Source organism: Lithobates pipiens, unplaced genomic scaffold (genome assembly GCF_037356315.1).
Source record: "Lithobates pipiens isolate NorthernLeopardFrog02 unplaced genomic scaffold, aLitPip1_a1.2 Scaffold_30, whole genome shotgun sequence".
Classification (NCBI taxonomy): Eukaryota; Metazoa; Chordata; class Amphibia; order Anura; family Ranidae; genus Lithobates; species Lithobates pipiens.
In genome coordinates, this window is record NW_027507791.1 from 163,017,942 (window position 1) to 163,090,030 (window position 72,089).

The following is a 72,089-nucleotide window of genomic DNA, read 5'->3' on the forward strand; positions in this document are numbered from 1 at the left end:
TCCTGTATTAGATCCGCAATCTCTGGTCCTCTCCTGTCGTACATTTCTCAGTGAGCAGTAATGATGTGCAGTATCCTCTAGCAATGAATGAGGAAGCAGAAATTATGTGTTGTAACCTCTAACAACCAGTCAGCGATCAGTAATAATATGCTGCATCCTCTGGCAACCAATTGCAATTGCTGCCTGATCTTCTGCAGCAAACTGATTTTGAGTCTTACTGCTATATGTTAAATTTCTTAGCCCTTCTACACACGGTCGGACATTCCAACAACCAAATCCGTCGGATTTTTTCCGAAACTGTTGCATACACACGGTCGGACAAAGTTTTCGGAAAATCCGATCGTTCAGAACGTGATGACATTATTTTGTTACGACGGGACTACGTTCAGGCTAGTTGCCAATAGCTTTGGTGTAGGAATTTGATCTGAGCATGCGTGGCACTTTGTCCGATCGGAATTCTCTACACATGATCGGACAAAGTCCGATCGGATCATGTTGTCGGAAAATGTTACCGACAAGTTGGAACACTTGGTCCGTCAGATACTCCGACAGAAACAGTCTGCTGGAGATCACACACAGTCGGATTATCTGACCAAACGGTCCGATTGGACACATTGAGTCGGATTCTCCGACCATGTGTACAAGGGCTAAGAGCGGTTGGGGGGCCCCAAGAAAATGTTTGCCCAAAGGCCAATCAACATTAAAGACAGCCCTGCCCCCTCCCACCGCCGCCTTCACCAGGCTCTCCTGTGTGATTGGGGAACCCAGTAAGGATGCAACTGGTGACATCCAGCTCTAGGCACACAGTGAGAGAAACAGATGTTGTTCCTCTCACCGTGTGGCATCAGAAACAAGAAGCAAGCATTTAGTAATTTCCTGTTCTGGCTCTTTGGTTACTTGGCCATTACCGATCAGACTGATTGGCTCCATTGGAGGCCAGAGGACAGATTTGGTGTCCAATAGACCCCAGATCTCTCCATAAACAGGAACTGTCACGGCCCATGCTATTACAAGGGATGTTGTTCATGCCTTCTAATAGCAAAAAAAGTTTAAAAGGTGCAGCGTTGAAAAAATGTAAAATCAAATAATTTAAAAATTCAAAAAAATAAAAATAAATTTAAGTTCCCCCATGCTCATGTTTAAATGCATATGCATGTCCCGCATGCATATGTAAATGCCGATAGCAGAGCACATGTAAGGTATCGTCGCAAACATAGAGCAATCATTCTAGCACCAGACCTCCTGTGTAGCTCTAAACAGGTAACTTGTAAAGACTTTAAAAGCGTTGCCTATCGAGATTTTTAGGTACTGTAATTTGGCCCTGTTGCATGGGTGGACGCTATTTTAAAGTGTGACATGTTTGGTATCGATTTACTCAGCGTAACATCATCATTTATAATTCACCAAACAGTTGGGAATTTTATTGTGTCTTTGTGCATTATATACAATTAAAGTCAATTTTTTCCAAAAAGTTTTGAAAAACTGCTGCACAAATATCGCAACACACACTATTTTATTATCTAGGGTTTCTGAAAAAAATATATAAGATCAGGAGGAAAGCAAAGTTGCATGGGTTCTCCCTTCGACCTCACCACAGAACATGATAACACTGCATAGTGGTAGTTGCCTATAAAAAGCCGGTGGTAGAAGACAGAAAACAGAATCTGTTATGTTGTGCACAGAATCTGTTATGATGTGCATAGCCAGGTTCCGTTTTATACTTCTATAGTGTATCTGGTGTGGGCATCCAGGGAGGGACTATGGCATGAGCAGGAACTTACTCTGCTTGAGTAATGCTCTGCTGCAGTGGGTCACCTCTCATGGCGCTCAATAGAGATGCCAGCATTCCGAGAGGGGCAGTAGGCTGCTAGCACAGGCAACCCTTTGGAGGAGGAAGAAAGATGTATCAGGTAGGATATGTAATGTGCTTGGAATACACTATGGGTGCTGCCAGATACTGTCTTTATTCTTCTTCTCTGGTGCTGTTCTGGTCTGCTGCCCTCCAATAAGCTGGCAGGGGGCTTGGTCGTCCTCTCACAGTAAGTTTGTGAGAATTATCTTTTCTGCCGGCTGCCCAGAGTTAGTGACACTTTTTTTTTTTCATTATGATTTTATATTTTACTTAGATGTCTACAAAAAAACAAAAAGGAGGAGCAGAAAAAATCAGAGAGAAACACAAGAAGTCTTTGGAACTTGATGCTCAGAAATGTGCTAAAATTTCGGATATGTTCAGTCTTCATGCACAGAGTTCCAGTGATCTCATGGCAGGGCCCAGTAGAGAGGTAACAAACATAGAACAAAAAACAATAGAAGGTAAATTAGTGGAATCTGTTGATGAAACATCAGAATTATCCACTGAAGAAAATAGAGAATTGGGGCACACTGAATTACCAAGTAAACAAGTTATTATGGATGTTTCAGAGTGTCAAACTGAAGACATAGATACATCATTTAATTATTTTGCTCGTCCAAATAAAAATGAGCTTGCTGTCTTTTTCAAATATCATCCACGACAGGATATTCCAGATCCAGTGTTAAAAAAGGCTACAAAACGTAAAGATGGAACAAGTCGCAAATGGCTCACCTACTGCAATGAAAAAAAATCTATGTTTTGCTCTGTTTGTCTGGCTTTTTCAAAGTCACAGGAAACGAATTCTTTTATTGAAGGAATGACAGATAAACGTCATGTTCATCAAAGAATCGAAGAGCATGAGAAGAGTGTAATGCACAACTTGTGTGCTGAAGCCTTTTTTGTGAAATCCAGCAGTGCTGGAGTTGATGATCTACTTTTGTATAAGCAAAGTACTACAGTGTAGTAGATGTAATAAAAGTTATAGGAAAGCAAGGTTTGAGTTATAGGGGAGATAAAGATGAGGCTGCCTATAATTTAGAGGACATAACGAAAGACCATGGCAATTTTTTAGAGCTCATTCTTCTCGTCAGCAAGTATGACATTTGTCTGAAAGATCATGTAAACAAATGTATTGAAAACAGCAAGAAACTGCAGTCTTCTGGAGGAAAAGGAAGAGGATCTTTGATAACCTTGCTCTCAAAAACGACTGTGAACAAAGTAATACAAGCTATTCGGATGCTTATCCAGGAAAATATCTCAAAAGAAGTAAGGGAAGCCGGGATGTTTTCAATTCAGATTGATACAACTCAAGATATCACTTCAAACGATCAATGCTTCATAATTGTTCGCTATGTGGCTGATTGTATCAATGAAAAGCTTCTTGCAGTTGTTGAATGTGAATCTTCAACAGGGCAAAACATTTTTAAGTTGCTAATGGAAGTCTTAAAATCATGCAAACTTAATATTACAAATTGCATTGGCAATTCAATGGATGGAGCAGCAAATATGCAAGGCCAGTACAATGGTTTCTCTTCCTGGCTGTCAACTGAATCACCAGGGCAAATTCACATCTGGTGCTATGCACACATTCTGAATTTAGTACTTGCAGATACAACAAAGGTGATAGTTGAAAGTGCATCACTGTTCAGTTTGTTGAATGACATTGCTGTCTTTATCCGTGATTCTTATCAGCGCATGAATACCTGGGAACAAGTTAGCCAGGACCCTCACCATCGAAGAATTTCAGTAATTGGGGAAACGCGTTGGTGGTCAAAAGATGCTGCTTTAAGAAAAGTGTTTGGGGAATTTTCAAATCCTGATTCTGCGTTGTTTGTTAGTCTACTGTACATTTTGAACAGAATCGAAGACAGCGTCTCATCGAAACCTGAGGTGCGTGTTAGAGCAAAATCTTATGCAGAATCCTTACTCAAGTATGAAACCATTCTTACAGCACAAATTTTTCTGAGAATATTTGAATTGACAACACCATTGTCCAAATATCTGCAAACAACTCAGATGGATATCTCAAAAGCTATTCAAATGGTACAGGGAACTTATGAAAAACTTAAAACAATCACACGAGATTTTGATTCCATACAAATGACTGCTGATAAGTTTGTTAAGTGGGCAAATGACAAGATTCAAGAAGAAGAAAGTTACCACCTAGAAGTACAGATCGCCTTTGCCTATAAAAAGAATAAGAAAGAGAAAGCGAATGGCTGATGAGACTGTTGACGATGTAGAAGTTTCTGATGCTGTTTCAGCTTATGAAATACGTGTACACAATGTAATTTTGGATACGGTTACAGAGAGCATGAATCGCCGCTTTCTCTCCTTTGGGACCCTCTATGCCGACTTAGCTTGCTTGGAGCCAAACAGCTTTTCTGATATAAAAAAATCTGCACTTCAGGCACCAGCAATGGAAGAACTCAGCAAACGATTATTTAGATTTGATGAGGGAGCAACATCAGAAAATTTGCGTTCCCAACTGGCAAATTTTGCAATGCAGTGGGACAGGCTGAAATCATCACCTCTTGAAGAATTTAGCATTGTAGAAGATGTATCTATGGAAAACCAGGAAAGCAAATTAACAGAATCAGAACTGATCAACAAATCTTGCATGGCATGTAAGAACTGTGCCATTTGCTGCTATAAGATTCTGCAGCGCTATAATTTGTTAACTGACGCCTATAATGTCATTGGTTTAGCCTACAAATTTTTGCTTACATTATCGTTTACTCAAGTCGCCTGTGAAAGAAGTTTCTCCACATTGAAGTTTATTAAAACCCGTCTAAGAAGTTCTGTATCTCAAGAGCATTTGAGCTCTTTGATGCTGATGGCAATTGAAAAGGATATACTAATGAACCTTGATTCTGATGATGTCATTGACAGAGTAGCAGAAACCAGTGAACTTCTACGAAACTTGCTGAATCCTTAGTGCAGTTATTTTGTTCTGTCATTTTGAATATAAAAAAATATATGCCAAAAAATGTAATATATTTTGCTATTTGTTATTGTATTAAATCGTTCATTAAAGATGTTTCACCTTATATATTGCATTCAGTCTATCATTTATTATCATATATTTACATAATTCCAAATGATTGACAAGATACAGTGACTGAAGCAGGCTTAATCTAACTAAAATACATAGAGAAACCGGTTGCCATTATTTGTAATTATTATTTTTTTTTTTAAATGGGCTATTCAGCTTAGAATGCCCGGGCCTATTTTATGTCCCAGTCCGGGCCTGCTTGCAACAGTTCCTAACGGAAACAGGATTAAGTGATTTATGGCGGATGCGACACCCACAGGAAAGACAGTACTCCTGCTTCTCAAGTACACACCATACCCTCTCGAGAATAGACATGACCTTGGGGAATAGCGAGGCGTCTGGGCTGGTGCAGGACATAGAATATGGGGTAAGAGGGATCTCGGACCATTCCCCCTTGACGATATCTATAAGGGTGGGAGATGGAGTTGTCCGGGGGGAATGGAGGATAAATCCTAGTTGGCTGAAACTGATTGGTTCCCCAAGTGTGCTAATAGATAGGATTAGGGAATTCCTCCAAATTAACGCAGGCTCAGCTACACCAGGAGTGGTTTGGGATTCGTTAAAGGCATATCTCAGAGGGATATTAATCCAGCAAGTGGCAAAAATTAAGAGGGAATCCCGGGAACAGGATAGGTAAATAGTAAAAGGAGTCGCCCAAGCAGAAAAAGCATATATTGAAGACCCGATGCCCGAAAAACAGAGGAAATGGCTAGATAGCCAGTGGGTGCATAAAATGATGCTTATAAAAGGGCAGAGAACAGGAGAATATTTCAACGCCAACATTATTTTGGCGAAGGGGAGAGAGTGGGACATTCCCTCTCTCTTTTGATTCAGTCAAATAATTCTCCTGGTCCAATCCAGGTAATAAAAACCATGAAGGGGGATTTTGTCTCTAGTCCATGAGAGATTATGAATGTACTTGCTGACTACTACGAAAACCTACATAAATCAGCTATAAGGGGCCGAGATAGTATAGTAATTGATTTTCTGCATCAAACAACAATTCCAGCCTTAACAGAACAAGACAGAACGAGCCTTGATGCGCCTCTTACTCTTGAAGAGTTAAAAAACGCAGTAAGTGAAATGCCTAACTATAAAGCCCCAGGACCAGATGGTCTACCAATAGAGATTTATAAGCGTTATGGAGAAGTACTCCTGCCGGAATTTTTGGAAACACTCAAATGGGCATTGGGCGTGGGCAAGCTCCCTACCTCAATGTCGGAGGCTAATATCACCTTGATTCTCAAGGAGGGGAAAGACCACCAGGAAGTCTCCTCATACCGCCCGATTTCTCTATTGTGCTCCGACGTTAAAATTTTAGCAAAAGTGCTGGCAACCCGCTTAAATAAATATATCCATAAATTAATTCATCCAGACCAAACTGGGTTTATCCCAGGTAGAACAACTAGTAACAATATTAGAAGAGTTTTTCTAAATATCCAAACGCCAAAGGATAATGAGGGCCCTAGCACCATATTAGCCCTGGATGCCATTAAAGCCTTCGATAGCTTGGAATGGGACTACCTATGGGGAGTGTTAGAGCGATTTGGTTTTGGCCCACTATTTATTAGATGGGTTAAATTGCTCTATAGCGAACCTAGGGCAAAAGTGAAAATGGGTACGACACTTTCTAGAATATTCCAGCTGGAAAGGGGGACTAGACAGGGATGTCCCCTGTCTCCCCTCTTGTTTGTCTTGGCTATGGAACCCTTGGCTGTCCTGACGAGATCGCGTATGGATATCCAGGGCTTCCGACGTAGGTCTGGGGAAGAAAAAATTGCTTTATTTGCAGACGATATCCTTTTCTTTATTGGAGATATAAATCCTACTTTAAAAAATGTGATACAGATGATGGGCGACTTTGAACAACAGTCAGGCCTGGTAATAAATTGGAATAAATCAGCGCTTTTGCCGCTTGCTAGACCAGGGGACCAACAGCTACTTAGTATTCCATGTTTGGAGGTGGTAACCAAGTTAAAATATTTAGGTGTTTGAGTCTCTGGAGATGTAAACCACTATGTCAGCGAGAATTTGGTACCATTACTAGCAAAGTTAAAACAAAAAGCGAATATTTGGTGTTGCCTCCCCCTTTCGGTAGCGGGACGCTGCAATTTAATTAAAATGATCTGGCTCCCACAAATATTATATATTTTGCACAATTCACCATTTGGATCAACCAGAGGTGGTTCAAGAAAGTGGAATCTTTATTTCGAGAGCTGATCTGGAAGAAGGGTAATGCTCGGATCAGCTTGCAAACATTGCAGCTCCCTGCTGAGAGGGGGGGAGTGGCAATCCCACACCCAAGGCTATATTTTCTGGCAGCCCAACTCCAGCATTTGGTTGGGGCTGGTGTTTATGGTAGAGAGTGTTCAAGTAATAACACGATGATAGAGGGATCACCCTATAAGCTGCTGGTTGAGACTTTGGAGGCTGACTCATTTGCCTGTAGGTGTCCTACTAGCAGTTTGCTGAGGAAAGTGTGGCAGGTATTTAAGTCAATCATGGGATATACGGGGGTGACCGACTATACCCCTTTGTGGTCTAACGGAAATCTACCAGAGCTAAGTATAATAGACAGGCCCCGGGAGTGGGAAAGGCAGGGAATCAATAGATTAATGCAATTATATGAAGGGAACCACATGAAATCTTTTGAAGATCTTAGACGAGATTTTTGCATCTCGAATAAGGAGTTCTATAAATATCTACAAATTAGGCATGGGATTGGGGCTCAGTTTGGGTCGTTGACTATAGAGAGGGTCGAAACTCCCCTGCTCCGGGACCTGGTTGAGCATACGCAAAAGAAAGGGATGATCTCTAAACTATATAATAAACTTAGGGATAAGCTCTTGAAGGGAGAGGGACCAGATAGGAGTAGGGAGGGATGGGCTAGAGATATAGGGCCGATAACCCAGGAGCAATGGGGGAGGATACTAGAACGTGGGCGGCAGGTATCATTATCCCCCTCGCAGAGAGTGTCCCATTTGTTTTTTACCTACAGAGTGTACTATACCCCCTATAAAATGTGGAAGATAGGAAGGTCAGCCAGAGATGAATGCCCTAGATGTAAGGCTCCAGGGGATCTCCTCCACATGGTGTGGAAATGCCCAAAGTTGTTCAGGTACTGGATAGAAATAGTCCGGAGAATAAATAGGACTTTTAAGGTTACCTTGGAGCCAGAAGCTAGGACCTGTCTCTTAGGGATCCTGGAGGAGGGTAGAGTCCCTTCCTTGGTAAGAACGGCTGTACTAAGGTGCCTGTACCAGGCTAGGCGGCTGATAGCACTGAACTGGCAAGCTAGAAACCCTCCGGTACTTGAATCATGGGTCAGTGTTATGGACTCTACAATCTGGTGTGAGAGAGTGGTGTATATAAAACAGGGTAACTTAAGGAAATTTAGGGAGCTATGGAGCCCATGGTTAAATGAGAGGGGCCATCCACCGGGTGGTGCGGGTGGGGGCGCGGGGGAGGTTGCAGGATTTCCTGCTTCCCCTCCCTGCTGATCCCCCTCCCCCCCCGCCCTCTCTCGTGACCCTGTTGTCTCCTCTTCCCTCCCAACCAGTCAAGTGTTTCTTGGTTGGAGCGTCCGGTGCGAGCAGTGTGTATTGGGGGGTGGGATAGGGTGGGAGATGGTTTAATGGGCTGAGGTGCAATAATTTAAATGATGTACATTGCTTCTCTTTGTCTCTCCTCCTTGTTTCCTTTTCTTTAGCCTTGATAGAGATGTTGATTTTAGAGTGCTATGTACATTGCTGTTGTTGTTATGTAAATGGTTAAAAATTTAATAAAAATAAAGAAGTTAAAAAAAAGAGTAGTCACACAGGGCTCCAATGGCCTCCCCGCCCAAGGCAGACCAGCCAGTGGAACCCGCGCCATCTCCTGCTCTAGCTTGACCCATAGCTTCAGTTCCCCATGCCGGCACCAGTCAACCACCCGTGTCATGTGCGTTGCTGTGTAATATAGAGCAGGGTTCTGGGAAGCCAATACCTCCCCGCAATTTCGGTCGCAATAGCATTGCCCTACCAATACGCGTATGTTTGCCGCGCAAAAGGAACTTGATAAAGATTGAGCGAACCGCATGAAAGAAAGTCTGGGGTATTTTGATAGGTAAGGCTTGTAGTAGATACAGAAGTCGTGGCATCGCGTTCATCTTCAACACATTACAGCGTCCGAACCATGACAGAGCTAGTGGGTCCCATATTTTAAGGTCCGCTGTAAGCCCATAGGCTTCTTTTTATGTTGTTGGCTTTGACCTGTTTTTTTCGCTTGTTTCTCAAGGCGACCATCTTGGCGTTTGTCAAGAGGGTTGGGCGTGTCTTAAAGAGAACACTTACGGCCACATCATCCTGAAAGCACCCGATCTCGTCTGATTTCAGAGGCTAAGCAGTGTCAGGCCTGGTTAGTACCTGGATGGGAGACTGCCTGGGAAGACCAGGTGCCATAGAAGGATCTGGTCTGGTTAGTGTCTTGATTGGGAGATCGCCTGGGAATACTGGATGCTGTAGGCTTCTTTTTATGTTGTTAGCTTTGACGTGTTTTTTTTAGCTTGTTTCCCAAGGTGACCATCTTGGCCTTTGTCATAAGGCTTCAAAATGCCCAAAGAGAGTGCCTACGGCCAAATCACCCTGAAAGAGCCCAATCTCATCTGATCTCGGAGGCTAAGCAGCGATGGGCCTGGTTAGTACCTGAAAGGGAGACAGCCTGGGAATACCAGGTGCCGTAGGCTTCTCATTATGTTGTCAGCGTTGACCTGTTTTTTTTCCCTTGTTTCCCAAGGTGACCATCTTGGCATGTGTCAAGAGGGTTGAGAGTGCACAAAGAAATTGCCTACGGGCACAACACCCTGAAAGCGCCCAATCGTGTTTGGTCTCAGAGGCTAAGCAGGTTTGGGCCTGGTTTGTACCTGGATGGGAGACTGCCTGGGTTTTCCAGATGCCGCAGGCTTCTTTTTATGTTGTTGGTGTTGACCTGTTTTTTTCGCTTGTTTCCCAAAGTGATCATCTTGGCATTTGTCAAGAGGGTTGAGAGTGCCTAAAGAGATCGCTTACAGCCGCATCACCCTGAAAGCACCCTATCTCTTCTGATCTCTGAGGCTAAGAAGGGTTGGGCATAGTTAGTACTTGAATGGGAGACGGCCTTGGAATACCAGGTGCCGTATTCTTCTTTTTATGTTGTTGGCGTTGACCTGTTTTTTTTTGCTTGTTTCCCAGGGTGACTATCTTGGCATTTTTCAAGAGGGATGAGAGTGCCCAAAGAGATTGCCTATGGGCACATCCCCCTGAAATCGCCCAATCTCCGCTGATCTCAGAGGCTAGAAAGGGTCGCGCCTTGTTAATACCTCAATGGGAGACCGCCTGGGAATACTAGGTGCTGTAGGCTTCTTTTTATGTTGTTGGCGTTGACTTGTTTTTTTGTTTGTTTCCCAAGGTGACCATCTTGGCATTTGTCAAGAGGGTTGAGCGTGCCTGAAAAAATCTACTATGGCTGCATCACCCTGAAAGAGCCAAATCTCATTTGATCTCAGAGACTAAGCAGGGTTGGGACCTGGTTAGTACCTGGATGGGATTTCTCGATGCCATAGGCTTTTTTTTTAAGTTGTTGGCATTGACTTATTTTTTTTTTAGTTTTTTATTCTTTTATTAAGTATAAGTAGAACAACATGAATATAACAGTCAACCATACAGCATGACCCAGGGTCACAATTACATGGTAACAAAAAATAGGCAGCCAAATAACTCTGGGTTCTCAGAGGGGAGTCCTACAGTTTCATGCAGAAAAGAGAGAAACCCCACCTCCGACACGTAGTACAGTATAACTAGTGCAGCTTCGTTCGGATAAATGTAATCATGGAGAACAACTGGGACCACAGCGAGCCAGCTTATCATGACCTATGTGAACCAGAGTAAAATATGAGCCGGTCGTGTCCAGAACCCTGGGGTTCTTCTGGGTCCCGAAGGCTAGTAAGGAGACAAGGCATAGTCAAAAGGGAGGACGGGGGGAGAAGAGAGTGCAAAGACGGAGAGGGGGGGGGGGGATGGCGGCGGGAAAAAAAAGAAAAATAAAGACAAAAAGGGAGGGGGAATGCCACCCAGGGCAGACATGGCCTACGTAGGTAAACGTTAGATGTTCAGTCGTTTTCTGGGACAGGGGCGCTGCTCACCTCCCGAATGTAGTCTTGAGTACCAGTAAAATACCTCCAGGGCCTCCATGTAACACTAAATGCCTCTTCAGTGTTGTGAAGGGTGGCGGTCAATGAATGAATGAATGAATGAAATACTTATATAGCGCACAATGCGAACTGAATCGCCTCTAGGCGCTGTTCAATTCTTCCATCCGGAGAATATGATTGACTTTGGAATACCACAGCACCTTGGATGGGGGCTGAGGCTGCCTCCACAGTGTGGGAATGCAGGCCCGGGTGGCGTTCAGGAGTTGCATCGTGAGGGTTTTTTTGTATTTTCGAACAGGCTGTTCGATCAAGTGTAGAAGGCACGCTCCTGGGTTGTCGGCGATATCTACATTTGTGAGAGTTTTTATCGTCCCGGTCACCTCCACCCAAAAGTTCCTCAAGGCCGGGCATGCCCAGAAAATGTGTCCCATGGTCCCCGTATCTGAATTGCACCTCCAACAAACATCTGGGATTGATCTATTCATTTTATTCAGAAGGTATGAGACTCTATACCAGCGTGAGACTATCTTGTATCCTGATTCTTGATATTGGTTTGCTATGGAAGCTTTATGTACTAAGGTCAGGATCTTCCCTATCTGTTGTGGGGTAAATGTGATGCCTAAGTCCCTCTCCCATTTGTGGATAAATGGTGGGGTCGACTCCTCCTCCTGACTACTCAATAGGTTGTACAGGAGGGAGAGGGTGTGTCGCACAGGTTCCCTTTTGTGACAGATGGATTCATAGGGTGTCAGGTCTCTAGGAGTGTAGGGGGCCCTTTGTATGGCCAGAAGAAAGTGACGAAATTGATAAGCACTAAACAAGTCAAGCGGAGGGTCAGAAAGCTCGGCGACAGTTTGCGTGGTCGGGAGCCCTCCCGAGGGCCACACCTCTCCCAGACGCTGTTTCCCCACCACTGTCAACTGTCGCAGTTTCTTGTTGGTAAATCCCGGTGGGAAGTCTGGATTACCTATAACCGGAGTAATTGGTGACGGCAGGGGAGCAATGTGTGTGCAGCGGAACAACCTCCGCACAACAGCCAACGTAGCTCCCACTACGGGGTGATCTCTGAGGTATTTTGGTAGGGAGGACAGGAGCCACGGGGAGGTCAATAGGGGAATGGATCCATCCTCAATCTCCATCTCCACCCACTGCTTGTGTGGGCCATTACAATGCCAATCAACAACTCTCGCTAGCAGAGTCGCTCTGTAGTATTGTCTCAGATCTGGGAGACCCAGACCCCCCTTGTCCTTTGGTCTGGCAAGCAATTGCAAACGGGCTCTGGGCGGTTTGCGTGCCCAAATAAAGTCCCGGAGCAGCACCTGCAGTTGTCTGAAAAAAATTGGGGTAACCGGATCGGTAATGTCTGGAACAAGTATAAGATCCGCGGGAGGGCCGTCATTTTGAATGCATTACAGCGCCCGAACCAGGTCAGTGTTAAAGCATGCCAGTTTCCCAAATCAGATTTCAGTCTATTCAAGAGAGGGACAAAATTGAGCAGGTACAATTGCGCCAAATCCGCTGCGATGTCAACGCCCAGGTAACGTATCGATTTTTCAGCTCAGTAGAATAGAAAAGCGGAGCGTAGCCTCTTGGCCTCACCATCCTGGACCGATATATTCAATACAGCCGACTTGGCGCAATTGATTTTATAGTTTGATAGGCTGCCGTATCGCCGGAGAGCCAGTATATTGGGAAGCGAAATGTGTGGATTGGAGACGAAAAAAATTAGATCGTCAGCGTACGCCGCAATTTTGTGGTGTGCCAAGGGTTTGGATATGCCAGTAATATTCGGGTCATTACGAACGTGACACATAAGTGGTTCCAGTGTCAGAATAAAAATTAGGGGAGACAGAGGGCACCCCTGCCTCGTCCCATTAGTGATGGGGAAAGAGTCCGAGCACCACTCGTTCAGCCCTACCGCTGCCGACGGCGTGGAGTAAAGCGACATTACCCAGCTCATCATGTTGGGGCCAAGAGCTATATGTTCCAGGGTGGCCTGCATAAAGTGCCAGGCCACCCTGTCAAAGGCCTTCTCCGCGTCCGTTGACAACATAAGCAAGGGCCTTCCCTGTACATGCGCCGCATGGATTAAATTGAGGACTCGGGCCGTATTGTCTCTAGCTTCCAACTTATTTTTTATTTTTTTGCTTGTTTCCCAAGGTGACCATCTTGGCGTTTATCAAGGGGGTTGAAAGTGCCTGAAGAGATTGCCTACGGGCACATCACCCTGAAAGCACCCAATCTCATTTGATGTTGGAGGCTAAGAAGAGTCGGGCCTTGTTAGTACCTGGATGGGAGACCGCCTGGGAATACCAGGTGTCGTAGACTTCTTTTTATGTTGTTGGCGTTGACCTGTTTTTTTTTCGCTTGTTTCCCAAAGTGACCATCTTGGTGTTTGTCAAGAGGGTTGAGAGTGCCTGAAGAGATTGCCTATGGCCATATCACTCTGAAAGCACCCAATCTCCTCTGATCTTGGAGGCTAAGAAGAGTCGGGCCTGGTTAGTACCTGGACGGGAGACCACCTGGGAATACCAGTTATTGTAGGCTTCTTTTTATGTTGTTGGCGTTGATTCGTTTTTTTTTTTTCGCTTGTTTCCCAAGGTGACCATCTTGGCATTTGTCAAGAGGGTTGAGAGTGCCCAAAGAGTTCGCTTACAGCAGCATCACCCTGAAAGAGCCCTATCTCTTCTCATCTCTGAGGCTAAGAAGGGTTGGGCCTAGTTAGTCCCTGGATGGGAGATGGCTTTGGAATACCAGGTGCCGTAGTCTTCTTTTTATGTTGTTGACATTGACCTGTTTTTTTTCCGCTTGTTTCCCAAGGTGAATATCTTGACATTTGTCAAGAGGGTTGAGAGTGCCCAAAGAGATTGCCTATGGGCACATAAGCCTAAAAGCGCCCGATCTCCTCTGATCTCAGAGGCTAAACAGGGTCGGGCCTTGCAAGTACCTGGATTGGAGACCACCTGGGAATACTAGGTTCTGTAGGCTTCTTTTTATGTTGTTGGCGTTGAGTTGTTTTTTTTTTGTTTGTTTACCAAGGTGACCATCTTGGTGTTTGTCAAGGAGTTGAGAGTGCCTGAAGAGCTCGCCTATGGCCACATAACCCTGAAAGCACCAGATCTCGTCTGATCTCAGAGACTAAACAGGGTCGGGCCTTGTTAATACCTGAATGGGAGACCACCTGGGAATACTAGGTGCTGTAGACTTCTTCTTATGTTGTTGGCGTTGACTTGTTTTTTTTGTTTGTTTCCCAAGGTGACCATCTTGGCATTAGTCAAGAGGGTTGAGAGTGCCTGAAGAAATCTCCTATGGCCACATCACCCTGTAAGAGCCCAATCTCATCTGATTTCAGGGGCTAAGCAGGGTTGGGACCAGTTTAGTACCTGGATGGGAGACCGCCTGGGATTTCCAGATGCCGTAGGCTTCTTTTTATGTTGTTGCCGTTGACCTATTTTTTTCCGCTTGTTCCCAAGGTGACCATCTTGGCGTTTGTCAAGAGAGTTGAGAGTGCCTGAAGATATTGGCTATGGCCACATCACCCTGAATCTGTTCCATCTCGTCTGATCTTGGAGGCTAAGCAGGGTCGGGCCTGGTTAATGCCTGGATGGGAGACCGCCTGGGAATACCAGGTGTTGTAGGCTTCCTTTTTTTTCAAATATAATTTTTTCTCCAAACAAGGGAAGACGGTCCCCCGAGTACATAATGCAACAGAGAAATACAGAGCAAAAAGTAGCTGAACAATACTTGATACAGGTATATTCGCAACTGTGAGTCTGCCTTCCATCAATCACAATGATTCGAGGCATGGATAAAGTACTGTACCAAGATCCAGGGTCACACAAACCTCAGGTCCCTCAGGCATAATCCATCCAGAGGGGGGTGTGGGGCCGTCATTCCCAATTTTCCACTTTTTCCAAAAGAGAGAGGGGGTGGAGGGGGTGAGAGATAGGGGAGGAAGGCAGAAAAGAGAAGGGGTGAAAGATCAGGAAAGGAGAAGAGGGGACGAGACACGATGGCAGCCACTGTCCAAGGGGCCAGTCAAGGAAAGCTCAGAGCACTAAGGCGATAGCAGGTGACATCCTTCCAGCGAGAATATAAAGGTATTCCAAATGTCCCAGGTTTGTTTAAAAAATTCTTGTTTACCTTGTGATGTGAGGATCAAGTCCTCCATTTTTTTTAATGTCCTCTATTTTCCTAAGCCAGTGAGTAGGGGGGGGGAACATTTTTTCCAATAGAGAGGGATGCAGGATTTTGCCGCATTTATCACATGCCGTAAAATTGATTTTTTTGTACTTCTTAATGGGAATCTGTGAATGGTGCAAGAGAAAGAATGCAGCCTCTTCCTGGATGGAGAAGTCTGTGAATTTTTGTGTTATGCATCGGATCTCTGTCCAGAAGTCCACCAAGCTGGGGCAGGACCAAAAAATGTGGAGCAACGTGCCCTCTTCTTCTCCACACCTCCAGCATATGTTCGAGGAAGAGGGGAAACATTTATGCAGCTTTGATGGTGTCAAATACCACCTGGTGAGAAGTTTAAAATTTGTCTCCTGTATCTTCGTGCACAGCGAGGTTTTGAGAGCCAAAGTGATAATGCGTTGTCTCTTTGCTGGGGAAAACGAGCAATTAAGGTCCTTTTCCCAGTTGGACAGACAGGTTAAGTGTGGGTAATCTGTTTGAGAGAGAATGTGGGCCAAAGGGCCTTCGCTTCTGCATAGAGACTCAAACTCCGTCTGAGGGCGGGCGAACGTTTGAGGATTGAGGATGGAATGGAGAAAATGATGTCGGCAGTTGGAAAAGCCCTGTCGGATCTGTTAGGGTTGAGAAAGAAGGCCATTTTCCATCAATGACGAATTTAGACTCATTGTCTAGGTTGGAATTTTTAAGTGGGTCCCCGGTTCAAAGTTCGGATGGCCACGTATAGGCAATAGGGGGGAAGTCAAAGACGTGAGTTTGTTTTGGGTAGCGATCAGGTGACTGACTTTCAACTAAGCCCCTATAGTGGGATGTGACGTCAATTCTGTGGGTAAATCCTTATAGCACCACATGGCTCTTCTTAGCTGAATTCGGAAGTGAGCTTAGAAAGTTTGTTTCGATTCCAGTCCAATACACGCCCCAGATGGGAGGCTAGGTAGTAGCATCACAAGTCAGGGAGAACAAACCCTCCCTGTTGTTTAGACAATGTCAGCTGTGACCGCTTAAGTCTGGGATTTTTGTGGGCCCAGTTAAATTGAGTGAGCAAGGATTGAGCTTGCTTAAAAAACGGGACTGGAATCTGGATCGGGAGAGCTTGGAAAAGATAGGTAAATTTAGGGAGTATGTTCATTTTAATGAGATTGCATCTCCTGAACCAGGAATGGAGGCCAGAATGCCACCCGTGAAGCAAACTGCGGATCTTAGTGACAAGGGGTGGGGGGAAGTTCAACATAAACGTACGCGCGATGTCCGGGGGAATGTAAGTACCTAAGTACTTAAGGGCTGTATGGGTCCATTTAAATCGAAAATTGGACTGCAAGTCTATTAACGTTTACGGGGGGACTGCAACCCCCATGGCCTCTGATTTCAAGAAGTAGCCCGTATATCTGGAATTCCTGAAGGAGATTTGGCAAGGAAACTCTGGGATTCGTCAGCGAGAACAGCATGTCATCCGCGTAGGCAGATATATTGCAATCAATAGTACCCATTTGGAGTCCCGTTATGTCTGAGTTTTGTCGAATTGTGGAGAGAAAGGGTTCCAATGACAGGGGCGACAGGGGGCAACCCTGTCTGGTCCCATTCCCGATGTCAAGGGGAGATGAGAGCACCCCATTCGTTTTGACTTGAGCTGAAGGGCGTGAGTATATCTTACTTATCCATGCCAGCATCCGTTCACTCAGACCTATATGGCGAAGGACCGAGAACGTGAATGTCCATTTGACCCGATCAAAAGCCTTCTCGGCATCAGTACTCACGAAAGACAAGGGGTCACAGATGACTTTGCTTTATGGACTCAGAATCTCTAAGGTCCGTGAGGGGGCATGTTTATGTTTCGCTTCCACAGAGGCAAGTTCACGAAACAGCTGTTCCTTCCGTGTTCGTTTGATGCGCGCCCCGTGCCTGATAAGAGGCAGAAGTGTCAACCAATGGCGAAAGGGGACATTAAAGTCCCCACCTAATATCAACTGGCCCTCCCGAAAGTCACATAATCTGTGCAGGGTAGTTCTGAGGAACGTGTCTTGGTGATCATTGGGAGCGTAGACAGTGGCAAATGTAAAAAGGCGCTCTCCAATGTTACCCCTAAGAAAAAGATATCGGCCCCCAGGGTCCACCAGAGAATCCTGGAGAACCCAGGGGAGCCTGCTAGAGATCAGAATAGAGACTCCCTTGGTCTTAGAGGAGGGGTTAGTAGAGTGGTAGACCTTAGGGAAGGATCTCGACCATAGAAAGGGGAGGCTAGTATTTTTAAAATGTGTTTCTTGTATAAAGGCCACATCAGTACAGGAAGTCATAAACTTCCATAAATTTCAACTCCTCCCCTCCATGGTCACCACATCAAGATGAAAGAGGAGCAGCCCTGGTCGGTATATGGAAAATCCGGCAGGCAAGGGGCTGGGGCCACCATCCCTCCTTCCAACGGGAGACTTCACACGAGCAGCAGTCCTGGGGCCTGCCAATTAGTGTCTCTCCTGCATCGCCATCGGGGGCTGTGTAGAACATCCAGGGGGGTCCAGAGTCACACTGGAGGGAAGCAGTGTCTCGTACCAATAGGCTCAATAAATAAGTCATCCAGGGTCCCCGAAAGCTGCAGAAGGCAATGTCAGCAAAGAGTATATGGGGGCCAGGGGGGGGGGCGAGGGGCGCAACCAGGGGGAGGGGACACATATGCGGGAATGTCAAGCCCTTCCAGTACAGCACACTCGGTATCACTCAGACCCCCCAAAGTGCAACTCCCCCCTCTAAGGTCAAGACTCCAGAAGGGAAGATGAGCCGCCCTGGTCTGTACATGAAAGAACCTGCTGCCAAGGGGTTGGGGCCATCATCCCTTCCTCCAATGGGAGATGCCACCGGCATGACAGCCCTGTGTCCTGTCAAGTGGTGCCCCTCCGACAATGTCGTCGGGGTATATGTGGAGCATCCAGGGGGAGGCAGGGACCACCCAAACAGTGAGGGGTAAAGCCTCCAAGGGAGACCGGTGTCAAACAGGAGGATAGCGGTGTCTTGTACAAGTTGGTTAAGTCATCCAGTGTGTTCATGTGAGCAGTGGAAGAAAAGGTCGGTAAGGATTATGAATGGGTGGGGGCCAGGGAGTGCATAAAACTGCCACCAGATGACTGGGGCAGAGAGGGCAAGGGGATGAAAGTCAGATCTGGTAGGTGGGGGCGGGGGTGAAGAATGTCCCTCATATTACTCACGTTGGCCATACCTTTAAGCTGAGTGCTCTGCATACCCTGGACGTTCTTCTGTATAATCTAGCCTATCTGTATACATTAGCCTTTCTTTTGTACACATTAGCCGGTTCTCTGTATACACTAGTCCGTCTGTATACACTAGTGTATACAGATAGGCTAGATTATACAGAAGAACGTTCTGGGTTTGCAGAGATGGAGGCTAGGGTATACAGAGAGAGAGGCTAGAGTATGCATACTTGCTAGTGTATACAGAAGGACTAGTGTATACAGAAGACCGGCTAGTTTATATAGAGAGGCTAATGTGTGCAAAAGACAGGCTAGTGTATACAAATAGGCTAGATTATAGAGAAGAACATCTTGGGTATGCAGAGATGGAGGCTAGGGTATACAGAGAGAGAGGCTGGGTTACACAGAGAGGCTGGTGTATGCAGACTTGCTAGTGTATGCAGATGGACTAGTGTATACAGAGAGGCTTGGGTATACAGAGAGCTAATGTATAAAGAGCAGCTAGTGTATACAAAAGACATCCAAGGGTATACAGAGAGACTTGTGTATGCAGAAGACCGGCTAGTTTATATAGAGAGGCTAAAGTGTACAAAACACAGGCTAGTGTATATAGATAGGCTAGATTATACAGAAGAACGCCCTGGGTATGCAGAGATGGAGGCTAGGGTATACAGAGAGAGAGACTGTGTTACACAGAGAGGCTAGAGTATGCAGATTTGCTAGTGTATACAGATGGACTAGTGTATACAGAAGACCAGCTAGTTTATACAGAGAGGCTAATGTGTACAAAAGACAGGCTAGTTTAAACAGATAGGCTAGTGTATACAGATAGGCTAGACTATACAGAAGAACGTCCTGGGTATGCAGAGATGGAGGCTAAGGTATACAGAGAGAAAGGCTAGAGTACGCATACTTGCTAGTGTATACAGGCGGACTAGTGTATACAGAAGACCAGTTAGTTTATACAGAGAGGCTAATGTGTACAAAAGACAGGCTAGTGTATACAGATAGGCTAGTGTATACAAATAGGCTAGATTATAGAAAAGAACGTCCTGGGTATGCAGAGATGGAGGCTAAGGTATACAGAGAGAGAGGCTGGGTTACACAGAGAGGCTAGTGTATGCAGACTTGCTAGTGTATACAGACGGACTAGTGTATACAGTAGACCAGCTAGTTTATACAGGGAGGCTAATGTCTACAGAAGACCGGCTAGTGTATACAGATAGGCTAGATTATAGAGAAGAAAGGCCTGGGTATGCAGAGATGGAGGCTAGGGTATACAGAGATAGAGGTTGGGTTACAAAGAGAGGCTAGTGTATGCAGACTTGCTAGTGTATACAGGCGGATTAGTGTATACAGAGAGGCTTGGGTACACAGAGAGATAATGTATAAAGAGATGCTAGTGTATACAAAAGACAACCAAGAGTAGACAGTGAGGCTCGTGTATACAGAAGACCGCCTACAGAGAGGCTAATTTGTACAAAAGACAGGCTAGTGTATACAGATAGGCTAGCTTATACAGAGGAGGGTCCTGGGTATGCAGAGATGGAGGCTAGGGAATCCAGAGAGAGATTGTGTTACACAGAGAGGCTAGAGTATGCAGAAGACCGGCTAGTTTATACAGAGAGGCTAATGAGTACAAAGGGCAGGTTATTTTTTACAGATAGTATACAGAAGACAATCTGGGGAATTCAGTGAGGCTAGTGTATGCAGAGAGGCTGGGACACCGAGACTATTGTAAAAAGAAAGGCCGGCTAGTGTATATAGATTACGGGCACATGTATACAGAAGAGAGGCTAGTCTATATAGAGTGGCTGGTGTACACAGAGAGATTAATGTATACAGAAAGGCTAGCGTGTAAAGAAGACAGGACTTTATTTTTTGCTTATGCAACTACTTCTGAAACATGTAAAGAGTTACAGTGCTTTTTTCATATTTTGGTGCTGTTAAAAAGTGGTGTGTTGTCAGTGGTGATATCAATGTGACAGTTAATGTAGAGAACTACAAATATACAAAATAGAGCAAAAGAGTGCTAAGTTTATTTTGTTAAGTCATTGACTGATAGACGTTAAGTAATTGGCCGTTATTGGTTTGGCAGTACATGGTTTATTTTGATGTAAGATAGTTTTATTCTATACTTATAGCCAAGTTTTAGACGACTTTATTATTAGCATTATTCGCATTATTCATATTTATTATGCAGAGTGTAATTATTGCAGTGAGACGATATTGCTTTTGAAAGATTTGTATTATTATACATAACATTGTTAGCAGACCAATAGGACAATTTACATGGCTTAATATTGCAGAGCGTAATTTAACAGGAAAGAGATCCAAAGCGTTAGTTGCAGTAGCTTCATAAAACTGAGAAATCGTTGCATTACTCTAAATTCAAAAGTTGTTCCGGTACCACTGAGAAGACGATATTAGATGAGTGATCTACACATTTCGTTTACTATTGCAGAGAGATACCGGCTAAATGTTAATATTTTAATATGTGCTGCGTGTAAAGTAGAAATAATATGGATAGGTCATGGGGAAACCTGTATGTAAAATTGGATAAATGCAGTGGTTAACTACAGCAACGTCAGGATGAATCGGCAATGCGACACAGAGTAAAAGAAGGAATCAGGAAACTATTTACTTGCGGGGGGGGGGGGGTAGGGGTATGGTATAACAAGTGCATTTTCCCCTGGTCGATCACGGCATGATGTGTTAGTTGTGTATTCTGATGACTCTATAACATCTGATTGGCTTGTACTGCTATGCCATTACTCTGTTTCATGAGTTTGTTTTATTGAGTGTTGAACATGTTTGTAACCGCATATACTTAATAAAGTTGGTTTTCCCCCCAAAAAAAGGCCTTCTCCGCGTCCGTTGACAACATAAGCAAGGGCCTTCCCTGTACATGTGCTGCATGGATTAAATTGAGGACTCGAGCCGTATTGTCTCTAGCTTCCGACTTATTTTTTATTTTTTTTCTTGTTTGCCAAGGTGACCATCTTGGCGTTTGTCAAGGGGGTTGAAAGTGCCTGAAGAGATTGTGTACGGGCACATCACCCTGAAAGCACCCGATCTCGTTTGATGCTGGAGGCTAAGAAGAGTCGGGCCTTGTTAGTACCTGGATGGGAGACCGCCTGGGAATACCAGGTGTCGTAGACTTCTTTTTATGTTGTTGGCGTTGACCTGTTTTTTTTTCGCTTGTTCCCCAAAGTGACCATCTTGGTGTTTGTCAAGAGGGTTGAGAGTGCCTGAAGAGATTGCCTGAAGAGATTGCCTATGGCCACATCACTCTGAAAGCACCCAATCTCGTCTGATCTTGGAGGCTAAGAAGAGTCGGGCCTGGTTAGTACCTGGATGGGAGACCACCTGGGAATACCAGTTATTGTAGGCTTCTTTTTATGTTGTTGGCGTTGATTCATTTTTTTTTTTTTTCGCTTGTTTCCCAAGGTGACCATCTTGGCATTTGTCAAGAAGGTTGAGAGTGCCCAAAGAGTTCACCTACAGCAGCATCACCCTGAAAGAGCCCTATCTCTTCTCATCTCTGAGGCTAAGAAGGGTTGGGCCTAGTTAGTACCTGGATGGGAGATGGCGTTGGAATACCAGGTGCCGTATTCTTCTTTTTATGTTGTTGACATTGACCTGTTTTTTTCGCTTGTTTCCCAAGGTGACTATCTTGGCGTTTGTCAAGAGGGTTGAGAATGCCCAAAGAGATTGCCTATGGGCACATAACCCTGAAAGCGCCCGATCTCCTCTGATCTCAGAAGCTAAACAGGGTTGGGCCTTGCTAGTATATGGATTGGAGACCACCTGGGAATACTAGGTGCTGTAGGCTTCTTTTTATGTTGTTGGCCTTGACCTGTTTTTTTTTTTTCACTTGTTTCCCAAGGTGACCATCTTGGCGCTTGTCAAGAGGGTTGAGAGTGCCCGAAGAGATCACCCTGAAAGCGCCCAATTTCGTCTGATCTCGGAGGTTAAACAGTGTCGGGCCTGGATAGTATGTGAATGGGAGACCGCCTGGGAATAACAGGTGCCATAGGCTTCTTTTTTTTTTTCTTTTTATTTAGTAGTATGCAACATACAATGCAAAGGCAAACATCAAAGAATGTGTGATACAAATAGTTACAAACAAACGATCATATTGCATGGATATCAGATCCAATGGTAAGAAGTCCGAGGAGAATAGCACGTGTACAGCTTTGCGGTCATATCAAGATGAGATTAAAGCTCCATCTCGTTGGGATCCTCTACGACTTAAAATATTATTGATACTAGCCCTGCTACCCTCGAAGAGTTTAGATATCCATAGATAGGGGAAGAGTATTGTGTAGTAGTCAAATGTGGTCGGAACATACCATTTTCTTTTCCCTTTTTTGAGTTAAGAAGGGAAAAAGTAGAACTGAAAGGAGGGAGAAGGGGAAAGAGAAGATTGGGGAAGGAAATGGCAGAAAAGGAAAAGAAGGGGTAAGGGGGTGTCGTGGGTAGAGTGGATAGGGTGGGGTCCCCTCCCAGGGAGCAAGAGACGCCCTCGGTTTACCAGCTCATCAGCTGTCCAACGTTTGGAACAGCGATCTCCAACGATCGCCATGAGCTTACTATGTCTCGCGGAGGTATTCTTCCGAAAAGCACAACTGTTCCACTAGAACCATCTGTTCCCATGCTCCTCCGTTTTATCCCTCATTGTGGCAGTCAGGTCTTCCATTCGTTCAATATCATTTACCCTTGCGAACCACTGGGTCACCGTTGGAGCCGATTGCTGTTTCCACTGACTTGGGATGCAGGCCCTAGCTGCATTGAGGAGATGTTTAAGTAAGGACTTATGATAACGCTTTCTCGACATAGGAGTTAGATTGAGAAGAACTGCTGTGGGATCATTGGCTAAGGAAATGTCTGTGAACTTGTGGATGAGTCTCAGGACAGGCTGCCAGAATGTTTGTAATTTAGGGCATTCCCAGAAAATGTGGAGAATGGTGCCAGCCTGTTGCTCACAGCGCCAGCAGCGGTCAGATTGACCGGGGAATATTTTGGCCAACACCACCAGTGTACAATACCAGCGTGTGATCAGCTTATATGAGATCTCCTGATATTTACTGCAGAGTGATGACTTATGGGCGAAAAAGAGTATTCTGTCCTTCTGTGGTTTGGAGAATGTAGTTTGTAAGTCCCTTTTCCATATAGCTAGGAAGGGCGGATTCGTGGAGAATTGTGCGTCTGTCAGGATTTGGTAGGACCTAGAGAGGGAACCACGAATTGGGCCATCATCCAGGCAAAGTTCCTCGAAGGGGTGGAATTGTCTAGAGAAGAACGAATGGTTAGGTAGTGATCCGAGGAAATGGATGAGCTGTCTAGATCTCCAGCTATCCAATGCAACAGGTACTTGCTCTAGCAGTATGGTGCCCATGGGAATCCAGCCCGTGGGTCCAAGAAATAGGGCTGCTCTCAGAAGCCATTTCAGGGCTTGCCTGGTAATGGCCTGGTCAGACAGGCCCGGAGGGAATCTAGGAAGTCCAATAATTGGGGTCATAGGAGAAGGGAAGTTAGTAAGGTGGGAAAGGTGAAAAAAACTATCCATCTCGGTGAGCGAGGGGCCAATTAACGGGTGAGTAGTCACACAGGGCTCCATTGGCCTCCCCGCCCAAGGCAGACCAGCCAGTGGAACCCGCGCCATCTCCTGCTCTAGCTTGACCCATAGCTTCAGTTCCCCATGCCGGCACCAGTCAACCACCCGTGTCATGTGCGTCGCTGTGTAATATAGAACAGGGTCCGGGAAGCCAATACCTCCCCGCAATTTCGGTCGCAATAGCATTGCCCTACCAATACGCGTATGTTTGCTGCGCCAGAGGAACATGATAAAGATTGAGCGAACCGCATGAAGGAAAGTCTGGGGTATTTTGATAGGTAAGGCTTGTAGTAGATACAGAAGTCGTGGCATCGCGTTCATCTTCAACACATTACAGCGTCCGAACCATGACAGAGCTAGTGGGTCCCATCTTTTAAGGTCCGCTGTAAGCCCATAGGCTTCTTTTTATGTTGTTGGCTTTGACCTGTTTTTTTCGTTTGTTTCTCAAGGCGACCATCTTGGCGTTTGTCAAGAGGGTTGGGCGTGTCTTCAAGAGAACGCTTACGGCCACATCACCCTGAAAGCACCCGATCTCGTCTGATTTCAGAGGCTAAGCAGCGTCAGGCCTGGTTAGTACCTGGATGGGAGACTACCTAGGAAGACCAGGTGCCATAATAGGATCTGGTCTGGTTAGTGTCTTGATTGGGAGATCGCCTGGAAATACTGGATGCCGTAGGCTTCTTTTTATGTTGTTGGCTTTGACCTGCTTCTTTTAGCTTGTTTCCCAAGGTGACCATCTTGGCCTTTGTCAAGAGGCTTCAGAGTGCCCAAAGAGAGTGCCTACGGCCAAATCACCCTGAAAGAGCCCAATCTCATCTGATCTCGGAGGCTAAGTAGTGATGGGCCTGGTTAGTACCTGGATGGGAGAAAGCCTGGGAATACCAGGTGCCGTAGGGTTCTCATTATGTTGTCGGCTTTGACCTGTTTTTTTTCCCTTGTTTCCCAAGGTGACCATCTTGGCATGTGTCAAGAGGGTTGAGAGTGCACAAAGAAATTGCCTACGGGCACAACACCCTGAAAGCGCCCAATCTCGTCTGGTCTCAGAGGCTAAGCAGGGTTGGGCCTGGTTTGTACCTGGATGGGAGACCGCCTGGGTTTTCCAGATGCCGCAGGCTTCTTTTTATGTTGTTGATCATCTTGGCATTTGTCAAGAGGGTTGAGAGTGCCTAAAGAGATCGCTTACAGCCGCATCACTCTGAAAGCACCCTATCTCTTCTGATCTCAGAGGCTAAGAAGGGTTGGGCCTAGTTAGTACTTGTATGGGAGACGGCCTTAGAATACCAGTTGCCGTATTCTTCTTTTCATGTTGTTGGTGTTGACCTGTTTGTTTTCGCTTGTTTCCCAGGGTGACTATCTTGGCATTTTTCAAGAGGGATGAGAGTGCCTAAAGAGATTGCCTATGGGCACATCACCCTGAAAGTGCCCAACCTCCTCTGATCTCAGAGGCTAGAAAGGGTCGCGCCTTGTTAATACCTGGATGGGAGACCGCCTGGGAAAACTAGGTACTGTAGGCTTCTCTTAATGTTGTTGGCGTTGACTTGTTTTTTTTTGTTTGTTTCCCAAAGTGACCATCTTGGCGTTTGTCAAGAGGGTTGAGCATGCCTGAAAAAATCTACTATGGCGGCATCACCCTGAAAGAGCCCAATCTCATTTGATCTCAGAGGCTAAGCAGGGTTGGTACCTGGATGGGAAACCGCCTGGGATTTCTCGATGCCATAGGCTTTTTTTTTAAGTTGTTGGCATTGACTTATTTTTTTAAATTCTTTTATTAAGTATAAGTAGAACGACATAAATATAACAGTCAACCATAAATGCTGGTCACAATCACACAGGGTCACAATTACACGGTAACAAAAAATAGGCAGCCAAATAACTCTGGGTTCTCAGAGGGGAGTCTTACAGTTTCATGCGGAAAAGAGAGAAACCCCACCTCCGACATGTAGTACAGTATAACTAGTGCAGCTCCGTTCGGACAAATGTAATCATGGAGAACAACTGGGACCACAGCGAGCCAGCTTATCATGACCTATGTGTACAAGAGTAAAATATGAGCCGGTCTTGTCCAGAACCCTGGGGTTCTTCTGGGTCCCGAAGGCTAGTAAGGAGACAAAGCATAGTCAAAAGGGAGGACGGGGGGAGAAGAGAGTGCAAAGACGGAGAGTGAGGAGGGGGGGGGGGTGGCGGAGGGGAAAAAAAATAAAAATAAAGACAAAAAGGGAGGGGGGGAATGCCACCCAGGGCAGACATGGCCTACGTAGGTAAACGTTAGATGTTCAGTAGATTTCTGGGACAGGGGCACTGCTCACCTCCCGAATGTAGTCTCGAGTACCAGTAAAATACCTCCAGGGCCTCCATGTAACACTAAATGTCTCTTCAGTGTTGTGAAGGGTGGCGGTCAAATCTTCCATTCGGAGAATATGATTGACTTTGGAATACCACAGCACCTTGGATGGGGGCTGAGGCTGCCTCCACAGTGTGGGAATGCAGGCCCGGGCGGTGTTCAGGAGTTGTATCGTGAGGGTTTTTTTGTATTTTCGAACAGGCTGTTCGGTCAAGTGTATAAGGCACGCTGCTGGGTTGTCTGCGATATCTACATTTGTGAGAGTTTTTATTGTCCCGGTCACCTCCACCCAAAGTTTCTCAAGGCCAGGCATGCCCAGAAAATGTGTCCCATGGTCCCCGTATCTGAATTGCACCTCCAACAAACATCCAGGATCGATATATTCATTTTATTCAGAAGGTATGGGACTCTATACCAGCGTGAGACTATCTTGTATCCTGATTCTTGATATTGGTTTGCGATTGAAGCTTTATGTACTAAGGTCAGGATCTTCCCTATCTGTTGTGGGGTAAATGTGATGCCTAAGTCCCTCTCCCAATTTTGGATAAATGGTGGGGTCTACTCCTCCTGACTACTAAATAGGTTGTTCAGGAGGGAGTGGGTGTGTCGCACAGGTTCCCTTTTGTGACAGATGGATTCATAGGGCGTCAGGTCTCTAGGAGTGTAGGGGGCCCTTTGTATGGCCAGAAGAAAGTGATGAAGTTGATAAGCACTAAACAAGTCAAGCGGAGGGTCAGAAAGCTCGGCGACAGTTTGTGTGGTCGGGAGCCCTCCCGAGGGCCACACCTCTCCCAGACGCTGTTTCCCCACCACTGTCAACTGTCGCAGTTTCTTGTTGGTAAATCCCGGTGGGAAGTCTGGATTACCTATAACCGGAGTCATTGGTGACAGCAGGGGAGCAATGTGTGTGCAGCAGAACAACCTCCGCACAACAGCCAACGTAGCTCCCACTACGGGGTGATCTCTGAGGTCTTTTGGTAGGGAGGACAGGAGCCACGGGGAGGTCAATAGGGGAATGGATCCATCCTCAATCCCCATCTCCACCCACTGCTTGTGTGGGCCATTACAATCCCAATCAACGACTCTCGCTAGCAGTGTCGCTCTGTAGTATTGTCTCAGATCTGGGAGACCCAGACCCCCCTTGTCCTTTGGTCTGGCAAGCAATTGCAAACGGGCTCTAGACGGTTTGCGCGCCCAAATAAAGTCCCGGAGCAGCACCTGCAGTTGTCTGAAAAAAATTGGGGGTAACCGGATCGGTAATGTCTGGAACAAGTATAAGATCCGCGGGAGGGCCGTCATTTTGAATGCATTACAGCGCCCGAACCAGGTCAGTGTTAAAGCATGCCAGTTTCCCAAATCAGATATCAGTCTATTCAGGAGAGGGACAAAATTAAGCGGGTACAATTCTGCTTAATCCGTTGCGATGTCAACGCCCAGGTAATGTATAGATTTTTCAGCCCAGTAGAATGGAAAAGCGGAGCGGAGCCTCTTGTCCTCACCATCCGGGACCGATATATTCAATACAGCCGACTTGGCTGCCGTATCGCCGGAGAGACGCGAGTATATTGTGAAGCAAAATGTGTGGATTGGAGACGGAAAAAATTAGATCGTCAGCGTACGCCGCAATTTTGTGGATATGCCAGTAATATTCGGGTCATTACGAACGTGACACATAAGTGGTCAGAATAAAAATTAGGGGAGACAGAGGGCACCCCTGGCTCGTTCCATTAGTGATGGGGAAAGAGTCCGAGCACCACTCGTTCACCGGTACCGCTGCCGACTGCGTGGAGTAAAGCTAGTATATATAGAAGACTACAGCATACAGAAGAAAGGCTAGTGAATACAGAATACAGACTCGTGTATGCAGATAGGCTTGAGTATACAGAGATGCTAGAGTAAACAGTGAGGCTGGGGTACACAGAGAGGCTAGTTTAAAGAGAGGCTAGTATATACAAAGATGTTAGTGTATATAGAGAGGCTAGTGTATAGAGAGAGTCGAGTGTATACAGAAAGGACAGTGCATACAGAGAAACTAGTGTATACAGAAGACAGGCTTGGGTATAGCCAAGCTGACAGTGTATACAGAAGAATGGGTAGTGTATACAGAGAGTCTAGTGGGTACAGAAGACAGGCTGGTGTATTCTAGCTAGATTTTACAGTCTAGTGTATACAGAGGGTTTAGTGTATTCAGAGAGTATAGTATATACAGTCGGCGAGTGTATACATAAGACTGGCTAGTTTACACAGTGTTTACAGAGATGCAAGAGTGTACAGAGAAGCTAGTATATATAGAAGACTACAGCATACAGAAGAAAGGGTAGTGAATACAGAATAAAGGCTGGCTTCTACGGAGAGGCTAGTGTATGCAGAACACTATCTAGGGTATACAGAGAAGCTAGATTATACAGAGAGGCTAGTGCATAGAGTGAAGCTATTGTATATAGAAGCCTGGTTAGTGTATACAGAGAAGCTAGTGTGTACAGAAGAAAGGCTAGACAGGCTATAAAGAGAGACAAGTGTTTACAGAAGACAGTTTGGGGTATACAGAGATGCTAGTTTATATAGAGAGACTTAAGAAGATGGGCTAGTGAATTCAGAACATAGGCTAGTGTATATCGAAGACAGGCTATTGTATGCAGAAGACCGGCTAGTGTAAACATGCTGGTGTATATAGAGAGGCTAGTGAATTTAGAGGGTAGGCTAAGTGATAACAGAAGACAATCTGGGCTTTACAGAGACATTTCATCATTTCATCTAGCTCACATCTCTAATGGAGTTTGTCTCATTTTGCATATTTGTAATTCGCCACATCAACTGTCACATTGAGTATGTGACAGTCCTGACACACCATCCTGACCTACTTTGCTTTATTAAAAATAGATTCACTTCGATGAGTTCTACCGCTAATTGTACGGTAATGCAAAATGTTCACAAAACCATTAATTTGCTACTAGACATGCTGCACATACAAAGAGTAATGTAACTATCGCTCGCAAACGATGTAAATTGTTTTATTGCTTTTCTGACTATAAGCGAGTATATCTGACATTAACTGAGTATCTCTCTGCACTATGATCTTTATTAATAATTATAGGATTGTGTCAAGCTAAGCTTTCAATCTCTTGCCGTTGAACAGCGATACTTCCTCTCTGCAATATTAAGCCATTTAAATATCCTATTGGTCGCCTATATTATACAACTCTCTGAAAAGCATATATGTAGAGAATAAAACTAGTCTTACATCTTAATAAAACAGTTCTATTGCTCAACCAGTATCAGCTGTCATGACATAAGCAAATGAACGTTTCCACTGTTTGACTCTTTTTTCTGTATTACTTCTTTTTCTCCACCTTAACTGACACAGTTAAAACACCGTGACAAAACATTTTTTTTACCGCAGCAAAATGGGAGAAAAGCAGTGTAAGCCGTCTTTCTGCCATATGCTTCAGAAAATTTATATACCGCTTTTAAATCCATATCAATTCCACATAATCGTGAACCTTCATAAAATTTTAACATTTACTGATAGCAATTACTGATATTACATTATGACTATACCAGTGGAAAAGGACCGCGTAATGGAACTGTGAAATTAATCATAATATTCAGAGTTAACTTAGATGATACATTTTCGATTTACTAGGATTCTCTTTCCAGTGGAAACGGAAAACAGTCAGTGTAAGCCGTCTTCGTGCGTAACAAAATTAATGTAACGATTTACACGTTGGAGTTTTCAAGCTACGAAAATTTACTGCTTAGCTCACACTTTGCTGTATGTAGCCGCGTTAACTGTATTAATGGTTACAGGTAAATAACCAATGGGGATTGACATTTCATGTCTATCTCACATCTCTAATGCAATTTGTCTCTTTGCCATGTCATACTTTGCCAGATATTATATTTTCTCATCATTAAAGACACGCAAGGATCCTGAAAAGCGATAGAAACCTACTCACGACGTTGCTGATATTTCATGATTACAGCAATCATCTCATCTAATTGCTATTACGACATTCTGCCTTGGTATTACTTTGCAACGCTCTATTGAACAATGTAAAGGTAAGCTAGATATTTTGTGGATTTCCACTTAAACTTTTATATACTGTCTCAATATTATCCGTTCTAATTTTTCTAAATTAGATTGTAGAGTTTGCTATGTCTAAATCTAGGTTGCCTACTCACCTTTATTACGTATACTGCTAATTTTAGGATAATACAAAACATTGCTTCTTTCCAAGCTGCACATATTAAGAGTAATGAAATGCTACCGTGAACAGTTTAAATGCTCTTCTCACATTTAACTGGTATCGCTCTGCTATAGGAAACTGAATTTGTACTACAACTATAACTCATCTAATAGTCCACTCAGTGCTACTGGGATAACTTTTACATTTAGAGTAATGAAATGATTTCTCAATCATTTTGAAGCTACTGCAGCTAACGCTTCCGATCGCCTGGTATATATAGAAGACTACAGCATATAGAAGAAAAGCTAGTGAATACAGAATACAGATTTGTTTATGTAGATAGGCTTGAGTATACAGAGATGCTAGAGTAAACAGTGAGGCTGGGGTACACAGAGAGGCTAATTTAAAGAGAGGCTAGTATATATAAAGATGTTAGTGTATATCGAGAGGTTAGTGTATAGAGAGAGTCGAGTGTATACAGATAGGACAGTGCATATAGGGAGACTAGTGTATACAGAAGACAGGCTTGGGTATACATCCAAGCTGACAGTGTATACAGAAGACTGGGTAGTGTATACAGAGAGTCTAGTGGGTACAGAAGACAGGCTGGTGTATTCTAGCTAGTTTTACAGTCTAGTGTATACAGAAGACAGGCTGTGGTATACAGAGGGTTTAGTGTATACAGTTGACGAGTGTATACATAATCCTGGCTAGTTTACACAGTGTTCATAGAGATACAAGAGTGTACAGAGAAACTAGTATATATAGAAGACAACAGCATACAGAAGAAAGGCTAGTGAATACAGAATAAAGGCTGGCTTCTTCGGAGAGGCTAGTGTATGCAGAGCACTATCTAGGGTATACAGAGAGGCTAGATTATACAGAGAGGCTAGTGCATAGAGTGAAGCTATTGTATATAGAAGCCTGGCTAGTGTATACACTGAAGCTTATGTGTACAGAAGAAGGCTATAACGAGAGACAAGTGTTTACAGAAGTCAGTTTGGGGTATACAGAGATGCTAGTTTATACAGAGAGACTAATGTATACAGAAGACAGGCTTGGGCATACAGAAGACAGAAAACGGGCTAGTGTATTCAGAACATAAGGTAGTGTATATCGAAGACAGGCTATTGTATGCAGAAGACCGGCTAGTGTAAACATGCTGGTGTATATAGAGAGGCTAGTGAATTTAGAGGGTTGGCTAAGTGACAATAACAGAAGACAATCTGGGCTATACAGAGACATTTCATAATTTCATCTAGCTCACATCTCTAATGGAGTTTGTCTCATTGCCATGTTATGCCTTTTCATTCTTATGCTAAACATAGATTATACTCACTACACGATTTTATTCATCCACATCAAGCATGCAATAAAACTATCATTCATAAAAATAAACCATGTACTCTTTTGCTCAATTTTGCATATTTGTAATTCGCCACATCAACTATCACATTGAGTATGTGACAGTCCTGACACACCATCTTGACTTATTTTGCTTTATTTCTTATTAAAAATAGAGAGAAAATCTATTCACTTCGATGAGTTCTACCGCTAATTGTACGGTAATGCAAAATGTTCACAAAACCATCCATTTGCTACCAGACATGCTGCACATACTAAGAGTAATGTAACTATCGCTCGCTAACGATGTAAACAGTTTTATTGCTTTTCTGACATTAACCAAGTATTTCTGACATTTACTGAGTATCTCTCTGCACTATGATCTTAACAATAATAATAGGATTGTGTAATGTAAAGATCAACTAGTCTATATAAGCTTTCTCATTGGTACCGGCATGTCCTGTAAATTTAGACTAACGCAACTATTTCTCGGCCATTTTCAAGGTAAGCTTTCAATCTCTTGCCGTTGAACAGCGATACTTCCTCTCTGCAATATTAAGCCATTTAAATATCCTATTGGTCGCCTATATTATACAACTCTCTGAAAAGCATATATGTAGAGAATAAAACTAGTCTTACATCTTAATAAAACAGTTCTATTGCTCAACCAGTATCAGCTGTCATGACATAAGCAAATGAACGTTTCCACTGTTTGACTCTTTTTTCTGTATTACTTCTTTTTCTCCACCTTAACTGTCACAGTTAAAACACCGTGACGAAACATTTTTTTTATCGCAGCAAAATGTGAGAAAAGCAGTGCAAGCCGTCTTTCTGCCATATGCTTCAGAAAATTTATATACCGCTTTTAAATCCATATCAATTCCACATAACCGTGAACCTTCATAAAATTTTAACATTTACTGATAGCAATTACTAATATTACATTATGACTATACCAGTGGAAAAGGACCGCGTAATGGAACTGTGAAATTAATCATAATCTTCAGAGTTAATTTAGCTGATAAATTTTCGATTTACTAGGATTCTCTTTCCAGTGGAAACGGAAAACAGTCAGTGTAAGCCGTCTTCGTGCGTAACAACATTAATGGAACGATTTACACGTTGGAGTTTTCAAGCTACGAAAATTTACTCTTAAATAATGTATTCCCTTTAGCTGCTTGGCTCACACTTTGCTGTATGTAGCCGCGGTAACTGTATTAATGTTTACAAGTAAATAACCAATGGGGATTGACATTTCATGTCTATCTCACATCTCTAATGCAATTTGTCTCTTTGCCATGTCATATTTTGCCAGATATTATATTTTCTCATCATTAAAGACACGCAAGGATCCTGAAAAGCGATAGAAACCTACTCACGTCGTTGCTGATATTTCATGATTACAGCAATCATCTCATTCTAATATACATTCTGCCTTGGTATTACTTTGCAACGCTCTATTGAACAATGTAAAAGGTAAGCTAGATTTTTTGTGGATTTCCACTTAAACTTGTATATACTGTCTCAATATTATCCGTTCTAATTTTTCTAAATTAGATTGTAGAGTTTGCTATGTCTAAATCCAGGTTGCCTACATCCCCTTTATTACGTATACTGCTAATTTTAGGTTAATACAAAACATTGCTTCTTTCCAAGCTGCACATATTAAAAGTAATGAAATGCTACCGTGAACAGTTTAAATGCTCTTCTCACATTTAACTGGTATCTCTCTGCTATAGGAAACTGAATTTGTACTACAACTATAACTCATCCAATAGTCCACTCAGTGCTACTGGGATAACAACTTTTACATTTAGAGTAATGAAATGATATCTCAATCATTTTGAAGCTACTGCAGCTAACGCTTCCGATCGCCTGGTATATATAGAAGACTACAGCATATAGAAGAAAAGCTAGTGAATACAGAATACAGATTTGTTTATGTAGATAGGCTTGAGTATACAGAGATGCTAGAGTAAACAGTGAGGCTGGGGTACACAGAGAGGCTAATTTAAAGAGAGGCTAGTATATACAAAGATGTTAGTGTATATAGAGAGGTTAGTGTATAGAGAGAGTCGAGTGTATACAGATAGGACAGTGCATATAGAGAGACTAGTGTATACAGAAGACAGGCTTAAGTATACATCCAAGCTGACAGTGTATACAGAAGACTGGGTAGTGTATACAGAGAGTCTAGTGGGTACAGAAGACAGGCTGGTGTATTCTAGCTAGTTTTACAGTCTAGTGTATACAGAAGACAGGCTGTGGTATACAGAGGGTTTAGTGTATACAGTTGACGAGTGTATACATAATCCTGGCTAGTTTACACAGTGTTTATAGAGATACAAGAGTGTACAGAGAAACTAGTATATATAGAAGACAACAGCATACAGAAGAAAGGCTAGTGAATACAGAATAAAGGCTGGCTTGTTCGGAGAGGCTAGTGTATGCAGAGCACTATCTAGGGTATACAGAGAGGCTAGATTATACAGAGAGGCTAGTGCATAGAGTGAAGCTATTGTATATAGAAGCCTGGTTAGTGTATACACTGAAGCTTATGTGTACAGAAGAAGGCTATAACGAGAGACAAGTGTTTACAGAAGTCAGTTTGGGGTATACAGAGATGCTAGTTTATACAGAGAGACTAATGTATACAGAAGACAGGCTTGGGCATACAGAAGACAGAAAACGGGCTAGTGTATTCAGAACATAAGGTAGTGTATATCGAAGACAGGCTATTGTATGCAGAAGACCGGCTAGTGTAAACATGCTGGTGTATATAGAGAGGCTAGTGAATTTAGAGGGTTGGCTAAGTGACAATAACAGAAGACAATCTGGGCTATACAGAGACATTTCATAATTTCATCTAGCTCACATCTCTAATGGAGTTTGTCTCATTGCCATGTTATGACTTTTCATTCTTATGCTAAACATAGATTATACTCACTACACGATTTTATTCATCCACATCAAGCATGCAATAAAACTATCATTCATAAAAATAAACCATGTACTCTTTTGCTCAATTTTGCATATTTGTAATTCGCCACATCAACTATCACATTGAGTATGTGACAGTCCTGACACACCATCTTGACTTATTTTGCTTTATTTCTTATTAAAAATAGAGAGAAAATCTATTCACTTCGATGAGTTCTACCGCTAATTGTACGGTAATGCAAAATGTTCACAAAACCATCCATTTGCTACCAGACATGCTGCACATACTAAGAGTAATGTAACTATCGCTCGCTACCGATGTAAACAGTTTTATTGCTTTTCTGACATTAACCGAGTATTTCTGACATTTACTGAGTATCTCTCTGCACTATGATCTTGACAATAATAATAGGATTGTGTAATGTAAAGATCAACTAGTCTATATAAGCTTTCTCATTGGTACCGGCATGTCCTGTAAATTTAGACTAACGCAACTATTTCTCGGCCATTTTAAAGGTAAGCTTTCAATCTCTTGCCGTTGAACAGCGATACTTCCTCTCTGCAATCTTAACCCATTTAATTATCCTATTGGTCGCCTATATTATACAACTCTCTGAAAAGCATATATGTAGAGAATAAAACTAGTCTTACATCTTAATAAAACAGTTCTATTGCTCAACCAGTATCAGCTGTCATGACATAAGCAAATGAACTTTTTCACTGTTTGACTCTATTTTCTGTATTACTTCTTTTTCTCCACCTTAACTGTCACAGTTAAAACACAGTGACAAAACTTTTTTTTTATCGCAGCAAAATGTGAGAAAAGCAGTGCAAGCCGTCTTTCTGCCATATGCTTCAGAAAATTTATATACCGCTTTTAAATCCATATCAATTCCACATAACCGTGAACCTTCATAAAATTTTAACATTTACTGATAGCAATTACTAATATTACATTATGACTATACCAGTGGAAAAGGACCGCGTAATGGAACTGTGAAATTAATCATAATCTTCAGAGTTAATTTAGCTGATAAATTTTCGATTTACTAGGATTCTCTTTCCAGTGGAAACGGAAAACAGTCAGTGTAAGCCGTCTTCGTGCGTAACAAAATTAATAGAACGATTTACACGTTGGAGTTTTCAAGCTACGAAAATTTACTCTTAAATAATGTATTCCCTTTAGCTGCTTGGCTCACACTTTGCTGTATGTAGCCGCGTTAACTGTATTAATGTTTACAAGTAAATAACCAATGGGGATTGACATTTCATGTCTATCTCACATCTCTAATGCAATTTGTCTCTTTGCCATGTCATATTTTGCCAGATATTATATTTTCTCATCATTAAAGACACGCAAGGATCCTGAAAAGCGATAGAAACCTACTCACGTCGTTGCTGATATTTCATGATTACAGCAATCATCTCATCTAATTGCTATTACGACATTCTGCCTTGGTATTACTTTGCAACGCTCTATTGAACAATGTAAAAGGTAAGCTAGATTTTTTGTGGATTTCCACTTAAACTTGTATATACTGTCTCAATATTATCCGTTCTAATTTTTCTAAATTAGATTGTAGAGTTTGCTATGTCTAAATCCAGGTTGCCTACATCCCCTTTATTACGTATACTGCTAATTTTAGGTTAATACAAAACATTGCTTCTTTCCAAGCTGCACATATTAAAAGTAATGAAATGCTACCGTGAACAGTTTAAATGCTCTTCTCACATTTAACTGGTATCTCTCTGCTATAGGAAACTGAATTTGTACTACAACTATAACTCATCCAATAGTCCACTCAGTGCTACTGGGATAACAACTTTTACATTTAGAGTAATGAAATGATATCTCAATCATTTTAAAGCTACTGCAGCTAACGCTTCCGATCGCCTGGTATATATAGAAGACTACAGCATATAGAAGAAAAGCTAGTGAATACAGAATACAGACTCGTTTATGTAGATAGGCTTGAGTATACAGAGATGCTAGAGTAAACAGTGAGGCTGGGGTACACAGAGAGGCTAGTTTAAAGAGAGGCTAGTATATACAAAGATGTTAGTGTATATAGAGAGGTTAGTGTATAGAGAGAGTCGAGTGTATACAGATAGGACAGTGCATATAGAGAGACTAGTGTATACAGAAGACAGGCTTAAGTATACATCCAAGCTGACAGTGTATACAGAAGACTGGGTAGTGTATACAGAGAGTCTAGTGGGTACAGAAGACAGGCTGGTGTATTCTAGCTAGTTTTACAGTCTAGTGTATACAGAAGACAGGCTGTGGTATACAGAGGGTTTAGTGTATACAGTTGACGAGTGTATACATAATCCTGGCTAGTTTACACAGTGTTTATAGAGATACAAGAGTGTACAGAGAAACTAGTATATATAGAAGACAACAGCATACAGAAGAAAGGCTAGTGTATACAGAATAAAGGCTGGCTTCTTCGGAGAGGCTAGTGTATGCAGAGCACTATCTAGGGTATACAGAGAGGCTAGATTATACAGAGAGGCTAGTGCATAGAGTGAAGCTATTGTATATAGAAGCCTGGTTAGTGTATACACTGAAACTTATGTGTACAGAAGAAGGCTATAACGAGAGACAAGTGTTTACAGAAGTCAGTTTGGGGTATACAGAGATGCTAGTTTATACAGAGAGACTAATGTATACAGAAGACAGGCTTGGGCATACAGAAGACAGAAAACGGGCTAGTGTATTCAGAACATAAGGTAGTGTATATCGAAGACAGGCTATTGTATGCAGAAGACCGGCTAGTGTAAACATGCTGGTGTATATAGAGAGGCTAGTGAATTTAGAGGGTTGGCTAAGTGACAATAACAGAAGACAATCTGGGCTATACAGAGACATTTCATCATTTCATCTAGCTCACATCTCTAATTGAGTTTGTCTCATTGCCATGTTATGACTTTTCATTCTTATGCTAAACATAGATTATACTCACTACACGATTTTATTCATCCACATCAAGCATGCAATAAAACTATCATTCATAAAAATAAACCATGTACTCTTTTGCTCAATTTTGCATATTTGTAATTCGCCACATCAACTATCACATTTGAGTATGTGACAGTCCTGACACACCATCCTGACTTATTTTGCTTTATTTCTTATGTTCACAAAACCATCTATTTGCTACCAGAAATGCTGCACATACTAAGAGTAATGTAACTATCGCTCGCTAACGATGTAAACAGTTTATTGCTTTTCTGACATTAACCGAGTATCTCTGACATTAACTGAGTATCTCTCTGCACTATGATCTTAATAATAATAATAATAGGATTGTGTAATGAAAACATCAACTAGTCTAATATAAGCTTTCTCATTGGTACCGGCATGTCCTGTAAATTTAGACTAACGCAACTATTTCTCGGCCATTTTCAAGGTAAGCTTTCAATCTCTTGCCGTTGAACAGCAAAACTTCCTCTCTGCAATATTAACCCATTTAATTATCCTATTGGTCGCCTATATTATACAACTCTCTGAAAAGCATATATGTAGAGAATAAAACTAGTCTTACATCTTAATAAAACAGTTTTATTGCTCACCCAATATCAGCTGTCGTGACATAAGCAAATAAACGTTTTCACTGTTTGACTCTATTTTCTATATTACTTCTTTTTCTCCACATTAACTATCACAGTTAAAACACAGTGACAAAACATTTCTTTTTTACCGCAGCAAAATGTGACAAAAGCAGTGTAAGCCGTCTTCCTGCCATATGCTTCAGAAAATTAATGTACCGCTTTTTAATCCATATCAATGCCACATAACCGTGAACCGTCTTACAATTTTAACATTTACTGATAGCAATTACTGATATCACATTATGACTTATACCAGTGGAAAAGGACCGCGTAATGGTACTGTGAAATTAATCATAATCTCAGAGTTAACTTAGCTGATAAATTTAAGATTTACTAGGATTCTCTTTCCAGTGGAAACGGAAAACAGTCAGTGTAAGCCGTCTTCGTGCGTAACAAAATTAATGGAACGATTTAGACGTTGGAATTTTCAAGCTACGAAAATTTACTCTTAAATAATGTATTCCCTTTTGCTGCTTTGCTCACACTTTGCTGTATGTAGCCGCGTTAACTGTATTAATGGTTACATGTAAATAACCAATGGGGATTGACATTTCATGCCTATCTCACATCTCTAATGCAATTTGTCTCTTTGCCATATCATACTTTGCCAGATATTATACTTTCTCATCCTTAAAGACACGCAAGGATCCTGAAAAACGATAGAAACCTACTCACGTCGTTGCTATTCCGACATTCTGCCTTGGTATTACTTTGCAACGCTCTATTGAACAATGTAAAGGTAAGCTAAACTTGTATATACTGTCTCAATATTATCCCTTCTAATTTTGCTAAATTAGATTGTAGAGTTTGCCATGTCTAAATCCAGGTTGCCTTCTCACCTTTATTACGTATACTGCTAATCTTAGGATAATACAAAACCATCTTATTGCTTCTTTCCAAGCTGCACATATTAAGAGTAATGCAATGCTACCATGGACAGTTTAATTGCTCTTCTCACATTTAACTGGTATCTCTCTGCTACGGGAAACTGAATTTGTACTACAACTATAACTCATCCAATAATCCACTCAGTGCTACTGGGATAACTTTTACATTTAGAGTAATGAAATGATTTCTCAGTCATTTTGAAGCTACTGCATCTAACGCTATCGATCGCCTGGTATATATAGAAGACTACAACATATAGAAGAAAAGCTAGTGAATACAGAATACAGACTCGTGTATGTAGATAGGCTTGAGTATACAGAGATGCTAGAGTAAACAGTGAGGCTGGGGTACACAGAGAGGCTAATTTAAAGAGAGGCTAGTATATACAAAGATGTTAGTGTATATAGAGAGGTTAGTGTATAGAGAGATTCGAGTGTATACAGATAGGACAGTGCATATAGAGAGACTAGTGTATACTGAAGACAGGCTTGGGTATACATCCAAGCTGACAGTGTATACAGAAGACTGGGTAGTGTATACAGAGAGTCTAGTGGGTACAGAAGTCAGGCTGGTGTATTCTAGCTAGTTTTACAATCTAGTGTATACAGAAGACAGGCTGTGGTATACAGAGGGTTTAGTGTATTCAGAGAGTCTAGTGTATACAGTTGACGAGTGTATACATAATCCTGGCTAGTTTACACAGTGTTTACAGAGATACAAGGGTGTACAGAGAAGCTAGTATATATAGAAGACAACAGCATACAGTAGAAAGGCTAGTGAATACAGAATAAAGGCTGGCTTCTTCGGAGAAGCTAGTCTATGCAGAACACTATCTAGGCTAGATTATACAGAGAGGCTAGTGCATAGAGTGAAGCTATTGTATATAGAAGCCTGGTTAGTGTATACAGTGAAGCTAGTGTGTACAGAAGAAAGGCTAGACAGGCTATAACGAGAGACAAGTGTTTACAGAAGACAGTTTGGGGTATAGAGAGATGCTAGTTTATACAGAGAGACTAATGTATACAGAAGACAGGCTAGGGCATACATAAGACTGAAGACGGGCTAGTGTATTCAGAACATAGGCTAGTCTATATCGAAGACAGGCTATTGTATGCAGAAGACCGGCTAGTGTAAACATGCAGTTGTATATAGAGAGGCTAGTGAATTTAGAGGGTAGGCTAAGTGATAACAGAAGACAATCTGGGCTATACAGAGATAACAGCATACAGAAGAAAGGCTAGTGAATACAGAATAAAGGCTGGCTTCTTCGGAGAGGCTAGTGTATGCAGAACACTATCTAGGGTATACAGAGAGGCTAGATTATACAGAGAGGCTAGTGCATAGAGTGAAGCTATTGTATATAGAAGCCTGGTTAGTGTATACATTGAAGCTAATGTGTACTAAACAAGGCTATAACGAGAGACAAGTTTTTACAGAAGACAGTTTGGGGTATACAGAGATGCTAGTTTATACAGAGAGACTAATGTATACAGAAGACAGGCTTGGGCATACAGAAGACAGAAAACGAGCTAGTGTATTCAGAACATAAGGTAGTGTATATCGAAGACAGGCTATTGTATGCAGAAGACCGGCTAGTGTAAACATGCTGGTGTATTGTTATGACTGATTTCTGATTGGGACTCTAAAACAAAGTTAATACTGCAGCTGCAGGAACAGATTCACAGGACTCAATCACTGTGTTTAAAATGTCCGTTCAGTGTCAAAATTTATTATTACATGTTATTTTATACATAGATAAGAAAGGGGTGGTGTGAGATGTTATTAAAAACTAACAAATAGAAATATGTTATTAAGAGCTAAACAAATAGAAATATATTATTAAAAGCTAGCGAATAGAACAATTGCAAAAGTAAAACAGTGAGAAGGGAGGGGGGAGTAGAGAGTGTTTAGTAGGAGAGGTTTCTGTGTGTTAGGTGAAGGTTACAGAACACTAAAGCAAAGGAGGACAAAATGGAGTCTCTTGTGCTTAAATGAACAGTACAGTGAATGTCCATGTCATTTCCCTCCTTTTGTTTATTTGACACCATTCTTCTCCGCGTTACATTCAGCCGATTGCTGGTAACTCCTGTTACATTGGCGCAGAGAGACGGCGTCCTGTTCAGCTCTCTCCTAACTTTCTCACAATAATCACCTTCAGTGAACAGCTCTCTTTTGAACACTAAAGGGTATTCCGGACTTTGATCTGCTCGCACTGTATCTTTGCGAACAGCTAAAGTAGGTGCTAACTTCCCAATATAACATGTACCTGTAACATTAGCAGGAAGCCAGGCGTAAGCTTTATTTCCACATATATAATATAACCCTCTACGTATGGACGGTATGCCTGCGCCTAAGAAACTGGAAGCAATAACATGGAATCTCAGGTAACCGATATTTTCACATATTGGGAACTGTGAACAATTTGTACTATAAAGGGTTCTATTTAGTTCTGGATCAGGGATATAATAATATTGACCATGGTTTCCTCCATAAACTGTAATCTTTGCCCTGGTGCAATCTGAATTGCCCAACCGTGTACATTTAGTGTTAAACGGGCATGTAATGTTTAAACAAATCTGTGGAGTGTCTATCTGTTTCGAAACCATCAAAGTTACTTAGCTGTGGAGACGATGTATGAGCTATTTATTCTGGTCCTGTTTAGATCAGTGAATTTGATGGGTATTGTTCCTGTTTGGGGATGTAAGTGAGAACACACCCAGCAGTCACTAGCGTTGCTATGGGTTGCATACAATTTTAACATTTGTATGAAAGGGTTATGTTTCCATGTCTCAGTTCTCACAAACAACAAAAAGAAAAAGAACAACATCATCATTTTTCAAAGGATATCATCACTTCAGGATTTTCTTGCAGTGACTGGCGTGAATCCAGGAGGGCTTTCCTTCCAACTTGACTGCGGAACCGGTTGTCAAAAGCACCAAATGTGGTCCGTCAAATTTTGGTTCTAGCGGCTTTCTGACGTGTCGCTTGACCACCACCCAGTCACCTGGTTGGATTCTGTGAATACCTGAAACAGAATCTGGGTCGGGGATAGATTTATAAACACCTTCATGTATTTTATTCAAAGTTCTTTGCAAAATCTGAACATATTCTAACAGAGACTCACTAGAGTGAGAAGCCTGCAACTGTTGGGGAAAATATAGCCCTGTTTTGGGTGGCCCTCCAAATAAAACCTCATAGGGGGACAGCCCATGTGGTTGTTTAGGGGTAGTTCGTACAGAATATAGGGCTAATGGCAAAGCTTCCACCCATCCTTTTCCTGTATCTGCTTTAACTTTTGCACATCTGTTTTTCAAAATTCCATTAAGTCTTTCAACTTTGCCACTACTTTGTGGATGATAAGGTGTATGGAAAGCTTGCTGTATGTGAAGGGCTCCCATTACCTCTTTCATTACTTCCCCAGTAAAATGGGTTCCTCTGTCACTCTCAATAGTTTCAGGAACTCCATATCTACAAACTACTTCATTCAAAATTTTCTTTGCTGTTGTTTTTGCATTTGCTTTGGCTACCGGCCAGCACTCTGGCCAGCTTGAAAACATGTCAATACAAACTAAAGCGAACTCATAGGTGCCTATTCTGGGCATCTGAATGTAGTCTATTTGAATTCTTTGGAAAGGGAAATCTGGCCTAGGAGAATGCTTTTGGGGAACATGGAATGGCCTCCCTGCATTGTACAGAGCACAAGTGAGACATGAAGCACAAAACCTGGCTGCAAATGCACTAAATCCAGGTGCTATCCAATAGCAGTCAGTAAGTGCCACCATCGCGCCCTTAGCAAGATGACTGACGCCATGTGCCAGTTGTGCTAAAACTGGGTACAAACTCCTGGGTAGACACCACCTGTTGTCAGCGCTCCACAGACCCTGCTGATTTTGGGTAGCATTACATTTGTTCCACTTATCCTTCTCTTCATCAGGGGCCTGGTTCTGCAACTGAATTAGAGTTTCTACATCCCACTGCTCTTGATGAGGGGAATCTGTCCCCGCTACCTGGGCGACCCCTACAGTGGGTGTGACTCCCAATGCCATAAGGGCAGCATCCTTTGCCGCTTGGTCCGCTAAAGCGTTTCCTCTGGCTGTCATGTCATTTCCCCTTGCATGCCCTTTTACCTTCAAGATGGCAACTTCTGCTGGTTTCTGAAAGGCCTCAAATAGCCGCTCTATGAGTTTTGCATGTCTCACTGGCTTCCCTGCACTAGTCAGGAAATTCCGTGCTTTCCAAATAGGCCCAAAATCGTGAGCGATTCCAAACGCATATCTGCTGTCAGTGTAAATGTTTCCCCTTTGATTCTCTAGGAGATGACATGCTTTTGACTACAGCACACAACTCCGCTTCCTGTGCTGACATCTGGGGTACCAATGCCTCCTGGTGTAAAATGGTGTCTGTAGTAGTTACAGCAAAACCTGTGTGTGGCTGACCATCATCGGTGTAAAATCTGGAACCATCTACAAATGTGTGTGTCACAATCTGATAAAGGCTCATCTTTTGCTGGTGTGACAGAGGCCCTTTCTACCTCCATCAGAGCCATACAATCATAAGAAAAACTCTCTGATTCTTTATAGGAAGAAGAGTAGCCGGATTTAAAGTAACACACCGTTTGATTGTTAAATTCGATGGAGCAAAAAGAGCAGACTGGTACTTGTCAAATCTACTGGCAGACACATGTCTGGTATTTACTTGATTCATGATTTCCTGTACTGCATGTGGCACATGCAGGATCAGAGCAGAATCTAGTACAAGCTCAGTTACTTTGTCTAGCAGCAAAATGCAGGCTGCTATGGCTCGCATACAACTGGGGGAGCCTTTAATGACAGGGTCTAATGAGGCTGATACATACATCACAGGCCTCTGTTTGTCTCCATGTAGCTGGGTGAGTACACCTGCAGCAAATCCATTGACTTCATGACAGAACAACGAGAAAGTATTATTATAGTCAGGAAGTCCAATGGCGGGAGCTTCAGACAAAATTTTAATAAGCTCCTTCATCTGCAATTCATTTTCCCATGTGAGGTCGAAAGGGTTTCTAGTGGTAGCCTCATATAGAGGAGCCATAAGTTCTGATGCATTTGGAATCCAGTCCCTACAATATCCCACTAACCCCAGGAAGGCACGTAGTTGCCGTACATTTCTTGGCTTTTCAAATTTTTGTAGAGTTTTAACTCTATCTGGGGTTAGGTGACGGATTCCATGTGAAATGCAGTGACCCAGGAAGATCACTTTCTCTTGGCAGTATTGTAGCTTATCTTTGCTAACTTTGTTGTTACTGTTATAGAGAAACATGAGAAGGCTTACGGTTTCTCTGCTACAAATGTCTTTTGTATCAGAACAAATAAGCAAATCGTCTATGTACTGAAGCAAAACTGTGTTTGGGTGTGAGGGGGACCATTGGTCCAATACCTGCTTTAACGCAGTATTATATTCAGAGGGGCTACTCACACAGCCTTGGGGCAATCTTGTCCATGCTAATTTTTGGGCGTCATTGGTAAAAGAAAAGATATGCCAGCAATCTGGGTGCAGAGGCACCGAAAAGAAAGCATTTGCAAGATCAATCACTGTAAAGCAGGTGTATTCCACTTAGTAAAGTGTGGGTATTGGGCACAATCGGGGTATCTGCCTCAATTATTTTGTTAATGGCTCTCAAATCATGCACCATGCGGTATGTCACCTGCCCACCCTTCTTGTCTGGCTTCTTTGCAATTGGGAACAGGGGTGTATTGACTTGGGACTTAATTGGTACAACAACCCCTGCGGCTTTCAGTTGAGTGATTTGATCCTTTATCCCCTCAATCTGAGCAATACTCAGTGGGTACTGTTTAATCTGTGGGAGATGGGCTCCTGGTTTAATTTTTATCATGACTGGGGTGCAATCCAGCAGACCTACATCATATTTGCTGGTGGCCCATAATTCAGCAGGAATCACTTTCAATTCTGGTGGAAATGGCGGAGTGGAGTCTTGAATTAAAAATACTCCACGCGCAGTATTTAAAACTTCTCCTGACAGACTACTGACCACTTGGACTCCTGTAGGAGTGTAGTCTATGTTTGCTAAAATTTGATTCAAAATGTCAGCTCCCAAAAGATTGGTAGGAACTGTGTCTGAAACTAACACTTTAGTGACAATTTCTGTTTGCTGTCCTAGCCTGAGTTTAAGTGGCTTGGACTCAACCAAATCAGTAGAGGTCCCGGTTAGGCCAACACCAGAGATAACATTTGTAGATAATAATCCTGGAGGTAAGTCCTCTATATTAAAAACACTTCGGCTTGCACCAGTATCTATTAAACAGGTTAATTCTGTTTCTCCTCCAGGATAGGGGAGTTCTCGTAAAAAAAACTTTTACTCTGGCCTCGGGACCATTGTCTCCCCTATTTAACATGATTGATACTGGCATGCCATTTTCCTATGCCTGATCCACTGCTTTTGGCAGAGAACTGGGATCAGCATAAGGTGCCTCTGAGCTCTTTTCCAGCCTACGGTCAGGAAAATGGCAGTATTTGGCTATGTGTCCTTCCCCATCACAATTGTGGCATATGATTGGTCCCCGATTGCCACGATTTCTGACATTGCCTTTACCTCTTCCTCTACCTCTCTGCTTCCCCACATATAACCTTGGGTTTGCTGTCTTTTTGGTTAATCCTGTTTTCTATGGATAACAGGATAGGCAGGACGTCTCGAATAGACATATTGCCTGCCTCAGGCCTTGCTGTGAACAACTTTTCTTTCAACTGGGGTATTAAACCATCAAGAAACCTTTGTTTCACCAGTTGTGTAGATGGACTTGCAGTTTCTCCCGCCTTCTCTTCCTCTATTTTAATGCCTGCTTCCTCAGCCATATCACTTAACCTCCTCCAATAAGCCCCCGATGCCTCCTCTTTCCCTTGCTTGGCATTCATAAATACAGCATGTCTGGTTTGTCCATATATTTGGGGCAATTTTTCCTTCAATTTCTCACAAACCTCCCGTCCACTAACCATCTTACCTAGATTTTTGATGTCTACACCACATTCTTTAAGTATATAACCAGACATGTTGCTTCCCACTGCTTTAATAAGAAGCTGATGAATGTCAGTAGCAGAAGCCCCATATGCTTCCTGTGCAGCGCTAAGTTTGTTTGCAAACCCAATTGGATTCTTTCTAGGGTCTCCCAATCCCTCTAATATGGATCTCATATCTTGGGGACTAAAAGGTACATGCCATTTAATTTGAGACTTACTGTCAACAGCATTACCTTCAAAAACTAATTGGGTTCTGACAGGATAAACTGCAACAGATTGATCTATGACCGGGGCAGAAGGGGCGGCATCTCCCTTCTTTCTCTCTTCATCTTGCTGCCACAATTTGGAATAATCGTGCAGAAAAGTTTGCCATACTTGTAAATCAAAAGTCCCTTCAGATTTTAAAGGTTTAGCTGTTCCTTTTGTCCATTCTACCCATTTATCTAGGGGCTCAGTATAGGCGGAACCGTACCTTCGGTTCATATATTCTCTAGCGCTCATCTTGCGCTGGGATTTTCTGAAGGCTTCTCTCCCTTCATTCTCTTACTTAAATTAATGCCCATAATGACTGGCCAGTCTTCTCTATCTGTGCCTATACACTCTTGCCTCTAAAACAAAAAGTACAGCAAATCTGCAGATTTACAAGAAAAGTCTCCACTTATCTACGTGGATAGAAGGGGTTTATGAAAATAGACAAAACACTCATTAAGAGACCCTGCTCGTCTCTTCTCTTCTCTGAGTTTTATCTGACCCTACCATGCGCCTCTGACCCAGGTCGCCCACAAGGAGTCAACGCAGGGAACTGCAGAGAATTCTCCCTATCCACACACAGTCCAGCCCGTGAAGGGGGACACAAACACATTCACACACACACGTTACCCAACCAGAAAGGTCCGAGAGTGGTCTGGTTTCCTTGAGAACCGACAGATAGGATACATAGGAAAGGCAGAAATATAGCAAGCTTAAGGACAGCTTACCTAGCCGGCGTTTAGATCCAGATCAAAGCGCGGTTCCTTCTGGAAACTCTGCCAAGCTCCTGATATTCTGACTCGCCAAAATTGTTATGACTGATTTCTGATTGGGACTCTAAAACAAAGTTAATACTGCAGCTGCAGGAACAGATTCACAGGACTCAATCACTGTGTTTAAAATGTCCGTTCAGTGTCAAAATTTATTAATACATGTTATTTTATACATAGATAAGAAAGGGGTGGTGTGAGATGTTATTAAAAACTAACAAATAGAAATATGTTATTAAGAGCTAAACAAATAGAAATATATTATTAAAAGCTAGCGAATAGAACAATTGCAAAAGTAAAACAGTGAGAAGGGAGGGGGGAGTAGAGAGTGTTTAGTAGGAGAGGTTTCTGTGCGTTAGGTGAAGGTTACAGAACCTAGGAGGCTAGTGAATTTAGAGGGTTGGCTAAGTGACAATAACAGAAGACAATCTGGGCTATACAGAGACATTTCATCATTTCATCTAGCTCACATCTCTAATGGAGTTTGTCTCATTGCCATGTTATGACTTTTCATTCTTATGCTAAACATAGATTATACTCACTACACGATTTTATTCATCCACATCAAGCATGCAATAAAACTATCATTCATAAAATAAACCATGTACTCTTTTGCTCAATTTTGCATATTTGTAATTCGCCACATCAACTATCACATTGAGTATGTGACAGTCCTGACACACCATCCTGACTTATTTTGCTTTATTTCTTATTAAAAATAGAGAGTAAATCTATTCACTTCGATGAGTTCTACCGCTAATTGTACGGTAATGCAAAATGTTCACAAAACCATCCATTTGCTACCAGACATGCTGCACATACTAAGAGTAATGTAACTATCGCTCGCTAACGATGTAAACAGTTTTATTGCTTTTCTGACATTAACCGAGTATCTCTGACATTAACTGAGTATCTCTCTGCACTATTATCTTAATAATAATAATAGGATTGTGTAATGAAAACATCAACTAGTCTAATATAAGCTTTCTCATTGGTACCGGCATGTCCTGTAAATTTAGACTAACGCAACTATTTCTCGGCCATTTTCAAGCTAAGCTTTCAATCTCTTGCCGTTGAACAGCGATACTTCCTCTCTGCAATATTAACCCATTTAATTATCCTATTGGTCGCCTATATTATACAACTCTCTGAAAAGCATATATGTAGAGAATAAAACTAGTCTTACATCTCAATAAAACAGTTTTATTGCTCACCCAGTATCAGCTGTCATGACATAACCAAATAAACGTTTTCACTGTTTGACTCTATTTTCTGTATTACTTCTTTTTCTCCACCTTAACTGTCACAGTTAAAACACAATGACAAAAGAGTAAAGAGAGACAAGTGTTTACAGAAGACAGTTTGGGGTATACAGAGATGCTAGTTTATACAGAGAGACTAATGTATACAGAAGACAGGCTAGGGCATACATAAGACAAAAGACGGGCTAGTGTATTCAGAACATAGGCTAGTCTATATCGAAGACAGGCTATTGTATGCTGAAGACCGGCTAGTGTAATGTAATGGAGTTTGTCTCATTGCCATGTTATGACTTTTCATTCTTATGCTAAACATAGATTATACTCACTACACGATTTTATTCATCCACATCAAGCATGCAATAAAACTATCATTCAGAAAAATAAACCATGTACTCTTTTGCTCAATTTTGCATATTTGTAATTCGCCACATCAACTATCACATTGAGTATGTGACAGTCCTTGACACACCATCCTGACTTATTTTGCTTTATTTCTTATTAAAAATAGAGAGTAAATCTATTCACTTCGATGAGTTCTACCGCTAATTGTACGGTAATGCAAAATGTTCACAAAACCATCCATTTGCTACCAGAAATGCTGCACATACTAAGAGTAATGTAACTATCACTCGCTAACGATGTAAACAGTTTATTGCTTTTCTGACATTAACCGAGTATCTCTGACATTAACTGAGTATCTCTCTGCACTATGATCTTAATAATAATAATAGGATTGTGTAATGAAAACATCAACTAGTCTAATATAAGCTTTCTCATTGGTACCGGCATGTCCTGTAAATTTAGACTAACGCAACTATTTCTCGGCCATTTTCAAGGTAAGCTTTCAATCTCTTGCCGTTGAACAGCGATACTTCCTCTCTGCAATATTAACCCATTTAATTATCCTATTGGTCGCCTATATTATACAACTCTCTGAAAAGCATATATGTAGAGAATAAAACTAGTCTTACATCTTAATAAAACAGTTTTATTGCTCACCCAATATCAGCTGTCATGACATAAGCAAATAAACGTTTTCACTGTTTGACTCTATTTTCTATATTACTTCTTTTTCTCCACATTAACTGTCACAGTTAAAACACAGTGACAAAACATTTCTTTTTTACCGCAGCAAAATGTGACAAAAGCAGTGTAAGCCGTCTTTCTGCCATATGCTTCAGAAAATTAATGTACCGCTTTTAAATCCATATCAATGCCACATAACCGTGAACCGTCTTACAATTTTAACATTTACTGATATCACATTATGACTTATACCAGTGGAAAAGGACCGCGTAATGGAACTGTGAAATTAATCATAATCTCAGAGTTAACTTAGCTGATAAATTTAAGATTTACTAGGATTCTCTTTCCAGTGGAAACGGAAAACAGTCAGTGTAAGCCGTATACGTTGGAATTTCCCTTTTGCTGCTTTGCTCACACTTTGCTGTATGTAGCCGCGTTAACTGTATTAATGGTTACATGTAAATAACCAATGGGGATTGACATTTCATGCCTATCTCACATCTCTAATGCAATTTGTCTCTTTGCCATATCATACTTTGCCAGATATTATACTTTCTCATCCTTAAAGACACGCAAGGATCCTGAAAAACGATAGAAACCTAGTCACGTCTTGCTGATATTTCATGATTACAGCAATCATCTCATCTAATTGCTATTCCGACATTCTGCCTTGGTATTACTTTGCAACGCTCTATTGAACAATGTCAAGGTTAGCTAGATATTTTGTGTATTTCCACTTAAACTCGACTTGTATATACTGTCCCAATATTATCCGTTCTAATTTTGCTAAATTAGATTGTAGAGTTTGCTATGTCTAAATCCAGGTTGCCTGGTCACCTTTATTACGTATACTGCTAATTTTAGGATAATACAAAACCATCTTATTGCTTCTTTCCAAGCTGCACATATTAAGAGTAATGCAATGCTACCGTGAACAGTTTAATTGCTCTTCTCACATTTAGCTGGTATCTCTCTGCTCTAGGAAACTGAATTTGTACTACAACTATAACTCATCTAATAGTCCACTCAAGTGCTACTGGGATAACTTTTACATTTAGAGTAATGAAATGATTTCTCAGTCATTTTGAAGCTACTACAACTAACGTTTCCAATCTCTTTTCAACTGCAATACTTAATCTCTGTTATTGCAGAATATTTAGCTGCTTAGCTCACACTTTGCTGTACGTAGCCGTGTTAACAGTATTAATACCTGTAAGTAACCAATGGGGATTGACATTTTATCTCTAATTCATATTCACATTTCTAATGCAGTTTGGCTTTTTGCCATGTCATCCTCTGCCAGTTATTATCCTTTCTCATCCTTATGCTATATTTGGGGTATATTCATTACATGATTAAAGACACGTAATGAACCTGATTGATAAAAACCTACACACGTCGTAAATACTGTCTCAATATTAATCTGAGTTATTTTGCTATATTTACTATTAGAACAGATTACTATCTCTAAATCCTGGTAAACCAACTCACACAAAACCATCTGATTTCTACCTTACACGCAGCACATATTAAAATATTAACATTTAGCCGGTTTCTCTCTGCTATTGTAAACGAAATGTGTAGATCACTCATCTAATATCGTCTTCTCAGTGCTACCGGAACAACTTTTAAATTTAGAGTAATGCAACGATTTCTCAGTTTTATGAAGCTACTGTAAGTAACGCTTTGGATCTCTTTCCTGCAATAGTAAGCCATGTAAATTGTCCTATTGGTTTCAGAAGTAGTTGCATTAGCAAAAAATAAAGTCCTGTTGTCTGTGTACACCAGCCAGTCTATATAGACTAGCCTCTCTGTCTTCTGTATACACGTGCCCGTAATCTATATACACTAGCCTGCCTATTTTTACAATAGTCTCGATGTCCCAGCCTCTCTGCATACACTAGCCTCACTGAATTCCCCGGACTGTCTTCTGTATACAAAAGCCTATCTGTAAAAAATAGCCTGCATTTTGTACTCATTAGCATCTCTGTATTAACTAGCCGGTCTTCTGCATACTCTAGCCTCTCTGTGTAACACAGTCTCTCTCTGGATTCCCTAGCTTCCATCGCTGCATAACTAGGACGTTCTTCTGTATAATCTAGCCTATTTGTATACACTAGCCTGTCTTTTGCACACATTAGCCTCTCTATATAAACTAGTTGGTCTTCTGTATACACTAGTATACACTAGTATACACTAGCAAGTATGCATACTCTAGCCTCTCTCTCTAGCCGATCTACTGTATACACTAGTCCATCTGTATACACTAGCAAGTCTGCATACTCCTGCCTCTCTGTGTAACCCAGCCTCTCTCTCTCTGTATACCCTAGCCTCCATCTCTGCATACTCAGGACATTCTTCAGTATAATCTAGCCTATCTGTATAGACTAGCCTGTCTTTTGTACACATTAGCTTCTCGGTATAAACCAGCTGATCTTCTGTATACATTAGTCCGTCTGTATACCCTAGCAAGTCTGCATACTCTAGCCTCTCTGTGTAACACAGTCTCTCTCTCTGTATACCCTAGCCTCCATCTCTGCATACCCAGGACGTTCTTCTGTATAATCTAGCCTATTTGTATACACTAGCCTGTCTTTTGCACACATTAGCCTCTCTATATAAACTAGTTGGTCTTCTGTATACACTAGTATACACTAGTATACACTAGCAAGTATGCATACTCTAGCCTCTCTCTCTGTATACCCTAGCCTCCATCTCTGCAAACCCAGGACATTCTAGCCTATCTGTTTACACTAGTGTATACAGACGGACTAGTGTATACAGAGGACCGGCTAGTTGATACAGACAGGCTAATGTGTAAAAAAGACAGGCTAATGTATATAGATAGGCTAGATTATACAGAAGAACGTCCTGGGTATGCAGAGCGCTCAGCTTCAAGGGATGGCCATCGTGAATAATATGAGGGACACTCCTCAACCCCGCCCCCACCTACCAAATCTGACTTTCATCCCCTTGCCCTCTCTGCCCCGGTCATCTGGTGGCAGTTTTATGCACTCCCTGGCCCCCACCCATTCATAATCCTTACCAACCTTTCCTTCGGCTACTCACAGGAACACACTGGATGACTTGTCTAATTAACCGGTCTTCTGTATACACGAGCCTCACTGTCTACTCTTGGTAGTCTTTTGTATACACTAGCATCTCTTTATACATTATCTCTCTGTATACCCAAGCCTCTCTGTATACACTTAGTCCGCCTGTATACACTAGCAAGTCTGCATACACTAGCCTCTCTGTGTAACCCAGCTTCTCTCTTTGTATACCCTAGCCTCCATCTCTGCATACCCAGGACGTTCTTCTCTATAATCTAGCCTATTTGTATACACTAGCCTGTCTTTTGTACACATTAGCCTCTCTGTATAAACTAGCCGTTCCTCTGTATACACTAGTCCATCTGTATACACTAGCAAGTATGCATACTCTAGCCTCTCTCTCTGTATACCTTAGCCTCCATCTTTGCATACCCAGGACGTTCTTCTGTATAATCTAGCCTATCTGTATACACTAGCCTGTCTTTTGTACACATTAGCCTCTCTGTATAAACTAGCCGGTCCTCTGTATACACTAGTCCATCTGTATACACTAGCAAGTCTGCATACTCCTGCCTCTCTGTGTAACCCAGCCTCTCTCTTTCTCTGTATACCCTAGCCTCCATCTCTGCATACCCAGAACGTTCTTCTGTATAATCTAGCCAATCTGTATACACTAGTGTATACAGACGGACTCGTGTATACAGAGGACCGGCTAATGTGTACAAAAGACAGGCTAATGTATACAGATAGGCTAGATTATACAGAAGAACGTCCTGGGTATGCAGAGCGCTCAGCTTCAAGGTATGGCCAACGTGAGTAATATGAGGGACATCTCCCATTGAAGGAAGGGATGATGGCCCCAACCCCTTGGCAGCAGGTTCTTTCATGTACAGACCAGGGCGGCTCATCTTCCCTTCTGGAGTCTTGACCTTAGAGGGGGGAGTTGCACTTTGGGGGGTCTGAGTGATACCTAGTGCACTGTACTGGAAGGGCTTGACATTCCCGCATATGTGTCCCCTCCCCCTGGTTGCGCCCCTCGTCCCCCCCCCCCCCTCTGGCCCCCACCTACTCTTTGGCGACATTGCCTTCTGCAGCTTTCGGGGACACCCTGGATGACTTATTTATTGAGCCTATTGGTACGCGACACTGCTTCCCTCCAGTGTGACTCTGGACCCCATGGAGGATTTACCCCTTACTGTTTGGGCGGTCCCAGCCTCCCTCTGGATGCTCTACACAGCCCCCGATGGCCATGCAGGAGAGACACTAATTGGCGGGCCCCAGGACTGCTGCTCGGGTGAAGTCTCCCGTTGGATGGAGGGATGGTGGCCCCAGCCCCTTGCCTGCCGGATTCTCCATGCACCGACCAGGGCTGCTCCTCTTTCATCTTGATGTGGTGACCATGGAGGGGAGGAGTTGAAATTTATGGCGTCCGGGTTGTTGCTGGTGTGAGTGCGCTAAATGACTTGACATTTCCGCATGTTTGTCCCCTCTCCCTTGCTGCCCCCCCTTCCCTCCCTCCTTCCTTCCTTCCCTCCTTCCCTTCCCTCCCCCCTTTCCCCTTCATTCCCCCCTTTCCCCCCTTCCCTCCCCCGGGGCGTGGATGGGGGAGAGGGGGTAAGGAGAGGACAATCTGCCAAAGGGAGAAATGCATTTGTTCAGGGGCTGCATGTACTTTTGGGGTATGGGGCGGGGGGTGGTGGATTCCATTCTGTGATGCCTTTTCTGTTGTTACGGGCTCCCTCGTGCATGCCTACGTTTAGGGCGAGCTGAGGAGACCCCTCAGTGCTGACAGTTATAAGCTCTACCTCTGTTTTAACTATACTATTGTTTTTTGGTTCTATGATGTTACTGATTGTCTTTTATTTGCATACCGGTATCAGACGTGACATTTACCACTGGCGGGACTCCAACTAGGATTCGGGGGCTCCCTCTCCAACCTGTCTACCCACCAACCCAAGTAGGACAGCGCTTTAAACCCAGTGTACATCTGGTAAGTGCTATAGCATAATTGTGCTGTTTTAATATACCCTTCCTGTACTGTTGAGTGCGGACAACCCTAAATTTCCCTCTCCCCCTGGGGTTGAGGTGCCCGACCTTTTTTTCCCCTTACCTTTCCTTCCATTTGCCCTTCCTTTCTCCCCGTTAGTTCCCGCCATCCATTACCTACCCAAAACCTACCTTGGTTCAACTTGCTTTGCTTTTCTCTGACGTCCAACTCCCCCTCCCTGAGGAGCGATGGCAGACTCAGTCAAGGTCACCTCTCTAAACGTTAAGGGACTGAACTGAAAAACGGTGGATCCTCCTGTGAGAACTGAAGACTTCCTGTACTGATGTGGCGTTTATACAAGAAACACAATTTAAAAATACTAATCTCCCCGTTCTATGGTCGAAATATTTCCCTAAGGTCTACCACTCTACTAACCCCTCCTCTAAGACCAAGGGAGTCTCCATTCTGATCTCTAGCAGGCTCCCCTGGGTTCTCCAGGATTCTCTGGTGGACCCTGGGGGCCGATATCTTTTTCTTAGGGGCCACATTGGAGAGCGCCTTTTTACATTTGCCACTGTGTACGCTCCCAATGATCACCAAGACACGTTTCTCAGAACTGCCCTGCACAGATTATGTGACTTTCGGGAGGACCAGTTGATATTAGGTGGGGACTTTAATGTCCCCTTTCGCCATCGGTTGAAACTTCTGCCTCTTTCTCCTCGCTCCTCATCTCCTCTAGAAAGCGGATTACTAATTGTTTACTGAATGACCAATTAGTTGATGTCTGGCGTCTGCAACACTCTGGGGAAAGGGACTACTCTTTTTGCTCTTCCCCTCACAAATCATACTTGATGATAGACTTCTTCTTGATTCCACATGACCAACTGCACTTGGTGAGCTCTTCCTCCATCGGCCATATTACTTGGTCTGACCACGCTCCTGTAGCCCTTACCTACACCCTCTCTAGGAACCCCTCACCTAGGTCTCTATTCTGGCACCTTAATGAGAGCCTCCTCCAGATACCGGAAGTTTTAGCAGATGTGACCAGAGAATTGGACCTTTATTTCCAAGAAAACTAAACGCAGGACTGCGACCCGGGGATAATTTGGGAGGCTCACAAGTCAGTACTCCGCAGGGTACTTATCAGGCACGGGGCGCGCATCAAACGAACACGGAAGGAACAGCTTGCTAATCTGTTTCGTGAACTTGCCTCTGTGGAAGCCAAACATAAACATGCCCCCTCACGGACCTTAGAGATTGAATTGGGGACACTCTGCACCCAGATTGCTGACCTACTCCATTATAAAGCGAAAGCGGCACTCCAGTTTTGTCGTAAACTGACGTAGGAGTCAGGGGACAAATGCAGAAAAATCTTAGCCAGGTCGGTAAAGGAGTTGAAATCTGCCTCTTACATACCCCAGTTGATAGATGAGAATGGCCAGAGGGCCTCTACCCCAACCCAAATAGCCAAAGTCTTTGAAAAATGTTACTCTGATCTCTACAACCTGCCCGATTCAGGGTCCGGACAGGACAATATAGACAGATATGTAACCGGTTATGGTCTACCAACCCTCTCATCGGACTCACGGGAGTACTTGGAGGACCCGATCACACTGGAAGAAGTCCAGACGGCCGTGGGACCTCCGAAGGTGTGTAAGGCTCTGGGCCCTGATGGATATACCGCACAATACTATAAGACCTTCCTCCCTATTCTCGGCCCAAGCTTGATGAATTTATTTAATACTCTGGGCTCGAATGGGGATTTTCCTGAAGAGTTTTCCCTTAGAGTCCACATCTTGTTGATACCTAAGGAGGGCAAAGACCCGGGCCTATGTGGGAGCTACAGACCCATTTCCCTCCTAAATTCAGTCCTAAAACTATTCTCTAAAATCCTTGCCACGTGATTGGCACATCACTTGCAGTCCCTTATACATATTGACCAGTTAGGTTTTATTCCCACCAGGGAATATAGGGACAACACCATTAAGGTGCTTACCCTGGTCCATAAAGCAAAGTCATCTGGGACCCCTTGTCTTTTCGTGAGTACTGATGCCGAGAAGGCTTTTGATCGGGTCAAATGGACATTCATGTTCTTGGTCCTTCGCCATATAGGTCTGAGTGAACGGATGCTGGCATGGATAAGTAAGATATACTCATGCCCTTCAGCTCAAGTCAAAGCGAATGGGGTGCTCTCATCTCCCCTTGACATCGGGAATGGGACCAGACAGGGTTGCCCCCTGTCACCCCTGTCATTGGAACCCTTTCTCTCCACAATTCGACAAAACTCAGACATAACGGGACTCCAAATGGATACTATTGAGTGCAAGATATCTGCCTACGTGGATGACATGCTGTTCTCGCTGACGAATCCCAGTTTCCTTGCGAAATCTCCTTCGGGAATTCCAGATATACGGGATACTTCTTGAAATCAGAGGCCATGGGGGTTGCAGTCCCCCCGCAAACGTTACTAGACTTGCAGTCCAATTTTCGATTTAAATGGACCCATACAGCCCTTAAAACTTCCCCCCACCCCTTGTCACTAAGATTCGCAGTTTGCTTCACGGGTGGCATTCTGGCCTCCATTCCTGGTTCAGGAGATGCAATCTCATTAAAATGAACATACTCCCTAAACTTACCTAACTTTTCCAAGCTCTCCTGATCCAGATTCCAGTCCCGTTTTTTAAGCAAGCTCAATCCTTGCTCACTCAATTTAACTGGGCCCACCAAAATCCCAGACTTAAGCGGTCACAGCTGACATTGTCTAAACAACAGGGAGGGTTGGTTCTCCCTGACTTGTGACGCTACTACCTGGCCTCCCATCTGGGGCATGTATTGGACTGGAATCGAAACAAACTTTCTAAGCTCACTCCCGAATTCCGCTAAGAAACGCCATGTGGTGCTATAATTGTTTACCCACAGAATTGACGTCACATCCCACTATAGGGGCTTAGTTGAAAGTCAGTCACCTGATCGCTACCCAAAACACACTCACGTCTTTGACTTCCCCCCATCCCTATACGTGGCCATCCGAACTTTGAACCGGGGACCCACTTAGAAATTTAAATCTAGACAATGCGTCTAAATTCGTAATTGATGGAAAATGGCCTTCTTTCTCAACCCTAACAGATCCGACAGGGCTTTAACAACTGCCTTTTTGGAGAGCGGCGCAATGACATCATTTTCTCCATTCCATCCCCAATCCTCAAACGTTTGCCCGCCCTCAGACGGAGTTTGAGACTCTATGCAGGAGCGAAGGCCCTTTGGCACACATTCTCTCTCAAACAGATTACCCACACTTAACCTGTCTGTCCAACTGGGAAAAGGACCATAATTGCTCGTTTTCCCCAGCACAGAGACAACGCATTATCACTTTGGCTCTCAAAACCTCGCTGTGCACGAAGATACAGGAGACTAATTTTAAACTTCTCACCAGGTGGTATTTGACACCATCAAAGCTGCATAAATGTTTCCCCTCTTCCTCGAACATATGCTGGAGGTGTGGAGAAGAAGAGGGCACGTTGCTCCACATTTTTTGGTCCTGCCCCAGCTTGGTGGACTTCTGGACAGAGATCCGATGCATAACACAAAAATTCACAGACTTCTCCATCCAGGAAGAGGCTGCATTCTTTCTCTTGCACCATTCACAGATTCCCATTAAGAAGTACAAAAAAATCAATTTTACGGCATGTGATAAATGCGGGGAAATCCTGCATCCCTCTCTATTGGAAAAAATGTTCCCCCCCTTTCATTACTCACTGGCTTAGGAAAATAGAGGACATTAAAAAAAATGGAGGACTTGATCCTCACATCACAAGGTAAACAAGAATTTTTTAAACAAACCTGGGACATCTGGAATACCTTTATATTCTCGCTGGAAGGATGTCGCCTGCTATCGCCTTAGTGCTCTGAGCTTTCCTTGACTGGCCCCTTGGACAGTGGCTGCCATCGTGTCTCGTTCCCTCTTCTCCTTTCCTGATCTTTCACCCCTTCTCTTTTCTGCCTTCCTCCCCTATCTCTCACCCCCTCCACCCCCTCTCTCTTTTGGAAAAAGTGGAAAATTGGGAATGACGGCCCCAAACCCCCTCTGGATGGATTATGCCGGAGGGACCTGGGGTATGTGTGACCCTGGATCTTGGTACAGTACTTTATCCGTGCCTCGAATCATTGTGATTGATGGAAGGCAGACTCACAGTTGTGAATATACCTGTATCAAGTATTGTTCAGCTGCTTTTTGCTCTGTATTTCTCTGTTGCATTATGTACTCAGGGGACCGTCTTCCCTTGTTTGGAGAAAAAATTATATTTGAAAAAAAAAAGAAGCCTATGACACCTGGTATTCCCAGGCGGTCTCCCATCCAGGCATTAACCAGGCCCGACCCTGCTTAGCCTCCAAGATCAGATGAGATGGAACAGATTCAGGGTGATGTGGCCGTAGCCAATATCTTCAGGCACTCTCAACTCTCTTGACAAACGCCAAGATGGTCACCTTGGGAACAAGCGGAAAAAAATAGGTCAACGGCAAAAACATAAAAAGAAGTCTTATCGATTATGAATGACACCATGAGAATGGAGGAGATGTTGGCACTGGACAATGACACTTACACCAAATTTGTTTCTCAGTGGTCAATCTGGCTCCGCTTCTCTTCTTCTGACACTTTAATGAACCAAATCCTAAACGCATGAGGACGCTGTGGGCTCTCCCTTACCCTACCCCCCCTACCCAAATTCCTTCCCCCCTCCCCCCTTCCTCCCCCTTTTTTCTTCCTCTTCTTCTGCTATTTAGCTTTCCCCTACACTGCCTTGCTCCTCTTTACTTTGCTCCTTTCTCTCCTCTCTTCCTTTCTGTTCTTTCTTTTTTTTATGATCTTGTCTAAAAACTGCATCATGTAGTAACCCATGGGTGCTTCTCCCTACTGTGACCTTAGGGATCGGAGCACAGGCCGTCTTTTCTACTCTCCAAGCCTGCTGTCAGGGACCGGCTGTGGCCGTTTGTCGTTAGCCGGTCTCCTGTAATTGTACCTCAGTTACTGTTTCTGTCTGCATATGCCTCATGATGGTTACTGTTTATTGTTTTTTTTTATTTGACATGTCTTAATAAAAATATTTTCAACACTAAAAAGAAGTCTACGGCATCTGGAAATCCCAGGCGGTCTCCCATCCAGGTACTAAACTGGTCCCAACCCTGCTTAGCCTCTGAGATCAGATGAGATTGGGCTCTTTCAGGGTGATGTGGCCGTAGGAGATTTCTTCAGGCACTCTCAACCCTCTTGACTAACGCCAAGATGGTCACCTTGGGAAACAAACAAAAAAAACAAGTCAACGCCAACAACATAAGAAGAAGTCTACAGCACCTAGTATTCCCAGGTGGTCTCCCATCCAGGTATTAACAAGGCCCGACCCTGTTTAGTCTCTGAGATCAGACGAGATCTGGTGCTTTCAGGGTTATGTGGCCATAGGCGAGCTCTTCAGGCACTCTAAACTCCTTGACAAACACCAAGATGGTCACCTTGGTAAACAAACAAAAAAAAAACAAGTCAACTCCAACAACATAAAAAGAAGCCTACAGAACCTAGTATTCCCAGGTGGTCTCCAATCCAGGTACTAGCAAGGCCCGACCCTGTTTAGCCTCTGAGATCAGAGGAGATCGGGCGCTTTCAGGCTTATGTGCCCATAGGCAATCTCTTTGGGCACTCCCAACCCTCTTGACAAATGCCAAGATAGTCACCTTGGGAAACAAGCGAAAAAAAAAAAAAAGGTCAATGTCAACAACATAAAAAGAAGACTACAGCACCTGGTATTCCAAAGCCATCTCCCATCCAGGGATTAACTAGGCCCAACCCTTCTTGGCGTCAGAGATGAGAAGAGATAGGGCTCTTTCAGGGTGATGCTGCTGTAAGCGAACTCTTTGGGCACTCTCAACCCTCTTGACAAATGCCAAGATTGTCACCTTGGGAAACAAGCGAGAAAAAAAACGAATCAATGCCAACAACATAAAAAGAAGCCTACAATAACTGGTATTCCCAGGTGGTCTCTCGTCCAGATACTAACCAGGCCCGACTCTTCTTAGCCTCCAAGATCAGACGAGATTGGGTGCTTTCAGAGTGATGTGGCCATAGGCAATCTCTTCAGGCACTCTCAACCCTCTTGACATACACCAAGATGGTCACTTTGGGAAACAAGCGAGAAAAAAAACAGGTCAACGCCAACAACATAAAAAGAAGTCTACGACACCTGGTATTCCCAGGCGGTCTCCCATCCAGGCACTAACAAGGCCCGACTCTTCTTAGCCTCCAACATCAAACGAGATCGGGTGCTTTCAGGGTGATGTGCCCGTAGGCAATCTCTTCAGGCACTTTCAACCCCCTTGACAAACGCCAAGATGGTCACCTTGGGAAACAAGCAAAAAAATAAAAAATAAGTCGGAAGCTAGAGACAATACGGCTCGAGTCCTCAATTTAATCCATGCAGCGCATGTAGAGGGAAGGCCCTTGCTTATGTTGTCAACGGATGCGGAGAAGGCCTTTGACAGGGTGGCCTGGCACTTTATGCAGGCCACCCTGGAACATATAGGTCTTGGCCCCAACATGGTGAGCTGGGTAATGTCGCTTTACTGAACGCCGTCGGCAGTGGTACTGGTGAACGAGTGGTGCCTGTCCTGAATAGACTGAAATCTGATTTGGGAAACTGGCATGCTTTAACACTGACCTGGATAGGGCGCTGTAATGCATTCAAAATAAAGGCCCTCCCGCGGATCTTATACTTGTTCCAGACATTACCGATCCGGTTACCCCCAATTTTTTTCAGACAACTGCAGGTGCTGCTCCGGGACTTTATTTGGGCGCACAAACCGCCCATAGCCTGTTTGCAATTGCTTGCCAGACCAAAGGACAATACTACAGAGCGAGTTATTTAACAATTGAAGGTCGTGGTCCTTATGGAGATGTCCGTTAGTCTATTCTGCTCCACGGTGCAGTAGCCCTGACTACCTTTAGGGGATCCTCGAATTTCTCTGGCTGTCAAAGGCTGACTATCCGCCCTTTCTCCTACTCTCCACTGAGGTCTATTATAACTGATGAAGGGGCTTTCTATTGTAGGTTATTCCCCGTATATGATGTTTTTTACACTCCATATGCTGGGCTTTGTTGGAGCCCCTCAACATGTGAGCTCCACGATAGTGGTCCTCTCACGCCGACCCCACCTCTTGGTACTATTTGTCAAAACTTGCTGAATTTATAGTTAGTCAAAATATAATGCATAGATACATAATGCTCTCGTTACAGACACTACAGTATTGTTATACATTAGGTGGTACCGCTGATCTCTTTTGATTAATATTTGGTATTTCTATATTCTAAACTGCTTACAACATATGTGACTATGAACGCATGTTACCCTGTTTCTTATTTCTTATTTACAATAAAATATTTTGAAAAAAAAAAAAATACTACAGAGCGACTCTGCTAGCGAGAGTCGTTGATTGGCATTGTAATGGCCCACACAAGCAGTGGGTGGAGATGGAGATTGAGGATGAATCCATTCCCCTATTGACCTCCCCGTGGCTCCTGTCCTCCCTACCAAAAGACCTCAGAGATCACCCCGTAGTGGGAGCTACGTTGGCTGTTGTGCGGAGGTTGTTCCGCTGCACACACATTGCTCCCCTGCTGTCACCAATGACTCCGGTTATAGGTAATCCAGACTTCCCACCGGGATTTACCAACAAGAAACTGTGACAGTTGACAGTGGTGGGGAAACAGCGTCTGGGAGAGGTGTGGCCCTCGGGAGGGCTCCCGACCACGCAAACTGTCGCCGAGCTTTCTGACCCTCCGCTTGACTTGTTTAGTGCTTATCAACTTCATCACTTTCTTCTGGCCATACAACGGGCCCCCTACACTCCTAGAGACCTGATGCCCTATGAATCCATCTGTCACAAAAGGGAACCTGTGCGACACACCCTCTCCCTCCTGAACAACCTATTGAGTAGTCAGGAGGAGGAGTCGAGCCCACCATTTATCAATATCAAGAATCAGGATACAAGATAGTCTCACGCTGGTATAGAGTCCCATACCTCCTGAATAAAATTAATAGATCGATCCTGGATGTTTGTTGGAGGTGCAATTCAGATACGGGCACCATCGGACACATTTTCTGGGCATGCCCGGCCTTGAGGAACTTTTGGGTGGAGGTGACTGGGACGATAAAAACTCTCACAAATGTAGATATCGCAGGCAACCCAGCAGCGTGCCTTCTACACTTGACCGAACAGCCTGTTCGAAAATACAAAAAAACCCTCACGATGCAACTTCTGAACGCCGCCCGGGCCTGCATTCCCACACTGTGGAGGCAGCCTCAACCCCATCCAAGGTGCTGTGGTATTCCAAAGTCAATCATATTCTCCGGATGGAAGGATTGACCGCCACCCTTCACAACACTGAAGAGACATTTAGTGTTACATGGAGGCCCTGGAGGTATTTTACTGGTACTCGAGACTACATTCGGGAGGTGAGCAGCGTCCCTGTCCCAGAAAACGACTGAACATCTAACGTTTACCTACATAGGCCATGTCTGCCCTGGGTGGCATTCCCCCCCCCTCCCTTTTTGTCTTTATTTTTCTTTTTTTCCCCGACGCCATCCCCCCCCCCCTCCTCTCTCTCCGTCTTTGCACTCTCTTCTCCCCCCGTCCTCCCTTTTGACTATGCCTTGTCACCTTACTAGCCTTCGGGACCCAGAAGAACCCCAGGGTTCTGGACACGACTGGCTCATATTTTACTCTGGTTCACATAGGTCATGATAAGCTGGCTCGCTGTGGTCACAGTTGTTCTCCATGATTACATTTGTCCGAACGGAGCTGCACTAGTTATACTGTACTACATGTCGGAGGTGGGGTTTCTCGCTTTTCTGCATGAAACTGTAGGACTCCCCTCTGAGAACCCAGAGTTATTTGGCTGCCTATTTTTTGTTACCATGTAATTGTGACCCTGGGTCATGCTGTATGGTTGACTGTTATATTTATGTTGTTCTACTTATACTTAATAAAAGAATAAAAAAAAAAAATAAGTCAATGCCAACAACTTAAAAAAAAAGCCTATTATTCCCAGGTGGTCTCCCATCGAGGTACTAACCAGGCCCGACTCTTCTTAGCCTCCAAGATCAGACGAGATTGGGTGCTTTCAGAGTCATGTGGCCATAGGCAATCTCTTCAGGCACTCTCAACCCTCTTGACAAACACCAAGATGGTCACCTTGGGAAACAAGCGGAAAAAAAAACAGGTCAAAGCCAACAACATAAAAAGAAGCCTACGACACCTGGTATTCCCAGGCGGTCTCCCATCCAGGTACTAACAAGGCCCGACTCTTCTTAGCCGACAGCATCAAACGAAATTGGGTGCTTTCAGGGTGATGTGCCCGTAGGCAATCTCTTCAGGCACTTTCAACCCTCTTGACAAACACCAAGATGGTCAAAAAAAAATAAGTCAATGCCAAGAACTTAAAAAAAAAAGCCTATGGCATCGAGAAATCCCAGGCAGTCTCCCATCCAGGTTCTAACCAGGTTCCAACCCTGCTTAGCCTCTGAGATCAAATGAGATTTGGCTCTTTCAGGGTGATGCGGCCATAGTAGATTTTTTCAGGCACGCTCAACCCTCTTGACAAACGGCAAGATGGTCACCTTGGGAAACAAACAAAAAACACAAGTCAACGCCAACAACATTAAGAGAAGCCTACAGCACCTAGTATTCCCAGGTGGTCTCCCATCCAGGTATTAACAAGGCGCGACCCTTTCTAGCCTCTGAGATCAGAGGAGATTGAGCGCTTTCAGGGTGATGTGCCCATAGGCAATCTCTTTGGGCACTCTCAACCCTCTTGAAAAATGCCAAGATAGTCACCCTGGGAAACAAGCGAAAAAAAAAAGGACAACGCCAACAACATAAAAAGAAGAATACGGCACCTGGTATTCCAAGGCCGTCTCCCATACAAGTACTAACTAGGCTGAACCCTTCTTATGCCGCGTACACACGGGCGGACTGTATGACGTACTTAGTCTGGCGGAAAAGTACGCCAGACTGTCCGTCGGAATTTCCGAACGTGCTACTTGCCCACACACGGCACTTTTTGAGCGGACTAATACGGCGTACTAAGTCCGCCGTACTATCCGCCCTACTTTTGAAATGAACGGACTCGCCCACACACGCGGAGGAAAGTCCGCTCATTTCGAGCGCGTCTCCAGGTAGGCGGGGCCCGCGAAGGAGACGTCGCTGGCCCCACCGCCTGGTATGGGCTTAAAGGGGAACCCCAACGCCGAAAAAAATCAGCGTGGGGGTCCCCCCCAAGTCCACAACAGACCCTTGTCCGAGCACGCTACCCGGCCGGCCAGGAAAGGAGGGGCGAGCAAGCGCCCCCCCCCTCCTGAGCCGTACCAGGCTGCGTGCCCTCAACATGGGGGGTGCCTTGGGGAAGGGGGGGCCACGCGGCCCCCCCACCCCAAAGCACCTTGCCCCCATCTCCTGGAGAAGAAGGAGAAGAAGAAGAACGGAAGGCGGCGGCGGCGGCGGCGGCGACAGAAGACCCGGGCCACCGCCTGTAAAAGAGCTATAAGAAGACGCGGTGGCCCGGCAGAAGAACCGAAGAGGGGGACAAGACCCCCGAAGTTGGGAGAAGAGGCCGGCGGCGAGGAAGAAAGCCGGACTCTTCCGCTAGCAAAAGAGCTACAAGAAGATAGCGGAGGAGTCCGGCGAGAAGACCCCCGAAGACGGAAGACCCCCGGAGCTGTGCAATAAAGTATTTTATCTCGTGTGTTGTGTTTTTTTTTCTACTTTTATTTAACAGGTGAATGGATAGGGGTACATTGTACCCCATACTCATTCACATAGGGTGGGGGGCCGGTATCCGGGGGCCCCCTTATTAAAGGGGGCTCCCGGATTCCGATAAGCCCCCCGCCCGCAGATCCCGACAACCAACGGCCAGGGTTGTCGGGAAGAGGCCCTTGTCCTCATCAACATGGGGACAAGGTGCTTTGGGGTGGGGGGGCCGCGTGGCCCCCCTTCCCCAAGGCACCCCCCATGTTGAGGGCAAGCGGCCTGGTAAGGCTCAGGAGGGGGGGCGCTCGCTCGCCCCTCCTTTCCTGGCCGGCCGGGTAGCGTGCTCGGACAAGGGTCTGTTGTGGACTTGGGGGGGACCCCACGCCGATTTTTTTCGGCGTTGGGGTTCCCCTTTAAGTCCATACCAGGCGGTGGGGCCAGCGACGTCTCCTTCGCGGGCCCCGCCTACCTGGATACCCGCTCGAAATGAGCAGACTTTTCTCCGGGCGGGAAAAGTCCGCTTATTTCAAAAGTACGGCGGACTGGCACACACACGGGCGGATTGTCCGCCGAAATGCGAGTACGACGGACAGAATTTAGAAAGTGACACTACAGGTACAATACAGGCATCGTTGTGACGCTGGATCTCTGCGCTTTGGTTCAGTAAACATTGAGGGGCAGCAAAGCGCTGCACTCACTAGCTTACAAAGAGCAGTGTAATGAATTGGCTAATTTGCTCATTGTGATTCGTTGCACATTTATTGCATCAATATTACTACAGGGATAAACTATCCAATCTTCTATTACTCTTGCAGCGCCTGCTTACGTCCATCTGTGTCCTCAATTGAGCCTGGGGGGTTTCTATTTGATCCTATTCCCTTAGCTTCCACAACTTATTTCACCTTCTGATCGGCTCCTGGGTTGCGTTGTTCAGATTTTTGAACTTGGCTGCACATTCCCCTGAAGAAGCACATTGCGAAACATGTTGGGAAGAAGTGCGATTATTTTACCTACAAATACTTTCAGGATCCCCTATACCCAATAGCTATGTATTTCCTGTACATTTTGTGTATTTTTTATTAATGTTTATATAAAATATTTTTAATATATTGAAATAAAACTCTATGAATTTTTACAATTTTTTGTTTTTTCTATAAGCTGCACCGTTGAAAAATCCCCTGTTTTCTCTCCCCCCCTTTTTCCTGTATACAGTATTTTCAACATAAAAAGAAGCCTGCGGCATCTGGAAAACCCAGGCAGTCTCCCATCCAGGTACAAACCAGGCCCAACCCTGCTTAGCCTCTGAGACCAGACGAGATTGGGCACTTTCAGGGCGTTGTGCCCAGAGGCAATTCCTTTGTGTTCTCTCAACCCTCTTGACAAATGCCAAGATGGTCAACTTGGGAAACAAGGGAAAAAAAACAGGTCAACACCGACAACATAATGAGAAGCCTACGGCACCTGGTATTCCCAGGCTGTCTCCCATCCAGGTATTAACCAGGCCCATTGCTGCTTAGCCTCCGAGATCAGATGAGATTGGGCTCTCTCAGGGTGATTTGGCCATAGGCACTCTCTTTGGGCACTCTGAAGCCTCTTGACAAAGGCCAAGATGGTCACCTTGGGAAACAAGCTAAAAAAAAACAGGTCAAAGCCATCAACATAAAAAGAAGCCTACAGCATCCGGTATTCCCAGGCGATCTCCCAATCAAGACACTAACCAGGCCAGATCCTTCTATGGCACCTGGTCTTCCCAGACAGTCTCCCATTCAGGTACTAACCAGGCCTGATGCTGCTTAGCCTCTGAAATCAGATGAGATCGGGTGCTTTCAGGGTGATGTGGCCGTAAGAGTTCTCTTCAAGACACGCCCAACCCTCTTGACAAACGCCAAGATGGTCGCCTTGAGAAACAAGCGAAAAAAACAGGTCAAAGCCAACAACATAAAAAGAAGCCTATGGCACCTGGTATTCCCAGGCGGTCTCCCATCCAGGTACTAACCAGGCCCGACACTGTTTAGCCTCTGAGATCAGACGAGATTGGGCGCTTTCAGGGTGATGGGGCCGTAGGTGATCTCTTCCGGCACTCTCAACCCTCTTGACAAACGCCAAGATGGTCACCTTGGGAAAAAAGTGAAAAAAAAACAGGTCAAGGCCAACAACATAAAAAGAAGCCTACAGCACCTAGTATTCCCAGGTGGTCTCCAATCCAGGTACTAGCAAGGCCCAATCCTGTTTAGCCTCTGAGATCAGAGGAGATCGGGCGCTTTCAGGGTTATTATCTCTTTGTGCACTCTCAACCCTCTTGACAAATGCCAAAATAGTCACCTTGAGATACAAGCGAATAAAAAACAGGTCAATGTCAACAACATAAAAAGAAGAATACGGCACCTGGTATTCCAACGCCATCTCCCATCCAGGTACTAACTAGGCCCAACCCTTCTTAGCCTCAGAGAAGAGAAGAGATAGGGCTCTTTCAGGGTGATGCTGCTGTAAGCGATCTCTTTGGGCACTCTCAACCCTCTTGACAAATGCCAAGATGGTCACCTTGGGAAACAAGCGAGAAAAAAAAACGAATCAATGCCAACAACATAAAAAGAAGCCTACAATAACTGGTATTCCCAGGTGGTCTCTCGTCCAGGTACTAACCAGGCCCGACTCTTCTTAGCCTCCAAGATCAGACGAGATTGGGTGCTTTCAGAGTGATGTGGCCATAGGAAATCTCTTTAGGCACTCTCAACCCTCTTGACAAACACCAAGATGGTCACTTTGGGAAACAAGCGAAAAAAAAACAGGTCAACGCCAACAACATAAAAAGAAGTCTACGACACCTGGTATTCCCAGGCGGTCTCCCATCCAGGTACTAACAAGGCCCGACTCGTCATAGCCTCCAACATCAAACGAGATCGGGTGCTTTCAGGGTGATGTGCCCTTAGGCAATCTCTTCAGGCACTTTCAACCCCCTTGACAAACGGCAAGATGGTCACCTTGGGAAACAAGCAAAAAAATAAAAAATAAGTTGGAAGCTAGAGACAATACGGCCCAAGTCCTCAATTTAATCCATGCGGCGCATGTACAGGGAAGGCCCTTGCTTTTGTAGTCAACGGACGCGGAGAAGGCCTTTGACAGGGTGGCCTGGCACTTTATGCAGGCCACCCTGGAACATATAGGTCTTGGCCCCAACATGATGAGCTGGGTAATGTCGCTTTACTCCACGCCGTCGGCAGCGGTACGGGTGAACGAGTGGTGCTCGGACTCTTTCCCCATCCCTAATGGGAGGAGGCAGGGGTGCCCTCTGTCTCCCCTAATTTTTATTCTGACACTGGAACCACTTATGTGTCACGTTCGGAATGACCCGAATATTACTGGCATATCCAAACCCTCGGCACACCACAAAATTGCGGCGTACGCTGACGATCTAATTTTTTTCGTCTCCAATCCACACATTTCGCTTCCCAATATACTCGCGGCTCTCCGGCGATACGGCAGCCTATCAAACTATAAAATCAATTGCGCCAAGTCAGCTGTATTGAATATATCGGTCCCGGATGGTGAGGCCAAGAGGCTACGCTCTGCTTTTCCATTCTACTGAGCTGAAAAATCTATACGTTACCTGGGCGTTGACATCGCAGCGGATTTGGCGCAATTGTACCCGCTTAATTTTGTCCCTCTCCTGAATAGACTGAAATCTGATTTGGGAAACTGGCATGCTTTAACACTGACCTGGTTCGGACGCTGTAATGCATTCAAAATGACGGCCCTCCCGCGGATCTTATACTTGTTCCAGACATTACCGATCCGGTTACCCCCAATTTTTTTCAGACAACTGCAGGTGCTGCTTCCGGGACTTTATTTGGGCGCGCAAACCGCCCAGAGCCCGTTTGCAATTGCTTGCCGGACCAAAGGACAAGGGGGGTCTGGGTCTCCCAGATCTGAGACAATACTACAGAGCGACTCTGCTAGCGAGAGTCGTTGATTGGCATTGTAATGGCCCACACAAGCAGTGGGTGGAGATGGAGATTGAGGATGGATCCATTCCCCTATTGACCTCCCCGTGGCTCCTGTCCTCCCTACCAAAAGACCTCAGAGATCACCCCGTATTGGGAGCTACATTGGCTGTTGTGCGGAGGTTGTTCCGCTGCACACACATTGCTCCCCTGCCGTCACCAATGACTCCGGTTATAGGTAATCCAGACTTCCCACCGGGATTTACCAACAAGAAACTGCGACAGTTGACAGTGGTGGGGAAACAGCGTCTGGGAGAGGTGTGGCCCTCGGGAGGGCTCCCGACCACGCAAACTGTCGCTGAGCTTTCTGAAACTCCGCTTGACTTGTTTAGTGCTTATCAACTTCGTCACTTTCTTCTGGCCATAGAAATGGCCCCCTACACTCCTAGAGACCTGACGCCCTATGAATCCATCTGTCACAAAAGGTAACCTGTGTGACACACCCTCTCCCTCCTGTACAACCTATTGAGTAGTCAGGAGGAGGAGTCGACCCCACCATTTATCCACAAATGGTAGAGGGACTTAGGCATCACATTTACCGCACAACAGATAGGGAAGATCCTGACCTTAGTACATAAAGCTTCCATCGCAAACCAATATCAAGAATCAGGATACAAGATAGTCTCACGCTGGTATAGAGTCCCATACCTTCTGAATAAAATGAATAGATCGATCCCGGATGTTTGTTGGAGGTGCAATTCAGATACGGAGACCATGGGACACATTTTCTGGGCATGCCCGGCCTTGAGGAACTTTTGGGTGGAGGTGACCGGGACGATAAAAACTCTCACAAATGTAGATATCGCAGACAACCCAGCAGCGTGCCTTCTACATTTGAATGAACAGCCTGTTCGAAAATACAAAAAAACCCTCACGATGCAACTCCTGAACGCCGCCCGGGCCTGCATTCCCACACTGTGGAGGCAGCCTCAGCCCCCATCCAAGGTGCTGTGGTATTCCAAAGTCAATCATATTCTCCGGATGGAAGAATCGACCGCCACCCTTCACAACACTGAAGAGGCATTTAAGCCGCGTACACACGTAGCCGTCTGTCCGACGTACTTAGTCTGGTTGACTTCCTGCCAGACTGTCCATCGGACTTTCCGAACGGGCTACTTGCCCACACACTGCACTTTTTCAGTGGACAAATACGGCGTACTAAGTCCGCCGTACTATCCGCCCTACTTTTGAAATGAACGGCCTCGCCCACACACGCGGAAGAAAGTCCGCTCATTTCGCAAGCCCACAAAGGATACGTCGCTGGACCCGCCGCCTGGCTCATTGTGAGCGGAGGACTCAGCGAGGCAACTGAAAGGTTATGTTAAGCATCCATCTTGTTTTTGTCAGCCATCTTAATATTCACAAACTTCCATTTTACAATATGTACAGTTTGAACACCCCTTTAACTTCTCAGATAACTGTCTCAACATGAGATTCTTCTAACTCATTTGTTCTCACACACTTATCTATAACTTTCACACATTTTCTCAGTATTGCTTTAGCTACAAAAGAAATCATGTACTGTCTCTTATCTTTTTCTCATATTAATTTAGCTAGCTTAGAACAAAGAACAATAGCGTTTTGTCTTAACCAGCTGTAATCGTCTTGATGTCTACTGCGCATGTCTTATTCTGTGTGACGCAAAATTTACTATATCAATCGCTTTGTAATAACTCAATACAATTAGTTCTCGAAGGACGCCATGGTGTGTGTGTGGTTTTATTTGTCCTTTGAGAATTGATTCCAGAGTACTCTGAATTTATACAATACATTGGATCTAAGGTCTGAGAGGTTGAAGGGACCACCCTAGACACAGGATTAACCCTTTCAGCACTGGGGGCTTGTCCTGGGATGGATGTTTATTTACCCTTAATGGACTTGGAAAGCTACTTTTAACGGCTCGGTAAGTGAATTCTATTCTTATTGAGTGAAATTGACTTGCCGGGGTCCGGGTGTCAGGTGTGTGACTTGGCTTCCATCCCACAGAGATTGCTGTTGGGTTATAGAACCTCTCATAAGTATAGATAAGTTGACCGGTCATGACCTTAGGGGTCATATAGTGTTTTGGGGACACTTGTAAAGGTCTCGGTGACCTTAGAAGAATAGGTTTTGGTGACCTAGAAAAATTTACAGAGTACTCTAGAGTTTTAGTTCTGTTCGGGACAGAACTGGTGACTGATGATAAATGTATTGTGTAAACTTTGTGTATGATTGTATAACTGCTTTTGCTTTAAAAGTATTACGCTGAATGAATTGCGCTGAGTGTGTATATGTGAACTGCTATTTTGTTTCCAGAACCAAAAGGCATACTTGGTGAGTAGTATTCCTGAAGGTTATAAAGTTACAACTTGGGTAAAGCTATTTTGGGAAAGGTAAACAGATTAATGTACATTGCAAAGTTAATTTCATAGAAGATTTAAATTTGTCTGAAACAAAACAGCAGCTCCATGAGCAAGATTGTGCGTTTATTGTATGTCTGAAATACTCTTGAACTTGTTCCAAATTTATTCTGTTACAGTCTTGAAGTGATTATATAAAGA

At 43.9% G+C, this 72,089-nt stretch overlaps 18 pseudogenes; 10 read left to right on the forward strand and 8 right to left on the reverse strand.

Moving 5' to 3' along the window:
- Window positions 1–9,232: 9,232 nt before the first annotated feature.
- Window positions 9,233–9,351, forward strand: LOC143949820 (5S ribosomal RNA; annotated as a pseudogene).
- A 160-nt stretch (window positions 9,352–9,511) lies between these two features.
- LOC143948250 (5S ribosomal RNA) lies at window positions 9,512–9,630 on the forward strand (annotated as a pseudogene).
- Window positions 9,631–13,282: 3,652 nt separating this feature from the next.
- On the forward strand, window positions 13,283–13,401 carry LOC143949026 (5S ribosomal RNA; annotated as a pseudogene).
- A 100-nt stretch (window positions 13,402–13,501) lies between these two features.
- Window positions 13,502–13,620, forward strand: LOC143947174 (5S ribosomal RNA; annotated as a pseudogene).
- Window positions 13,621–14,160: 540 nt separating this feature from the next.
- On the forward strand, window positions 14,161–14,279 carry LOC143949285 (5S ribosomal RNA; annotated as a pseudogene).
- A 316-nt stretch (window positions 14,280–14,595) lies between these two features.
- LOC143950038 (5S ribosomal RNA) lies at window positions 14,596–14,714 on the forward strand (annotated as a pseudogene).
- A 7,025-nt stretch (window positions 14,715–21,739) lies between these two features.
- On the forward strand, window positions 21,740–21,858 carry LOC143946061 (5S ribosomal RNA; annotated as a pseudogene).
- Window positions 21,859–22,180: 322 nt separating this feature from the next.
- Window positions 22,181–22,299, forward strand: LOC143949921 (5S ribosomal RNA; annotated as a pseudogene).
- A 2,284-nt stretch (window positions 22,300–24,583) lies between these two features.
- On the forward strand, window positions 24,584–24,702 carry LOC143949456 (5S ribosomal RNA; annotated as a pseudogene).
- Window positions 24,703–24,862: 160 nt separating this feature from the next.
- On the forward strand, window positions 24,863–24,981 carry LOC143949622 (5S ribosomal RNA; annotated as a pseudogene).
- A 34,093-nt stretch (window positions 24,982–59,074) lies between these two features.
- LOC143950082 (5S ribosomal RNA) lies at window positions 59,075–59,193 on the reverse strand (annotated as a pseudogene).
- A 684-nt stretch (window positions 59,194–59,877) lies between these two features.
- LOC143950102 (5S ribosomal RNA) lies at window positions 59,878–59,997 on the reverse strand (annotated as a pseudogene).
- Window positions 59,998–60,095: 98 nt separating this feature from the next.
- LOC143948946 (5S ribosomal RNA) lies at window positions 60,096–60,214 on the reverse strand (annotated as a pseudogene).
- A 541-nt stretch (window positions 60,215–60,755) lies between these two features.
- Window positions 60,756–60,874, reverse strand: LOC143949147 (5S ribosomal RNA; annotated as a pseudogene).
- A 6,123-nt stretch (window positions 60,875–66,997) lies between these two features.
- Window positions 66,998–67,116, reverse strand: LOC143949587 (5S ribosomal RNA; annotated as a pseudogene).
- A 161-nt stretch (window positions 67,117–67,277) lies between these two features.
- LOC143949973 (5S ribosomal RNA) lies at window positions 67,278–67,396 on the reverse strand (annotated as a pseudogene).
- Window positions 67,397–67,495: 99 nt separating this feature from the next.
- Window positions 67,496–67,614, reverse strand: LOC143948358 (5S ribosomal RNA; annotated as a pseudogene).
- A 528-nt stretch (window positions 67,615–68,142) lies between these two features.
- LOC143949052 (5S ribosomal RNA) lies at window positions 68,143–68,261 on the reverse strand (annotated as a pseudogene).
- Window positions 68,262–72,089: the final 3,828 nt, after the last annotated feature.